Source organism: Salmo salar, chromosome 06, assembly GCF_965601325.2.
Source record: "Salmo salar chromosome 06, fSalSal1, whole genome shotgun sequence".
NCBI classification, from domain to species: Eukaryota; Metazoa; Chordata; class Actinopteri; order Salmoniformes; family Salmonidae; genus Salmo; species Salmo salar.
The window spans coordinates 43528926-43600859 of NC_138296.1; the positions used below are offsets into that span (position 1 = coordinate 43528926).

A 71934-nucleotide genomic window follows, 5' to 3' on the forward strand; every position below is an offset into this window, starting at 1 on the left:
TTTATGGGGAAAATTCTACGATGGCACCAATCGTACAGATGACATGTGTTGCATTATCCCTTGATGGCTCTGCGCAGCTTCAGATGAGCTAATGTACTCAAGTCCTTAAACGTTGGAGGTTTATTCAATCAGTTGTATAAAGAAAAAACAAATCATTGTTCTGTGTTGAAATGTGGAAGTAATTTTGTCCCAGAGTCCTAGCAAGCTCAGTCCCAGCTGAGGCAGACAGTACATCAGTGACGTGGATGAATGCATCATGAATGCGTCATTCTTTGTGTGTACTGGAGGGCCCAGCAGTGTCTCAATGTACTACATTGGCACAGTGGATATGCCAAAGACAGCCTTGCAGGGGGTGAGACATTCCACGGAACTACTGCTGGGGGGAGAGATTTGTCATCAGCCATTACCTCACACAATAAATACAGAAACACAAAAACATATTTCCCTTCGTCACCAGCTGGGACCTCCCCGACACTCCTTGTGCTGACAGTGACAGAAAACCCAAATCGTATTTGACTGATGTACACTTCACTGTTAGTGTTAAGTTAATAAACGTTTCCCTAAGTTCCTTACAAACTTGATTCAGCTCCGTCTGTTTCTCACGAGGAGCTCTAGCCTTGAGACATAACAAAATAGCAACACATTGTTTTATTGACAGTTTGTGCTGTCAAAGAGCATGTTGAAGCTATTCATTTCAGCCTTTGTGATCTCAATTACTGTGAATCAACACTGAGGATACACCTTAAAAATAGTCTTCCACTTAAAGCAAGCTAAAACATTAGGAACACCTTCCTAATAATGAGTTGCACCCCCTTTTGCCCTACAGCCTCAATTTATTGAGACATGGACTCTGTAAGTTGTTGAAAGTGTTCCACAAGGATGCTGGCCCACGTTGACTCCAATGCTTCCTACAGTTGTCTCAAGTTGGCTGGATGTTCTTCTTCTGGTGGACCATTCTTGATGCACACAGGAAACTGTTGAGCGTGAAAAACCCAGCAGCGTTGCAGTTCTTGACCCACTCAAACCGGTGCACCTGGCATCTACTACCATACCCCGCTCATACCCCGTTCATCTACACTGATTGAAGTGGATTTAACAAGTGACATCAATAAGAGATCATAGCTTTCACCTGGATTCACCTGATCAGTCTGTCATAGAAAGAGTAGGTGTTCCTAATGTTTCGTACACTCAGTGTATATCCAGTCAATATGAATAGACACCCACACCTTTTTGACAGCTGAAGTCTAGAATGCTGTATTTTTGTGTTTCAGAGAAAGATACCTGTGTAAAGAATGCAACTCAGAAAAATGTCCCCGGAGCGTACATATCCATTCTGACTGGACTTGGAATTGGTAAATTGTTGAGCTGGCATGATACTACTCTAACCCAATGATTTTAGGTCAATGTCAGTTGAATTTGAGGGACCAGTTTACAACTAAACCATTTACTTCAGAGGCTGAAATATGATGCATTAAACCACATATAGCAAAACAAGTTAGTCTGTTTTCTCAAACCATTACTGAGATTGTTTTACCTGTTTATCTGGTTTGCGGTGATTTAAAATAATCCACTGTCTGGTCCATTAATTGAAACATGACTGAAACTGGAAAGGAGTCAAAGGGGACTCTATGTCATTAACATACGTTACTCAACCATAATAAGAAATATAACTGCCATCTGTCTATAACAAAACATTTCCATAGTTGAACAATCATCTATATTATAGTTCCCCCAACTTCGGATCTCTTGGCGTAACTTCTAAGGTATTGGGTTGACAGTCGTTGGACCAGGGTTTGTGTCCTGGTTGGTGCTATGCCTGAATTCGCTACACTGGTTCAGCATAAATAGTTCAGCTGCAATGTGATTTCTAGTTTGCTCAACATTTGGACATATTATTGTAGCTGAACCAAAATGAATTCTCAAGTTGAATTGTATGTCCCCTCAACCTAAAATGTAAAGTTGAGCGAACATACAATTCAACTGAGAATTTATGTTGGTTTAGCTAATATGTAAACATAAAGAAAGTCACATACTCTAGTTATGCGCCAACTGACATTTCAACGTCGTCGATAACATGCCCAAATGTTGAGCAAATTGGAAATCGCATTGCAGCTGGTTGCTGTGAGTATTTTAAGTTGAATCAACACATTTAGAGAAAAAATGGTTTTACAGTGTATTGGAACACATATTGGTCTGCAAATCAGTTTACTCACAGGATTTGAGCAAGTGAGAAAGGTACAGAGTCATCAGCTTGTCAGCAGTCAATTTTCAAAACGAAGACCTTTAGTGACCACTGTACAGATAGATGTCTGTTCCTTCCAAACTGAATGTCTGATAGAGTGTGAGAAAGAATAGAAGAGAGAGAGAGAGACAGAGAGAGAAACTAGTAAAAAGAGTGTGAGGGAGAGAGGGAGCACAAGAAAGAGAGAGAGCAGTCGAGTGAGGAGAGAGAGAGAGTAGGAGAGAGATGAATTGTATTGTAAGTGGTAGTGGGCTACAGTAGCTCTCTCCTTATCTGGGGCTGTCTGCCCTATTGTGGGAACCCGCCCAAGCCGCCCATCCTAGGAAACGAGAGCTTCCTGTTGTTTTATAGAGCTTTCCTGCAGAAAGGTTGAGATATGTAATCTGGGTCCACCAGGGAAGAGGAACAGAGCAGTGTCAGGCAGAAATGAAAGCCCCTAATCCGTCTCCCGTGTTTTCTTCTTGCTGCTTTCTACCTCTTCTTCTCTGGGGTAAGTAGATGATTTACAGAGTACTATATGTATATAAAAAGGGCCAGGGGTATGGAGAAGTATGTTGAATTACTGAGAGAAAAAGTATGTACAATATTGCCCTAGATTTCACCTCGTACAGAAAGTGGAATGCTTAGAAGCGCACAGTGAAGTAAGGGATTGTAGTAAGAGCTTGGCAGATCTAATATTAGATTATTTTTTTAAGTAGCCTAAACTTAGTGATTTTGATTTGTTAAAAACATTTTCTTGCTCCAATGGTGAAGAAACAGAGGTTAAATATAGGTATGATGATGTTATGGATCTGGTGTCTTTCTTGAAGATTTTAAGCAGATTGTTGTTCTAATCTAGAGGATCTGTTTCTACCAACAAATACATAAGATAATGTAGTTGAGATAATCACAGTCTTCACAGAACACAATGTCACAATAACCGTTTAATAAGGAACACCTCAACTTTAGACTCAATTTCCCAGACTAGATCACTCTCCTTCAAAAAACAAAAAACAAATCAAGTTATCCAAAGACTACATGAAATAGTTTGTGTTTGAGGAAATGGCTGAACTGTTTCAGACTTTATTCAGAGAACAAAGGGAGGATACACTCCCTGCCACTGACCAGCTCTCTCTCTTCATTTGTTTCTCTTTCCCACACTCCTCTCTTTCTGTCTGTCCTATTTGTTCATCAGTCTTCTATATGTACAAAAATACACATCTGTCAACTCATTTCTGTATTTCTACTTGCTTGTGTTTGTCTTTGTCTATTTCTCTGACTGTGCACGTGTGAGAATGTGAATGCAGACTTTTCTGTAAAGAACTCTCCGGTGACTTTGGCCCTGTTTCGTGTCTGTCCCTGTAGCACTGAGCTCTACAGCAAATGGTGTGATAGGACATTACGAGGCGCCACAAGCTACCACACCAGGTAACTGACTGTTGTCCTCTTCTCATGGTCTCTACATGAACTAACACAACTCATCAATGTCAACTAGACCAAAGGAACAACAACAAATGTTTTTTTGTTAGACTGTCTTCACTTTGATTGGGGTCCCATTGGGGTCCCGTGTGGCTCAGTTTGTAGAGCATGGCGCTTACAACGACAGGGTTGTGGGTTTGATTCCAACAGGGGACCTGTACGAAAATGTATGCACTCACTACTGCAAGTCGCTCTGGATAAGATGTAAATGTAATGATAACTACATTTATATCAATACTTTGATTAAACAGTATGTTATTCTCATCAATTAGGCTTCACTTCACGGCATGACTCAACAAAAAATGCAAACGACCAAAACCATGGTAAGTTACCAGATTCATTTAAAACTTTTTAGGCAACATTTTAATACCTATTTCACAATATTGGTATTACAAAACATAATGATCATAGATGGATTGTGTTTGAAATGTTTGTAAAGGTGAAACACCCCATTAATGTTCTAAACAAACATTACCGTTGAGGTTTGTCCTTCGTCATCGCTATCGCGCAACACTTTGATGTGAAATTATATTTGAATCCATTGGGGACTCTGTTGGACAAGCACTGTAAACACATGGGTTCAGAACAAAACTCGCCAACCTCTTAAAAAAATAAAAAGACAACCGAGATGCAGCTCTCTGCCAAGAGTCCTAGGCTTCTAGCATAACGTGAAGCCAAGACAAACCTGTGGGGAGGTCCCCACCAGTGGTGGGTCAGCAGCAGCTGACACAAGGCCCATAATTGTCTGGGGCCAAAGGTTAACTGAAACCTCATTACAGGCAACCCCCCCCCCCCCCCCAACTGGGCTGCACTTCCTGTATTTGTTCACCATTCGCCCCATGTGACGGCTGTGTTCAACACATGAACTCTAGAGTTGTGAAACAACTGGAACTTTGGAGCAGCTAGCTCCCCTTCACTGTTCCTCACCCTACGATATCCTTTTTCTCTCTCTCCGCTCCCCTCCAACTCTGAGCTCCTCCTCTGCTGAAAAGACAAATTTCCTGATGTCATTACTAAATCAAAACCGTTGCTCAGCAAACAGATGTGTTCAGGGGCCCAACCCCATTGTGTAGCATAGATTGTCCTGAGAATACATCTTCTAAATCTTTTTAAAGACACTTTAAATGTTTTTATTTCATCCCAGTAATCGACAAAGACTTGTTATTTTGAAAAACTTTGAAAACCTTTTAGGTAAGGAGCTTGAGATATGAATAATCGTTTTAGTGAGGATGAAGAAGTGGTCTAATGCATTGTCTTTGAAAAGCAGTATGAAACGGAGACAGTAGTCTGCTGAGGTAACAGTCATGCAGCTCCACATGGCTCAAGGTACTACATAAAGATCCAGGAGGAGTCCACCCATATTCCCAGGCTTATCCTATTGTGTGAACGCTGAAAGTCCTAGTGAGTTGGAGATTTGCATTACTTGCCTGTGGCTGTGGGGTAGATAGAGAGTTGGTCTTTGCAAACAGCTGGCTGACTCTAATAACATCTTCCAGATATGATCACATTAACCCAGATATGAATCCACAGCTGTCTGCATAGCACACCGTGCGGAGTCATGATTACTTCCACCCTAAACGCCCTAGTCCTAAATGTTTACTTATGTTTCCGATTTGGCAGAGGCAGCCCTCAAGGCAAATAAATCACAAGCTGCAAGTCAGCCAGGCCTTTGACTGTGAAAAATGGAGACTAAAAAGTTTGTGAGAGTTAAAGAGTAAAAGGTTTTCAGATGTGAGTCCAGCCCAACTTGGGTGTGCTCCCTTTAATTTGAGAGAGAGAGAGAGAGAGAGAGAGGACAATCTTTTGAGCCCACCCCTTTAAAAGGCAAGACAATCCTAAAGAAATGCACTGGAGAGGGGAAGAGCTTGCTGCCAAGGCGCAGGGCAGACAGATCCTCGAGGAACATCTGGTAACCTAACCGCGGGTAACACCGATCTGACATCTGGTAACCGAGGGTAATGCCGCGTCTAGCTGCTTCCACCGATGTCTAGTTTCCTGTTATGCCTTGCAGGGCTCGGTGTTAGAAGTTCAGGCTCAGTCTAGATGGTCGTCAGTCAGTGAGGGAAACTCTCCTATGTTCACTTTCTCTGACATGAAGGGAGCGCTTGTTTTCTTTGCGGTGCTCCTCTCTGTTCTTTCTGGTGAGTGTGTGGGCTCAGCCCCGGGCGGCAGCGAACGCACGTCTCGCGTTGCTGGACAGTCAGATTGAGTTGCTGGCACGATGTGCGGCAGTAAAGATAACATTTATTGCATGCTTCGTTTTGATTGGGATCTTAAATGTTACATTGATCATTAAAAAAAAACATTTTCAGAAGATTTGTTCATTCTTTAAAAAGATGTTGAAGGACACAGCTGTTCAGACATTTCTGTTGTGATTACAACCATTGGTCAGTCAAATGTATACAAATGTATTGTCCTTTTCTCTTCTTAGATGTTAGCCTCGAAGAGAGCGGATTCTCCAGTGGATTAGGTGGGCCATTATTACTTTTATGACTCTACCTGTAGGCTAGTTAATAGTGTTGAATCAGAGGTGACGCTGCTGTTTCTGCTTGCTGTTAAATCAACATAAGATTAGACTGGGACTTGTTAGTCATAATGTGTAACCATGAATCTTCTAGACATTCTTCTAATCCTTCATTTTATGGATTCATTTTAGATGATTGAATAATTTTAAAGAACTGATTTTCTAACGTTACAGTATTCTCTCTCTCTCTCTCTCTCTCTCTCTCTCTCTCTCTCTCTCTCTCTCTCTTTCTCTTACTGTACAGGTTGTGGGAATAAGTATGTTGACTGTGAACACTACTGTGACATTTGTACGTATATTCCCACAAGGATCGAGTGCTACGCTGCCTTATTTGAGGAAATCTGCTACAGGCCTTTTGTAGGTTCCATGGAGTCAGTAAACAACACAGACTGGTGCAACTGGAACAATGTGAAGAGGTAGGCCTAAATGCTTATTTTAATCCACTTATTATTCTGTTGAACTTATTTCTGATCCAATTTAGCATGCCATTGGTCTTGCATTATCACATGCTTAGTTCAAACAGTAGTTTTGAGAAACCCAACACATAGTCTAGTGAAATCAGAGTTAACGCACTCATTAATGGCACGTCCATACCATGAAACTCTTAATAATCTCTTTCAGAGCACAAAACGTTGCCCTCTCTTGTACTAATAGTAACCCTCCTATCCCTCCCTGTAGGAAGTATAACACCTTCACCATGTGCACGGAGGCGATAGCAGAGTGTCTGCTGATCCCCTGGCCCAACAGGATGGTGGAGAATGAGTTTGTAAACATCCACTCCAGGTTCTTCCGGGACTGTCCCAACGAGGCGCTGAGCGATCCCCCGCCCAGCATCGTGTTTGCCTTGGTGATGACCCCCATCTGCCTCATCCCCATCATGGTGGTCCTGGTGGTGCTCAAGACCAAGAACGGAGATGGCAGCTCCTGATAGGACGTCCTGGATCAGTCCTCATCCACCCTGCCTCACCTCCATGTTCAGACTCACTCTCTCCATCCCCCGAGGATTCAACACTAGGGCCATTGACTCAACTATTTTACAGAGAACTGCTTATTGTCTTCCACCCACTGATGATTGGTTTAGCTCTGTGGAGTCCTATCAAAACAATCTCACAGCCCAAACACCTGACACATGACCTTTTTGGATGCACTGGTACAGAATGAGTAGTACCACATCGGCATCGTCCAAGGATACAGGGGTTCAAGAAAGGGTCCGTCTGTGTTGTGTAGCGTGTCAGGTCTACATCCTCTGGGTTGCTTCTTGAAAACTCATCTTCTCCACATTCCTCGATGCTCCTCTAACCAAAAGTGGCGACAGCCATGTAAACGTTTCGGCTCCCTACACACCTTAGGAAAGTATGTAAGATAGTAGGGTTTATGGACTTATGTCATTCTTGACAATCCATTCCATGAGCAACTCCATCCTGTCCCAGATGTGAACCCTGACAGCGACTATGGTTGCATGTTTTACAATATTTTAATTGTGTGTATATATATACACTTATATATATATATATGTGATTAAAGAATGGCAAAAGTCAGGATATTCTTCAGCATTTGTGGAATTATTGTGGTTAGGGGAGGATGACAGAAGCTGTCAAGCTTGTTAAGATGGCGGAAAAGCGATTTTTGTTAGTGGAATTCCTACCCTCTGGCTGGGAAAACGTGAGTCTTGTATTGCTGGACATTCCAATTGAGTTGATAACCAATGACAAAGGCATTCTGTTTGAGGAATTCCAACTCACCATTTACTGTACACTCAGAAAAAAAGGTGCTAACTAGAACCTAAAAGGGTTCTTCGGCTGTCCTCGTAGAACCCATTGAAGAACCCTTTTTGGTTCCAGGTAGAAACCTTTTAATAGAACCCCTTTGGGTTCAAAGTAGAACCCTTTCCACAGAGGTCTCTACATGGAACCCAAAAAGGGCTCTCCTATGGGGACAGCCGAAGAACCGTTTTGGAACCCTTTTTTCTAAGAGTGTAGTTATCCGTATAGGATCTCCATTATGTTTATTTCTGTATGTAACTACAGAACAAAATGTGATGTACCCTCTCACCTGGTAGCTTTCCTGTCCTTAAATGGGTTTTGTGTATATTGGAATTGTATGATGCTTCTGGAGAGCCCTCTTTGCCCCCGAGTGTAGGGTTTAGAATGTTTGCAGTATGGGGCCCATGATGAAGGGGTTTGGCCAAGCATTAGTCTGTGAGGAAGGTTAGGGTCAGGGACTAGACACAATGTGTGAGTAGCCTACGCCCAACATGTAGTCCATGAAATCTGTTTCCAGGAATTGTCTATTTCCCAGCATTAAGGGCCCAGCGCCTCAACCTCTCTCTCTTTCTCTCTCTCTCTCTCTCTCTCTCTCTCTCTCTCTCTCTCTCTCTCTCTCTCTCTCTCTCTCTCTCTCTCCTTCTTGACGATGACGGTCCCCACTGTCGCCCATGATGAGCCAGTTGACGCTTGCCTGAGAGATGAATCAAGCATTAGATCAAGACTACAGACATTTGGTCTTCCCCCCGGCTCAGTGTAACAATGAGCACTGACTGAAGACAGAAGGAAAAACCAAATGTCTATCTTTCCCCTTTTATTATGCTGTCGTGAATGACACTGAAAGCACTGAATTGCATTCAGTTTCAGAAACAAAGAAATATGTATGCTTATGTATTGTATTTCTGCTCTTACTCTGGTCATGACACTTACTGGACTTTGTACTGTCTGTAAGAGGGGTGTGGGTCTTAGTCAAAGCATAGCCTCTTTCCTTACGCAATGTACTGTATATAATTCTATTTTGCAATTAAATATGCTAAAGCCAAATGCCTAGTCGCTTGACTTTGTTTTGTACGCTACGGAAAGGGATTGCAGAAATATGTATTGTGTTTTTGTGAAGTTCGCAGAAGGTCCAAAGTGAAGTATCCTAACTGGATCTAATTGGTTTAAACCCCCTGCCTTAGTGGAATGCACAGCTGATAATGCCATGGATGATTCATCAGGTTTTTACTCATTCAGACCCAGTGCAGAGATGGGTGTTATTGTGAATTCCAAATAGACCCTTTGCCTCTTCACCCTATAGGGAACTCTTGTAGATACAAAAATTATAAATAAAAAAGTATTTGCCCTGTCTTGTGACTGCATGGGTGGCATTTCCACCATTCTTTATTGCAGTCCTGCAAGAGTCCATTGAAGCTGTTTTACTCACAGAACATTGCTTGTGTGTTTCTGTGTGAGGTCTCCTCTCGAAGGAAGAAGCGGCAGCAGCTGTGTTATCTCCACCCTTATCTGGCGTAGACAAGACTGTTGGATGGATCTCTGTGTCTGTCTGGCTGGGTGGGGTGGGAAAGTGTGTTTGATGACCCACTTCCTCTCCAGAAGTCAGGTCATCCTCACCCCCGCCCTCCTAGTGACCTCACCCACTTCCAGTGTCACTCTTCAGGTCCCAGTGGGTCAGAATCATAGAATTGGAATTTCTAGAATGGACATTCCCATGGTCAGAGGGCATACTGTGTGTCCCATGGTCAGAGGGCATTCTGTGAACTATATGTGTATGGTCATAGCACACCTTACCATGCAGGACCAGCCAGTTAGAGCTGCCCATGTTTCTGCAAGGACCCAATATGCGGAGATCTCATAATACATGCAGAGATCTACATCAGCGGCTGGCTTCCCACCTCTCCTCCTTTTACCTTTGCTAAGGTTTTTGCTTCAACACCAAGCCATTGGTGAGGTGTGTGTTTGTGTCAGCGGTTGTAGGGGTCATTAAAGAGACATGAGCTTCAGTAGGCGGATGATTGGAGAACAATTGCGCTCATAGCCTAGAAGCTCTACAAGCCACCCTCACAGCAGCTGTGAGAGAATACAGCAGAATGGCGCCATCTGTTAACATCCCAAAAACAGAGGTCCTATGTCAGGTCATGTGATCCTCCACCTGCACCACCCACATTCTTCTCAGACTCCTCACTTGCCATTGTACCACACTTTAAATACCTTGGAAGCAGTTTTTATCAAGAGCAACCTGCACCTAGACACCAATGTTTCAGTCTACCAGGCAGCGTGTGTATCTACAGTCCTTTATGGATGTGAAACACGGACAGTCTTCAGTCGACACTTAAAACAACTGGAATCCTTTCACATAAAATGCCTCCAACGCGTTTTGAGATCCTGCAAAGAAACAAAAGCAGGATCATTGAGGCGTCCATCACCCACCAGCAGCTTAGATAACTCAGCCACGCTAGAGGACCGTTTTCCTGGAATGATGCAGTACAGACAGCTACAACTGGGCCGTCGCACTGGGCAGAAAAAGCACTCTAAAGGATCCCTTGAAGACACTCACAAAAGAAGTGTGGGGTAAACTCTGCCTTCCTCGAGACTGTTGCCACGGATCATTCCACATGGCGTGGGCTCTGCCATCAAGGTGTGCAGTTGGCTGCGGAAAAAAGGACTGAACAGGCCATTGTGTGCCCTGACTGTGGCAAACAGGGCATACCACATCAGATTATGCAGTCATCAGCAAACCCACAAGCAGTCGTGGATGTCATCATCAAATGCGATGGACTACCTTAATTAAGCAAAGTAAGTAAGGAGTCATTTAAGAGGCTTGCTTGGCTAGACGACTTGAAAAAAGTGATTTCTTTCTTCTTGCAAAACATTGCCCTCTAGAGGTTAGTCTCTCAAATAACATTTAAAAGCTATTCCATCCAGACATTCAAAATGATTGAGACTTATTGACAGTTAAATTAATCTGATTTAGTTTAAATGTGCAAATTTCTTACATTTTAAAAAAATAAACAAAGTTACATATGTCATTTAACATCAAAGACTGAAACCCTTTGAAACGCAAAGACACTTTGTGTCTGTGTTCAGTCCCTCATTCATTCGATTCAAGATTATTACAAAATATTAGATACATTTTGATACATATTCCAGGTATATCTAAATTCCTGGTTAGTATAGTTAACTATTATGTCATTAAACATACATGATTAATCTGAATCCCAAACTAATTCGATACCAATAATGTAAGCAATTTCTCACATTTCTCTTTCACAAAGTACTCTGTTAACTCTGACATAATAGGCCGTCATGAGTGGAATCTCAGCGGCAGACCAACTTTAGTAACATCCTCTACGTTCTCACCTGTCCTCCAACAGACAGAAAAGTAATAAGTGCTGCCCATACTGCTGTCCCAGTTGCTCCTGCTGCTCCTACTCCAAACCTTCTTCCTGCAATTCCTGCTGCAACACGAGACACCCCAGCTGCCCAAACTGGCCCCATCAGAGCCCCTAATGTGGATTCTGCCTCAAGCATAGGTGAGATCTTCTGGATGGCCGCTATCGTTGCACTTCCAGCAGCCCAGGCACCCAAATACAATTTTTACCGGCTCCATCATAGCGTCACAGATCAATCAATAACAATACTCCAAAATAACCAATCCCAACAGCTGAGTTGTCAACACTCCAGTGAAGATGCCTCATATCAAAACAGAGCTTGCATTTGTGGATTCTATTGTCTCTAGGAGCAACTCATCTGCTAGATAGAGGGAGTGAGAACAACATTTTCGAAAACCTTTTGTTTCTTTATTCTTCAAAACCACATAATCAAACCAACTGTACCCTTAACACAGTGCTCTTCATACAGAGATCTTCTTGTGTATTTCTTGATCATATAACAGCAAAAACAAACACTTGATATGAGATTAATCTGCACGCATAAACAATAAGAGCATGATGTTAAAGGGCAATTCCTCCTCTTTTCAACATCATTTTCATAATCTCCAGCACTGTGGACACCTGCTTGTCGAACATCTCAAAGGGGGGGAAGGCTTTCCACTAGATGTTGAAACAGAGGACTTGCTTCCATTCAGCCACAAGAGCATTAGTGAGGTCGGGCACTGATGTTTGGTGATTAGGCATGGCTCGCAGGCGGCGTTCCAATTCACCCCAAAGGTGTTCGATGGGGTTGAGGTCAGGGCTCTGTGCAGACCAGTTAAGTTCTTCCACACCGATCTCGACAAACCATTTTTGGACCTTGCTTTGTGCACAGGGGCATTGTCATGCTGAAAAAGGAAAGGGCCTTCCCCAAACTGTCACAAAGTTGGAAGCACAGAATCGTCTAGAATGTCATTGTATGCTTCACAGGAACTCAGGAGCTTAGCCCGAACCATGAAAAACAGCCCCAGACCATTACTCCTCCTCCACCAAACTTTACAGTTGGTGCTATGCATTCAGGCAGGTAGCGTTCTCCTGATATCCGCAAAACCCAGATTTGTCCGTCAGACTGCCAGTTGGTGAAGCGTCATTCATCACTCCAGAGAACGCGTTTCCACTGCTCCAGTGGTTTACACCACTCCAGCCGACGCTTTGCATTGCGCATGGTGATCTTAGGCTATTGTGTGGCTGCTTGGCCATGGAAACCCATTTCATGTGCTGATGTTGCTTCCAGAGGCAGTTTGGAACTCAGTAGTGAGTGTTGCAACAGAGGACAGACAGCACTTGGCTGTCCCAATGTGGCCTATCACTTCGCGTAAGCCATAGGAAGCTTCATGAAGTAGTTACCTGGAATGCATTTCAATTAACAGGTGTGCCTTGTTAAAAGTTAATTTGGGGAATTTCTTTCCTTCTTAATGCGTTTGAGCCAATCAGTTGTGTTATGACAAGGTCGGGATGAAATAGACATGTTGCTGGCGGCTGTTCTCTTCTCTTCTCCCTGCTTCCCTCCCTGGGAAAGGACCAGAGGGTTATGCTACAAAGCAGGATCAATAAGTTAGCCAGCTGACTTTGATCAACAACCCAAAACAACAATAGATTTGATGTTTCATTAAGAAAGCTCAACCCAGATATGTATATTTGATTGTTGATTCAATTAGACCATGCCCATTCGAAGGGCATCTTTCTAAAAAACATGAAGTTACTTCTGAATGTTTTGTCAAGCTAGCTGGCTCAAGTCATTAATCATCTCATCCATATGGTGTACACACCCCTCTGTGGACCCGTTCACTTACGTAACACCAGTCATATCTGACATATACTTGGATTCATTTATGCTTTTCAAATCCTTTCATTTCGCATTGGTGGGATAACCTAAAGGCAGAAGAAGCTTAGTCTGTAAACACATCCAAACAGATCCAACAATGTGTTTGGATGCAATATTTAAATGATGACATTAAGGTTACCAATTGCATTAGGGAACAAAATCTGTGACTAAATAGGTAGGGACAAGATCACAAACAATGTATACATTATCTGGGTATTTGCATTTCAATGCGAGTTCAGCCATAAGTGGTCTGTGCCCTGTTTATTTTGGTAATAACTGGATCACTGCCTGTCTTATGGTGTGTGTGGGTCATGATCGGGATGGCCTGGACTCGATAGAATAGGCAAACTGCAGTAACTGCAGTCAAAACACAGTGGAACAAACCCAGAGTGCAGTAACTTCACTTAGTAACTTAAGTTACTGCTGTTTGCCTTGGGTTTTATTTGGATTTTGTAGTTACTGGAAATTTGACACTATTTACAGTATTTTCTCTGAAACTGAAGATAATTGAACCAGGACACAAGATAAAACAGATACTACAAAACCTGACTTCGGTTTTAACAAAATTTGGACCAAATGTGCAGTTACTGCGGTTTGCAGTTGTACAGTATTGTCAGTGGAGGCTGCTGAGGGGAGGAATGGTGTCAGTGGAATGGACACATGGAAGAACAACATCAACAATGTGGTTCCCATGTGGTTGATACCATTCCATTGACTCCATTCCAGACATTATTATGAGCCGTCCTCCCCTCAGCAGCTTCCACTAAGTAGTGTAGACCTATGACCCTATCATTCTTGTTTGCACGTCTGGACATGCAAGATTTGGAGGAGGGGTTAGGAGGGGAGAGAGTGGCATGTTTGTGAGTGAAAGAGCTAGAGGACATCCTGCAGATGGGCTGACTAGCTGACAGATAGGACTGAGTGGCAGAGCATGTCCCCTGGGCACAGACGTCAATTCAACGTCTATTCAATTTCATTGAAATTACCTGGAAACAACATTGATTCAACCAGTGTGTGCGCAGTGGTGGGGTTAGGTTGGGGGGTTAAGAGAAGATAAAGCCAATGCACAGACCAGAGATGGGATGGGCAGTGATTTGTATTGATCTCCTGTCTGTCTTGCTGTCCGAGGATCAGTCCCAGACAGAGAGCTGGCGTTCATCATTTAGCCAACGTGAGGATGAGAGAGCTATGGAAATACATAGCGAAATACTGAATATAACCTTTTTGCTTAGTTACATGCAGATTGTGTGTCAATGTTTAAATGTAATTCAGTAAATGGCCTACACAAGCCACTACTAAGTAATTGTGAAATGTAGTGTATTGGACTTGCAATAAGGGAGGGCAGAGGAAAGGCAAAGAGAAAGAGAGATGTTACTCATCCCCAATATGACAAGTTGGCAGAACACATAGCAACCAAAGGGAAACAGATTTGTTTTATTTCATAGCCCTTTTACATGGACTCTGGAAAACAAAGATACTCCCAGCAGGGTCAGAGTGTATGTCTGAGAGAGAGAGAGAGAGAGAGAGAGAGAGAGAGAGAGAGAGAGAGAGAGAGAGAGAGAGAGAGAGAGAGAGAGAGAGAGAGAGAGAGTGTGTGTATGAGTGTGTGAGTGTGAGTGTGTGAGTGTGTGTGTGTGAGAGAGAGAGACCCTGTGCATGAAAATACAGAGATCGCTTAAGGCAGACCCAAGTCAGCACATTCCAAATGCCCATTAATAACAGTGTTTCACAGAGAGACCACAACTGCACCCCGCTTGCAGTGCATCTTCCACCAGAGACCATGCTTCTTGCGCTCTTTGAAGTCATCATGGCCACATTCTCCAATCGCGGCAGCAGCTTCTCTAGCATTGGAGTCGGGCTATGCACAGGAGCCTCCATCGGGAGCTTCAACTCCTCATGCTCTGATATGGGCATGTCCATGATTTCCGGGAGGTCTGGAAGTGTGTACACAGGGACCGGGGGTACGGGGACGAGGCCAACACCAAGCCAGAGCTGCAGTTCAGGGAGCGGGGGCTCAGCCACGTCAAGGTCGACACCAGGGACATCAGCACCCATCGACGAGCACCGCTCCAAGGTATGTTCCTTGTAGGTTTACTATCATGGCCAAAACATGCATGAATTAAGATGGAGAAAACTCACAAATACTGATAGATTTTGTTGTGTTACTGTACATGGCATGAATATAATTTGTGTAGTGCTGGTCGCCTTTATTCATTAAACTCCCAGGTTACAGCAGCCACCAGCCAAGACTTTTACAATGCACAGGATTAACTAGAGTATCTGCAATTCGTTTCTGCATTTACTGAGCGCTGATGCATTCCTTACATGTTGTGACGTATGCAAAATAACATTGGCGTCATGCCAAACTATTTAATGATGAAATTGAAAGGTGTCTCCAGTGCCGTGAGATAATCTAACCTGAAACCTGATACTTTTCTCTGTGTGAAGTTCCTGGCAACCAGCACTGTGGTGGCTGAATTGGCCCTACCGGTGGATAACACCAAACTGGCTTCAGAATCCACTGAGTCTGACATATAAGCCATTAGCAATTAGTTACCCTTTTTACTCAAGATTGATCTGAATATTTCAGGAATGAATAAAACAACATTATTCCATTGCATTACAATTGCTGAAAAGTCAGATATCATAGATATATATTTATAGTATAATTTGATCAACTGGAGTCCAAACTAAGTGTCAACCACAAGGTTTGAGAGTGAGTTTGACCTGCGCCAGTCTGTGGAGGCTGACATCGGGGGCTGAAGACGATGCTGGGGGAGATGTCCCTGGCCAGGAGCGACCTGGAGATGCAGCTGGAGGACCTGAAGGAGGAGGTGGTTTACCTCAAGAAGAACCATAAGAAGGTGGGTCTCGTAGTACTGTAGGGTAGCCTGGTCCCAGATCTGTCTGTGCTGTCTTGTCAACTCCTATGCTGATACTACTGTAATGTTGTTGTTGATGTTGTTGTTGTTTCCTAGAAGACCATGTGGTTCCGTGACCCGATGAGTGGTCAGGTGCTGGTGGTGGTGGACGCGGCCCCCCGGCCCAGGGCTTGAACACTGTCATCACTGAGATCAGAGAGCAGTACCAGGGCTTGGTGTCAAAGAGCCGTAGAGAGACCGAGGCCTGGTTCAAGAACAAGGCAAGGGGACAAACACACAGACATAGATTGCGTCCCAAATCGCACGCTATTCCTGTAGGGTGCACTACTTTTGACCAGGGCCCGTAGTGCTCTGGTAAAAAGTAGTGCACTATGTAGGGAATAGGGTGCATTTGGGATGCAGCCATAGTGTATGACTACAGGGATCTGAATACATAACATTTCAAGATTATTATTTCTATTCAAGAAATAACAGTATCGATGCTCAATAATGAATACTTCTGTGGCTTTTTTATTATTATGTTTTCACATCATATATTTGATATATGTCTTATACCGATGAAACGTTTATTCATGAGTTAATGATTTTGACCTGTGTGTGTTGGTTCCCACAGGCTGAAGTGGTGCAGCAGGAGGTGAGCTCCAGTACTGAGGTCCTGCAGACCACCAGTGTAGAGCTGAAGAGCGGCCAGTCCACCGGCAGAGACCTGGAACTGGAGCTGCAGTGTCCCCACTCCGTGGTAAAGTGGCATTCCCAACACAACCGATGTAGAGTTCCATGGTAAGGTGGCACACCCAGCACGGCAGACTTAGAACTTCTTGGATAGATAGAAGCACTTTAGTTTCTCATTTACCTATCACATTATAACTCTCAGTTTGGACCCTATGATTTACATCATGCATCATGTTACTCAGAAAAACAAGCCACAAATGATTTTTACAGTTCCAAGGATCACTTCAGCTAAAGACATCACAACCCTTGCCCCCTTACTTGTCTGCTGTAGGGATTGAACATACATCTATTTGGAAAATAAAATGCAAAATGACCTCCAGAAAAAAAGTGTCCAAGTCAGACCTAACCAAAAAGGAATGAAGAATCAGAGTTAGCTCAGTTCTCACTGTGTGTCTGTGGCCCTGCCCTTGTAGAATGCTCTACGGAGGGGAACCTTGCGGAGATGGAAGCTTGCTACGGAGCTATGATGATGAGCCTACAGGCGTCAGTGACAGGTCTGGAGAGCCGGCTGCCCCAGATCATGGCAGACACAGAGCGCAGCTCCCAGGAGTACCAGGCCCGGCTGGACATCAAGACCGCAGGCTGCTGAAGGGAGGAGACATTGGGTGAGCTGGCCTCTCAACTCTAACCCCTTGACTCTCAGTACGACATCAGTCCTCCTCCTCTCTGATGAAGGCTGTCTTGAGGATATTGTGTCCTTTGAAATCTGTTATCATGAGATGTTGGTTCGTTGTGCTGACATTTGGGATTTTTCCAGAACTTTCTCCTGCTATTTTCTCCTCATTTTTGTTCAATGGCAGCTAACCATCAAGTTAGATGTACCTCTATATATTGTGCCTGGTATTAGTTAGATAAATGCTCCCTAGTGTTCTGTTGTAATGCAGTGTGAGTCATTACCTGGAACAGCCTCTAGGTGGCAGTCTTTGAAAGCAGATAAAGATGGCTCTCAGCACTTTACAGTAATACAGAGCACTAGGATAAGTTAGTTCAGGCCATGGAATGTTTTAGCAGGTGAAGGTGCATTATTATCTTGCCAGTGTTATGTGTAACACCAGTGACAGGAGAATGCTCAGCTCTAATCAACCGATTCTCCTCAAATCAAAGGGTAAAAGTACGGGAAATCAGCAGGGACTTTAGCTGACTACCAAATGACTCCTGTGATACTACTGGCTTATGTATATGTTGTTGTGCTTTGGCTGTTTTTGAGGAAATATACTAAATGCCAAGCTTATTGTATGAGTCTATGCACACACACTGGCCACACACACACACACACTGGCCACACACACACACACACACACACACACACACACACACACACACACACACACACACACACACACACACACACACACACACACACACACACACACACACACACGAACAGACTCACGAATGTAGTCACGCACGCCTGCACCCACACAAAACACAATCACATACAACACAATACATGAAAGCATGCATAAGTATATGCAGGTGTATGAGTGAATACATGTGGGAGATTGAAAGAGGGAGAATGTGAAAGGAGTGAGGGAGTTTATCCTCTTTCAAAGATGTAACAGACAAAAAGCCCTGCTTAGCGCTGCCGAGTGGCCCCATCTGTTATAGGCGGCAGTGCCTGTCGCTGTTTCAATGCACCACTCAACAATGCTTCTGAGATTGAGCCTAAATAGAGCTAGTTTATGCTTCTATATTATGTAAATGCTACAGCGGGAAGAGAAACCTTTGATCAGGGCCTCTTTGTGGCGGTAACCAGTTAATGCAGCTAAAGCAGAATGAATCTACTGCGCGGGGAGAAACAGAGTTAGAAATGCCGACTTGGAATTGTAAATGGATTTGCTGTTAGAAACGCAATAACATCTGGCTGGGATGTGATTTAAGAGCTTCTGCAGCGCTCTCTCCTAGCAGTACCCTCATTTTCACAAGGTTAATGATTGCATCCCTCCAATCGTAGCAGTACTATTAGCATAATAAGTGTGTACTCGATGTGTGTAAGTCACTCCCATTGTGGGGCTGGTGCAGTATTGTTGATGGTCTGATAGCTTTTTGAGAAATACCCATGCCTCTGCCTATAGGGCTAGGGAATTAGAATTAGACTGTAAGTAGGAGTGATAGTGGTTTCTTCTCTGTGTTGGTATTTAGTGAATGATAGCTGTTAGGGGGAATAGACTTCCTATTCACTGGCTGTCATCTCCTCCGCCAGGCCCTCGAAGCAGTCGGCAGGCCTACTGTTCCTCTGAAGAGCCTTTCAAATGCTACATTTGTTTTCAATAGAGGTTTAATATTGACGTGGTTGTGCTTCTCAAGGGTTACTATAATGCAAACTGTGCATTACGCCTTGAAACACTTTAGGAAAGCATATTGTGGTGGAATAGGGTGTGCCAGGCATGGCCATTGACTCACCGCAACTCTGTGAGTCACTCATCTTGCACTCATCACTACATTCCTAAAGAAAATAATGTACTTTTTACTCCATACATTTTACCTGACACCAAAAAGTACTCGTTACATTTAGACAGGGAAACATTTCTGTGGCTTAACCAACAAGGTTCGTAACAATTGTATTCGTATTTACAGATGGCATACAAGTTTGTTATTAAGGCACATAAAAGTTCACATGTTCCAGAAGGCATTTCTGCCAAAAAACACATTTTGATAAAACATTATTTTTTAAGTTCAAACGGCTCTCCTGTGAAGTCATGACTTGTGACTCGCCTAGTTTCCTGAATCTCCTGAATCGGGTCACAAATGGTCCAATTCACACACTTATCAAGAGGACATCCCAGGTTATCCCTACTGTCTCTGATCTGGCGGACTCACTAAACACAAATGCTTTGTTTGTAAATTATGTCTGAGTGTTGGAGTGTGCTCCTGGCTGTCCGTCAATAAATAAACAAGAAAATTGCCCCATCTGGTTTGCTGAAAATAAAGAATTTGAAATGATTTATACTTTTACTTTCGATACTTAAGTACATTTTAGCAATTCCATTTACGTTTGATACTTAAGTATATTTAAAACCAAATACTTTTAGACTTTTACTCAAGTAGTATTTTACTGGGTGACTTTCACTTTTACTTGAATCATTTTCTATTAAGCTATCTTTACTTTTACTCAAGTATGACAATTGAGTACTTTCCACCATTGCACATAACCTGCATGGTATGCAATGCATAATGTTATTCAGAAGTTGAAGACTTCATATCAGTATTAGCTATTGTCACGCCCTGACCTGAGAGAGCCGTTTTTCTCTGTTTGGTTAGGTCAGGGTGTGACATGGGGTGGGCATTCTATGTGTTGTATGTCTATGTTGGTTTTTCTTTAATTGGCCGAGTATGGTTTCCAATCAGAGGCAGCTGTCATTCGTTGTCTCTGATTGGGAGTCATACTTAGGCAGCCCTTTTTCCCCCACAGTCAGTTGTGGGATCTTGTCTTGGTGTTGCATGTGTTTGCACGCCTAGCTTTTTGTTCGTTGTATTGTTTATTGTTTTTGCTGGTTCACATTTAAAATAAAGTATGATGAACCCAACTCACGCTGCGCCTTGGTCTACCTTTAACGACGAACGTCACAGCTATCCTATTAAAGGCCAGTATAATTTTCCTTCAGGGGCAGTGTTGCATAATATTTCCAGGCTCAATCAATAGAGAGAAACTTATCATACACAAATAGCTTTAGCAAAACAACATTTATTCCATAGACTAGTATTGCCATAAGAAGATACAGAGCCATGTGTTGTTAGGTAAGCTATGCACCCTCGTCCTCTGGTGAGTCATTGTTTGATTTACATTTCTAGAGAAGATGCCAGTTGAAAGAGGATGCAACTGAGAGATGAACAGAACAGTGACTTCTACAGAAAAGAGCGGATATCGCTTCTGCCTGGATTCGTAAGCAAACTAAACTGATCTTAAGCAGATTTACTGAAAGGTGATGTCTTGAAATTCAGACATGTCAGCAACAAAACATACAAACAGTAGCAGTACGGCAGGATAGTAATATCTATTGGTGGATGGATTGGTTACAGAGGTACGACACAGCAGAGGTATACTGTAGTGCTGGTGGAGAGGGTGGAGGCTGGAGGTTCCCCTTAGTGGGCCTGCTGGCTGGGAGTGAACAGCTTGTCCCATACCTCTACCTTCATGATGGCCCTGCCCATGGGGGACATGGTGGCCTTGATGTCCAGGTGGTTCCCTTCATAGCTGATCCCTGAGCCATTGGCTTCTTCTCTTATGAAACCTTTCTGGTTCTTTTCGTTGTACATCTCTTTATACAGTGACACATCACAGGCTCGGCCCTTGTTGAAGATGCCCACGGCGAACCAGTTCTTGTAGATGTTGTAGTCCCAGGGCACACCGAACATGAGGGCCACCGTCTCGATGTAGTCGTTCCGGGACCTCTCAAAGAGGTCGTAGGTCAGAACGCCATAGCTGCCCGTTGCCTTGGCGCTTGATTTGCTGAATGTGCAGACTTCGGTCTTTAGGGGCCGCACTGTGGGTTGGGGAGGGTGGTAGGTATCCCCACTCTCCAGGAATACCCTAGTGAGGACACACGCACAACGTTATGCTCTCAACATTTCCTTGAATGTACAGTGTGACAATAACAATAGTTTGGTAAGGTGTGTACTCACTTTGGGTTTATGAGACAGTAGTTGTTTGTGAGATTGGTGATCTCAATTGTGACATTCCTCCTGCTGCTCAGGTTAGCTACCACGGCCTCGGCTGACTCTGCCATTTTGGAGTGGTTCTGATATGTACCTCTTTATTTCTATAATACAGAGACTAGCAGGGTTAAGCCTTTCAGTTAGACTGCTATGCAGAAATATATTTGTGGTTGACCCCCTGGAATGCCAAGAGGATCTGTATTCATATCTGATCCAATTCCGTCCAAAAATATACTGTGGAATACAGTTACTGTAAGTGTCCCTCTGAAACCCTTCCCTCTTTGTTACGACATGCCCTGCTCAGTGTCAATAGGTTTTTCTCAGAATCAAATACAGTAGAGAACAGTCTTTTCAAATTTCAACAGCAATTTCTTCTCCTCTGTTTGCCTGATTGACACACGACACACACAGGTATTAAACAGCCAGTTTAGAACGGGAGATGAAAGAAAAGCCTGAGAGCCTGTGTGTAATAAGGAAGATTTCAAGGCAGTTCTCAACAATAACAGAACGGCTGCTCACTCTGCTCGGCTCATTAGGAAGCCTGGCTCTTTAATTACACTACTAAGTAACCGTGCAATAACCAGTTTAGAGAGGGGAAACCTGGAGAAAATCATCTCCACTTTCATTTGCAGGGAAACGGTTACAAATCAAACGGATGTCTCACATGTAAACTGCACTAATAGATTCACATATGCCCAATAATGCATCTATAAACTGTCATCATACCAATGGTTACCGGGGGGAGAACCAAATGGAAATAAGATTTGTGTTAAAAAATAGATCATGGAAAGTGATCAAATGTAGGTGGAATACTGTCACCCTTACAATTTCTATATAACCTCTAGTTATACTTATTCCAGTAAAACTCATTGTGGTCATGAAAATGAGTAATATCTTACCTGTAAAAGACTTCTCTCAGCGTGTTCTCTCAGCTCTAGAGTTTAGTTTAGTAAAAACGCACCTGAAAGGAGGGACCGTTTTTTTTCAAACCAGGAAACAGTTTCAGTACTCTGTCAAACACCCTCAGAACCCCCCCCCCCCCCCCCCCCCCCCCCAACAAAAAACACCCTCCTCCCACACACACTGCCACCATTACATCTTGGGGCTCATACTAAAGTACAGTATAATGTCTATAGCCAACATGATGTTGTCTAGCTCTGTGGGAACGAGTTCGTACCACACCCTAATCTGGGTTGGAGCTGGCAGACCAGAACAATAGATGGTTCCTGGTGGATAAAGGCCCATTATGTAAGCAGGGAGCAGTCACTCTGCAGCATACTCCGTTTCTCATGATAGATTGTGTGTGACTGGATGCTTGACTGACTTGGAGGAATTGGGTAATTCGTTGCAATGGCATTGTGCAACAGAGGCACTGAATAAGCTGAACAAGTAAATACATGCACCCCTGAAGCTACGGTCATCTCTTATATGGTGCAGTTCTACAGGACGACGGACAAGGCAAGAGACCAATAACCATATAAATCCTGACAGGATAATGATCAATTCTGAGCCAATAGTCACTGAATCACATGGGATTATTGTATTTTGGCTAGTATAAAGTGTCTCTGTGATTCATTACAAACTGACAGTTCTAGGAATCTGAATTCAATGTACAATCATTTATTCTTAATGGCAAATATTAATGATACATGAAACTGTTCAGTAGATCAGGTATGCAAGTACATGTTAAAGGTTATCACTAAAACATCTTACACCAATTCATTGTTAAATGTTTTATTAAAACAAACATGTACAGGTGCAGAAAAAGACACTGAATCAAGTATTGTGAACAATTAGACAGTAATATCTTCCAGTTGATAAATATTTATTAATTGGATAACATTAACCACCTAAGTTAGTTGATTCGTTCATTATTATATTTAGTACATGATTATGTATAAATATAAACTCTTTTCCTGCTGTGGGTAAAATGACTCAGCTACCAGCTTGTCTACCCTTATTAGTGCCCCATTTTATCATAGAGCTCCACCTTAATGATGGACTTCCCAACAGTGGACATGGTGGCCCTCAGGTCTACGTGTTGGGCCTTGTACTCCAACCCTGACCCACTGGCCTCTGATCGGACAAACTTGCTGAAGTCCTTCTCCTTGTACATGTGGTTGTACAGTTGCTTGTCGCAGGCGCGTGCCACCTCGAAGACGCCGACCCCCAGCCAGTTCTTGTAGTAGTTGTAGTCGTACGGCACGGAGAACATGATGGCCATGCGTTCTGAGCACACGCGGCTCTGAATGTGGAAAAGGTCGTAGGTCAGGACCCCCACGGCGCCCGTGGCTGTGTCGTCATCCATGATGAAGGAGCACACCTCTGTCTTGGGGGTACGGACGGTGGGCTGGGGTGGGTGGTAGCAGTAACCACTATACATATACACCCTGGGGGGTTAGTAATGGGAATGGGGTGTCATTAAAGTTCAAATGAATTATCTGAACATTCATGTTGCTGATCAAATGCTAAACCTTATAACTGGACTTAAAGTTGTGTGAAAATACACTTTTTAACTTCTACGATCACCGTCCCTCTACTTTTAGTCATTTCACTGTTCCTTTCTTTCTGTCCAGCCACTCTGTGCTGATAGATGGAGTGTGAGTGCTGCTATGGATTCGTAAGCAACACAGAGTGAGCCAGCATGCAGTGTGCAATGAGCCACATTGTGTCACTTCATGATGGATAGGTGGATGTACTCAAAGCCACGTTACACATGAAAACCACCCATCCAAGAGAAGCCTGTCATAAAATATATTTACTCTGAGAAATTCCACCGAAAAGTAACAAACAATCTGGCGATGTACAGCTGGTTTGTTATTTGGCTAATTAATTTATTTTCCAGAGTGGTATACTGTATGTAATGTAAGGAGATTAGAGTATTGAATGCCAACATACTTGGGGTTGATGAGACAGTAACCAGTGGTGACATTGGTGAGCTCTATAGTACAGTTCCTGTTGGTGGTTAGAGTGGCTGAAACGGCCTCTGCGTTCTCTGGCATCTTGGCTGGTCTGAGTGAGTTAGAGAGGGAAAAAAGCTGTCCAGTGGTATTTAGATGTGTGGAAACAGAGTACGTCTGGAGTGTAAAGATAATGACAGCTGAATACATAATATTTCTCTCATGAGAGTAGCTTTGCCAACACAATCAAAATAACATTCATTAAAAATCTCTTTAATTTTCCCTTTCAAACTCGAACCTCAGAACGGTTTGCAGGCAGATGCATGTTTCTAAAAGTCTAGGCAAGGTAGCAAACAAACCGTTCTGATCCCAAATGCATCGCTTGCTAAATATTGTAGCAGGCAGAAGATGTGAATTATGATGAAGACAATGTAAAGATATTCACCTTCTAAGTGCAGAAAACTCCAGTTGTGTCAGGTAGAGGAGAGTAGATTCGTGTTTCCCCAGACTGGTGGAGGAGAGGAGGAATTGGCTGAAGTCACACCTACTCCGATTACACTTTTGCGTGTTCGTGCACAAACACAGGTGTGGCACGGAACACAGAAAATGAGGCATACTTTTGAACGAAGAACAGGAAACACTGCATACCAATGTAATAGTTTTCACTTTTCCTGTATTTGCTGGTGTTCTACTGGCTACTGCTAGTTCTATTACATCAAATACTATGGGAGATATTTTAGATGAAAAATAAAGTGTAAGGGATTTGTGCCAATGAGACTGTTGTAATAAATGCTATCCATACAGCCAGCGCTACAATACTCATAGCACATTCCGTAGTACTGTGTTTTGTGCTCTGACATGATGAGGGAGAACAAATTGAAAACATTGCTGCTGCTGTCACTGCAGGTCTGGGAAAGATGTGGGTTCTGCATCTGTACATATGCATGTACCGACCTGTAACAAATTCCTCACAGCCAGGTACCACCCTATCACAGCAATACATTGTGACACATCCTTGGACACACCCCAGCTTCACAAACCTCTCCCTCACTCACACTTGTCAATGGAAAAAGAAACACACCCTTCTTTAATTGTAAAAACTGAGTGGGGCAATAATTACTCAGCGTTAATTGAGAAACCCAGTGGATACTGGATGTCCAGAACGTCTGTTGGTTATTGGTGGCTGGGAATTACAACTGAATGAACAAGAGCTACAAATGTGTGCTTTGGAAACCCATGTAATTATCTAAGGTTGCATGCATCCCAAATGGCAGCCTATTCCCTATATAGTGAACTACTTTTGACCAGATCCCTATGGGCCCTGGTCAAAAGTAGGGCACTATAAATGGAGTAAGGTGCCATTTGGGACACACTAAATGCTGTGAGATGTGCTGGTGTAATTGGACCGTTGCTGACTGCGGTAACAGTGCTGCCAGATTTCAGACTTCACCAGATGGCGCCAAACATGCATTTACAGTTTGAATGGTCAGCCTTATGGACAAACGGAACTTGCTTTACCAAGGTCGCAATGCTTTCAGAAATGCACCGCTGCTTCTGTGTTGTATTTTGACAATAAACCACACCTACCCCTTTGACCTTTCAATATCAGAAATGAACATTTATTCCTGCACAGATTTTATATAGTACTTTACAGTACAGTAATTTCCTCTGAATTTCATGTTATGGTCAATAACAGTAACTGTGAATCACAGGAGGTTGGTGGCACCTTAATTGGGGAGGACGGGCTTGTGGTAAAGGCTGAAGCGGAATTGGTGGAATGGTATCAAATACCACAAACACATGGTTTCCAGGTGTTTAATGCCATTCCATTTGCTCCATTCCAGCCATTATTACTATCCATCCTCCCCTCAGCAGCTTCCACTGCTGTGAACACAGGACACACAGCAACCTTCAGCCATAAGGACAAGAATAAGGCATTCTTTCTGTATGAATGAGTCAGAATGTTAAATGCATCTTGGTAATTGTGTTTGTGTAAGTGGGATATGTTAATCAAAAATCTCAACCTAATCATATTAGTCATACTATTTACATTCAAAGTCCTCTTTAAACTTACACACCCAAAACTAAAAACCACAACCGGATAAGAGCTGATCACACAATAAACATTCGACAAGATGCAGTGAAAATCCAATAGTCGGTCACAGTAATTGTTATAGTTTACGCCTTGATTGTCTTTTATCTTTGTCGTTGGAGTTCATCCGTGACTGAAGAACTGCATATTACACGATTATTACTCCTGCAATGAAGCTCAAAGTTTTGGAAATGTTGTTGTTCTGTATATAGAACCATTTCTTATTGACCTAACACACCTACTGTATATCAATCTTTGATGAAAGACAATCACGTGCTCTGCTTGGTTGATGGCAAATTGCTATGGAATGTTCTACACATTGCACATTACACACGTTGGGAATAAAATATAGATTGGGGGGAGGGAGGGAGGGGGGAGGGAGGGAGGGAGGGGAGGGAGGGAGGGAGGGAGGGAGGGGGAGGGAGGGAGGGAGGGAGGGGGGAGGGAGGGAGGGAGGGAGGGAGAGATCAATTCACATTTTATTTGTCACATGCGCTGAATACAACTGGTGTAGACTTTACTGAGAAATGCTTGCTTATGAGCCTTTCCCAACAATGCAGAGTTGAAAAATAAGATAATAACAGAAAAGGAATTAAATAAAGTACACAAGAATGGAGCTATATGTAGGGAGTACCAGTACCAGATCAATGTTGAGCTATATACAGGGAGTACCAGGACCAGATCAATGTGGAGCTATATTCAGGGAGTACCAGTACCAGATCAATGTGGAGCTATATACAGGGAGTACCAGTACCAGTTCAATGTGCAGGGGTATGAGGTATTTGAGGTAGATATATACTAGAAGGCAGGGTAAAGTAACTAGGCATCAGGATAGATAAAAATAAGAGTGAAATAAAGAACAAAGAGAGAGAAAGAGGCAGACAGCGAGAGAGGGAGACAGAGAGGGTGACTGAAGCACTCGGACTCCTGACTCACTGTCTGCTGGTTTCCAGACATCGTTTGCTGTCTATGCCAAACTTGTATCTTACCCCATCCCTGATGCACCATATCCAAGACTGATACCATCAGTCACATCCATCTATAGTATATCTGGAATGTCAGACTAGTTTGTCAGGCATTTCCTTTTTTTATAATCTGTCCATTGGTCTGAGTCCAAATGTGAACATTTTGGTTCCAACCACTGTGTCTTTGTGAGACGCAGAGTAGGTGAACGGATGATCTCCGCGTGTGTGGTTCCCACCGTGAAGCATGGAGGAGGTGGTGTGATGGTGTGGGGGTGCTTTGCTGGTGACACTGTCAGTGATTTATTTAGAATTCAAGGCACACTTAACCAGCATGGCTACCACCGCATTCTGCAGCGATACACCATCTCATCTGTTTTGCGCTTAGTGGGGACTATCATTTGTTTTTCAACAGGGCAATGATCCAACACACCTCCTGGCTGTGTAAGGGCTATCTGACCAAGAAGGAGAGTGACAGAGTGCTGCATCAGATGACCTGGCCTCCACAATCACCCGACCTCAACCCAATTGAAATGGTTTGGGATGAGTTGGACCGCAGAATGAAGGAAAGCAGCCAACATGTGCTCAGCATATGTGGGAACTCCTTCAAGACTGTTGGAAACGCATTACAGGTGAAGCTGGTTGAGAGAATGCCAAGAGTGTGCAAAGCTGTCATCAAAGCAGAGGGTGGCTACTTTGAAGTATCTCAAATATAAAATATATTTAGATTTGTTTAACACTTTTTTGGTTACTACAGGATTCCATATCTGTTATTTCATAGTTTTGAAGTCTACAATGTAGAAAATAGTAAAAATAAAGAAAAACCCTTGAATGAGTAGGTGTGTCCAAACTCTTGACTGGTACTGTATATATGCATACAGTGAGGGAAAAAAGTATTTGATCCCCTGCTGATTTTGTACGTTTGCCCACCTCCATGTTTCCACCTCCATGTTTGACGGTGGGGATGGTGTTCTTGGGGTCATAGGCAGCATTCCTCCTCCTCCAAACACGGCGAGTTGAGTTGATGCCAAAGAGCTCCATTTTGGTCTCATCTGACCACAACACTGACCACAACACTCACCCAGTTGTCCTCTGAATCATTCAGATGTTCATTGGCAAACTTCAGACGGGCATGTATATGTGCTTTATTGAGCAGGGCGCTGCATGATTTCAGTCCTTCACGGCGTAGTGTGTTACCAATTGTTTTCTTGGTGACTATGGTCCCAGATGCCTTGAGATTATTGACAAGATCCTCCCGTGTAGTTCTGGGCTGATTCCTCACTGTTCTTATGATCATTGCAACTCCACAAGGTGAGATCTTGCATGGAGCCCCAGGCCGAGGGAGATTGACAGTTCTTTTATGTTTCTTACATTTGCGAATAATGGCACCAACTGTTGTCACCTTCTCACCAAGCTGCTTGGCGATGGTCTTGTAGCCCATTCCAGCCTTGTGTAGGTCTACAATCTTGTCCCTGACATCCTTGGAAAGCTCTTTGGTCTTGGCCATGGCGGAGAGCTTGGAATCTGATTGACTGTTTGCTTCTATGGACAGGTGTCTTTTATACAGGTAACAAGCTGAGATTAGGAGCACTCCCTTTAAGAGTGTGCTCCTAATCTCAGCTCGTTCCCTGTATAAAAGACACCTGGGAGCCAGAAATCTTTCTGATTGAGAGGGAGTCAAATACTTATTTCCCTCATTAAAATGCAAATCAATTTATAACATTTTTGACATGCGTTTTTCTGGATTCTTTTGTTGTTATTCTGTCTCTCACTGTTCATTTAAACCTAGCATTAAAATTATAGACTGATCATTTCTTTGTCAGTGGGAAAATGTACAAAATCAGCAGGGGATCAAATACCTTTTTTCCCTCACTGTACATACATTAAAATACAAAAACACAGTCATGGGTAGCACAAATTAAACATCATCCAGAAGAACAGTTACATTCCTCGACAAATAATTCTCCAGTCAATACTTTAAATTGCCCGAAAGGCACCAGAACATCAAGATTAAATGTATTTGTAATTTTGTTCAAGCAATATGGTGCATAAAAACTAAAATACCATAGGAACCTCAAGAGTTAACCAATCCTGTGAATGGGTTAGGCAACTCAAGTGTCTATACTTCAACAGCAAAGTTTGATAAGACGGAAGTTTATGATGTAGGGCCCACAAAAAGGGAGTAATGTAGAGATCTACGAGTCTTTTAGTGAAGTCCAGCCAACCTTTTGATACAGGATGCAGTGACGAGTATCAAAACTGTCACCTGTAACAAAACAATGGGCACTTTGGTGGTGAGAATCCAAAGGTTTAAGACTATTAGCAGCTGCACTTTGATAAATAATATCACCATAGTCAAGAATAGATAAAAAGGTTGACTGAATCATCTGCTTCCTACTGCTTAGAAAAAGGCACCATCTGTCTCTGTAGAAAAGCCAACTTTAAATCTTAGCTTCTTAACCGGCTCATCTATCTGTTTTTTAAACGTCAAATCCATATTGTCATGACGTGGCCCTCTTTGGGTATTGCGAGTACCCTCCCCCTTCTCTCTCACCAACTCTCTCTTCCCCCTACACCCAGGTTCTGTTATCTCAGGTCGTAAATTCCATGAGGAGACTCTCCTCAGGGCCAGGCAGTATAGAGAGAGAGAGTTTCACAGTAGAACAAAGGAACTTGTTCTACATCACAGAACTTGAGAACTGAACAATATCCATGTTTTGGAGAATGTGTAAACGGTCGGTGGAGAAGCCAGCTATGACCCGGTCCATTTTGTTTTATGATTGTGGAAAGACAATACGGCCACATCAGGAAAGACAATACGGCCACATTACCATAACTCTGTTTATACAGGAGCCTCCGTTATGAGGTTTGCATCTAATTATTGTATAAAATGAATGAGTAAAGATGAAACTATTTGTGAAATTATGTAAGGTGATGTTGAACCATTAATGTGAGAGAATTGTATTCCCTTCAAAGTTTAACTAAGTCATTGGCCCACCCCCGTGAGCACAGACATTGATCTGGCATCATGGGACAGCCCTTTTCTACTGTTCTGAATAAAACCCCCACATGAAGGAATCCTTTTCAGACCATGCCTACCTCGGTCAGCTGAGGGAGCGAAGGTTGAGTAGAGACCACAAAAAAACCTCAGTAGAAGCTAAGGTTGTAATGGTTGTTGAAACTCTGAAAATATTGATACCGACAGAATAAGAGCAAATCTTCGATACTAATTACTAGCCTGCAGCTAGGATTTATGTACCATGGAATGCGAAGACCGACAACCGCCGAAACAATCTATTCTATAAGAACATTTCAGAATGGGACTCTGAAGTATCCATTCTAACCACAAAAGACTCCAGGGAAGGAGAGAGAAGTTCGGATGAACTTTACAACAGAAAGACGGACGATTCCAACAGATATCTCTGACGACACACTGAGCGTAAATATATATTGATTGCAATGATTCCCGAATAAGTGAGCGTTCATGTGCAAAGGATTAGCATTTCAATGAATAATTATCAACTGTGTAGTGACTCTTGTAATTCCCGCCCTTTTCAGTCCACACCCACTTCCCTTTGTGTACCAAGCCGTCATATTGTCTTAGCCCACTAGGGAACCTCCCCTATCATTTCCTTGTAACCATATCTACTGTTTGTTTGTTTATGCATTTCTGTGATTATTTAGTTAGTTATTAAATAAACGATTAAGACAATTGATGCATGGATGATTCATAGTAAAGGCTGGGTTCGCGCAGATAACCAACGATTTACGACATTCAGAATGAGACTAACGTGAGGTAAAGAATAATTCATTAATTAGAAGACTAATTGATCAGATATTAAAATATCTGAAGTTATATTAGGAAAATTATAACTTTGTAATCTGAAGATTTTTCCTTGGTGCCCCGACTTCCTAGTTAATTACATTTACATGATTAGTTTAATCACGTAATAATAATTACAGAGAATTGATTTGATAAAATAACAGTCTTCAATTTAATGATGCCAAAGACACGACAATATCAATCTAAATGCCTAAGTATTCATTTGCGGGAACATGTTCTATTGGAGAACCATGTAATGAGTGAACATATAGTTAATGTGAAACAAGAGTTTAAAAACAACATGTATTTTGTTTTGTCTGTGAACTTCAACTTAGTGCGAACAGTTTCAGTCAGCCTGCCGTTACCTGGCACTTACCAATGACTAAGCATTCAATTTTCAGGAAACGTTCAATCTTTCCTGTGTCTAAACCCTATCTATCTATACTACCCTTGTAATGTAACTTTCCAGTCAGTCAGTGGGCCTACATGTTTAATGGTCCGCCAGTTACACATTGAATGCTTCATTCCAGTATAGAAGAAATGCTAAATTGTCTAATCAACAAGGATTGTGATCCAATGATTGTATGCAAATTCACCATTTCCATATCATATTATGGCTGTGCAGAAGTCGTATAAATGCATAGGTCTCTGTGAATGAACTATTTTGATGAATCCTTCAAGCCATCGGAATAGTCTGTAAAAGGTAAAGGTTCTCAAACATGGGGTAATGGGTGGAGGAGGAGGCGGGAGGAGAGGGGGATTATGTAAACTTCAGCTTGTGATTCATTTTGGCCTGAGACCTATCTCTGGTGATGGCGGTAAAGCGGGGAGAGGAGAGAGAGGAGAGAGAGGAGCGTGCTGATTGATTGCCGCAGGGGGCGCAAGGTTCTGCACGTTACCTTTTTGATGAATAGGCTGTCAGGGCCCGCGAACAACCAAATATGGCCCCGTAAATGAATGTTTAAGTGATTATGCTATAAGTATAAATATTAAACGTCCATTAAGGGGGATTACACTTGGTGCCACTTTGAAAAAGGGATAATAAAAGGATGAGGGGAAGAGGGGGGGGGGTGGGGGGGGGGGGGGGGGGGGACCCTGAACAGTCCAGGTGCATGGCTGCCTGTGTGTTTGTAATTCTCCTCTAACAAATGTTAGAATTCTCAGCAGAGGGGAAAAGTCCTTGACATTAATCTCATTTATTCTGTGTGTGTGTGTGTGTGTTTGCAGACCTGCGTGTGTTTTCAAGAGGGCGAGAAGAGGAGGACTAAAGATAGGGAGGCTTTAACTTGACAGGGCATGCCAGTGCATCCCCCTTCTCAAATTACAGAGCGATTAAAAGCATCCACGGTGGTGCACTTGGAGTGAGAGTGTGAATAAATGCCTGGTTTAAAGATTATTTGTGCTCAGCATGGATTAATTCCCCCTCCAAAGAGAAATCAATAGCGCTGTGCTGTATGAATACATTTGTGTCACTGCCTGCCGAGGGGACAAGGAGAGGAAACCTTGCTCAGGAAATGGGTTTAGACAACACACATCAAAATGACTAAAACCCACAACTTCCAAACGATCAGTGCTGATCCAGGGAGGAAAGCCTGGGCAAGTAAGAAGGCATTGGGAGCAAAACCAGTTCAATATGGAATTTAAAATCATAGGCCCAACTGTCTTCAGTCCATTTAGTGACAGGCATAACAAGACATAACATATTTCAAATCGAATACTAACAGCTCTATTTCACGTCCACATCCCTCCCAATGTGATTTCAATCTGTTAGAACTCAGTAAGAGAAAATTCAAATTGGGAGTTTAGGAATCAGTAACTATTGAAGCTCCTGCATTTGATTTGTCTAAATATGCAAATATATTCAACAAGCATTGTTCAAGTAAGCATATTCCATCTAATGTTTGGCAAGCATCCCCTTTTTTCTCACCCTCCTCCCATATGTGTTTTTCACCCTCATTTGAGTAATGGCTAATCTTTTTCAAATGGGCAAAGATCTTTTCTGCTTAATTATTAACTATGCCAAAACAAAAACAAAAATGCACACACACACTCTCTTTGTCTCTCTCTCAAATATACTGTACACTGGCTCTGCTGGGAGTATCTTTGTTTTTCCATAGTCTATGTAAAAGGACTCAACATCTCTCTCTCTCTCTCTCTCTCTCTCTCTCTCTCTCTCTCTCTCTCTCTCTCTCTCTCTCTCTCTCTCTCTCTCTCTCCTCTCCTCTCCTCTTCCTTGTTGCAAGACCAATACACGACATTATACACTTAGTAATTAGTGGCTTGCGTAGGCCATTTACTGAATTACCTTTAAACACTTACACACGATCTGCATGTAAGCGAAAAGGTTATATTGAATAGTTGCTGTGTATTTCCATATCCTCAGACTGTGCTCTCTCATCCTCACATTGGCTAAATGATGAACGCCAGCTCTCTGTCTGGGACTGATCCTCTGACAGCAAGACAGACAGGAGATCAATACAAATCACTGCCCATACCATCTTTGTTCTGTGCAATGGCTTTTCCTTCTCTTAAATCCCCCCAACCCAACCCATGCCCTGCCACTCAAGTCCCCTCTACAAACACAAGCCGTCCCCTCCCCTCCTTCCAACCCCTCCTCCTCCACTTCGCTCATCCTGCTTTATAAGAAATATAATCCCATTGACCCAAAAGCCGATGGGAAGTGTTGCTCTATAAACAGACTGGTGCTCAATAGGAGGCGCTGAGCACCCCAGGAAGGAAACGACTGCTGTAGTGGATAGGTGTGTTTCTGATGGAGGTAGTGGAGGGGGCTGTGGGTGGGGGGACATCTAGCCTCTGAGAAGTTTGGCATCATTTATCAGTTTGATTGCTTTACTGTCTTGTTGCTATCTGCCACCATCCCTGGCCAACCCCCACTGCCCTTCCTGCACCCGTGACCCCTGTTCCTACGCCATATTCCCTTCGATCACTCCAGGTTCCTCCTGTGCAATTAAGCGGCGGCAGAGGGCGGGTAGATGAAAGGTGTGACATTTTGCTTTTGACTGCAGATGAATTCGGAGCGACGGAAGGGGCGTAAATATGGATTTATTTTCCCTGCGTTCCCACACTACTCCACTTTCCTCACTCCCGCTCTCTGAAGTGATGGGACCTGGCTTGAAGAAAGGGCGACATGTGCCTCAGACTCATCCTAAATCATGAGTTGACAGTTTAAAAGGGCACGATGCAATGGATGTTTTTTTTTTCTTCTGTCTCCATGGTTATTTTTCCCACTGGATGAGCTGGGCTATGTCTTTTGCACCTGTGTGTGTATTTGGTGGAGAGAGTATGTGTTACTTTTTCTCAAAAAGGGTGTGTTTTTCTGTTGTTGAGTGTCTCTCTCCTCCTTGAATCACCCCTAGTTACGGTTCCTTCTGTCTTTATAGTGTCAGTCATAGAGTGCGTGTGATAGCTGTACTGATGGACGGATGCCATTGGTTGAGATGGAGCAGGGCAGCATGAAGACTGTGGGCCCTGAAAAGAGTCTACCCAACCCAAGTCCAATTGTGTCACCTAAACACTAACAAACACATTAATCATCTAATAATTAATGTTTGCTCACACTCAGTCTCAACCCTCTCTTTAGGTCCCCTTAATCTTAAGGATCCGCCCCTTTAAAAAAAAAAAAGTTGCCTAAAATGACATACCCAAATCTAAATCTAACTGTCTCTAGCTCAGGACCTGAAGCAAGGACATGCATATTCTTGATACCATTTGAAAGGAAACACTTTGACATTTGTGGAAATGTTAAATTAATGTAGGAGAATATAACACATTAGATCTGGTAAAAGATAATACAAAGAACACATTGTTTCTGGACCATCATTGAAACGCAAGAGAAAGGCCATAATGTATTAATCCAGCCCAGGCGCAATTTAGATTTTGGCCACTAGAAGGCAGCAGTGTTTGTGAAAAGTGTTAGACTGATCCAATGAACCATTGCATTTCGGTTACATTTTTTTGTATCAAGGATGCCCAAATGTGCCTAATTGCTTTTGATTTTCAAGTTCATTATCTGTGCAGTCTCCTCAAACAATAGCAGGGTATTCTTTCACTGTAATAGCTACTGTAAATTGGACAGTGCAGTTAGATTAACAAGAATTTAAGCTTTCTGCCCATATTAGATATGTCTATGTCCTGGGAATTTGTTGTATTACTTACAACCTCATGCTAATCACATTAGCCTATGTAAGCTCAACCATCCCGCAGGGGACCCACCGATCCTTTAAAGGAAAGGTTTACCCAAAATCCAGAAACTCCCAAGTGATTCCATACATTGAAACTAGTTCAGTGGAGTTTCCCCTCTCTCCCTCTTTCTCTGGAGTGCAGAACTGAGACAGCTGCAGAAATGAGTCACGTGACTCGTGACGTTGCTGATTGCAGGCCTCACTCTGCTCCGCAGTCAGTGATTGTATGATTCACACATCCGCAAACTGTGGACAAATTCATTGTTTTATTGAAAGTGTACAGATGAATATGCTATTTTTGTTAGAAGTACTATCAGTTTTGAGTCAGGAAATGTATACTTTTCCACCTAAAATATTAGCGATTTTTTTATCATTATTTTATGTAGCAGATTGCCACAGCAGCGGAGATGGGTAACAACTGCACATGAGCACTTCGTGGGGGACACCCTGCGACTTAGAAACGGCACCATGATATGCCCTTATATGGAGGTTGGTGTCACATGTTTTTTGGGGGGGTAGAACTAGTGAGGATATTGAAAGATGCAGTATGTAAATGTTGGGGTGACCAGAAAAAAAATCAAATAAATGAGGGTTATAGATCTATCATTCTCATTGAAAGCAAGTCTAAGAAGCGGTAGATCGTGCACTATTTCTACGCTTTCCGTTTCACCTGAAAGACAGCACAGTGGCATTATAGTCCTCTTAAGAAAAACAACCAAGGACATGTCTGACGACGTCAGGAGGAAGAGTAGCCTACTAGAGGGACGTTGACGTTGTCGAACCTTATTTAGTTGAGCCAGACGAGCCTATTCTGACCCCCAAAAAATGTAGGCAAATTGAACTTCAGATGGCAGCCGCCGTTTTAGAAACCCTTCCCCGGGATCAACACAGTCTGGTGGTTGAATGCACAAGACAAGAGATTTAAGTGCCTTTGAACGGGGTATGATACGGTGTAATGGTAAGAACACAATAAGAACACCTCAAACGTCAAGGATCAGGCTACATAAACCCAAATGCTTGCTTTCTCTTCTCAAACACACCTTTGTATTTTGGCACTGTGCCAGCTCCAGTCCATGGAAATACAGTAGAAACAGCTGTATCTTTTAGTACCCTTCAGTTTTCTGTCCCCATCATTTCAGATTGCGTATCTTGTTCATTTGCATCCTCGCTGAAGTGCTTGCTACACACACACACACACACACACACACACGCACACACACACACACACACAGCGATGTAAAGTTCGCTGCAGGAGTTTGTACATCGTATTTACTACTTCTAATTGCTACTAACCATCTTCTGCATCTCTATCTTTTACCGGAAAACTGTGACATTTTGTGTCTTCTTCCCTTTATTTCCTGTATAAAGTGCAGCCAGGGAGCAAACACCAGCCTGCTCTTGCTACCATCTCTTTTTCCACTTTGCATAACTAACTTTACTTATCATAGGGCTAACTATGAACATTCGCACCAGCTCCTTCTCCCAAAAGTAAAATTGTGACATCAAGCTCCATATAAGGACATATCGTGAGCAGGGAGTCCCCCCAGGACGGCGCACACAGTTGTCACCCATCTCCACTGCTGTGGCAATCTGCTACATAAAATACGTATATAAAATAATCACAAATGTTTTAGGTGGGAAGTACACATTTTACTTTTGACAAAAATAGCTAATTTGACCGCTTTCAATAAAATAATGAATTTGTCAAGTTTGCAGATTTGGTAACAACGGAGAAGAGCGAGCCCTGGATCCAACTATGTCACGTATCATATGACCCGTTTTTGCAGCTGTCTCAGTTCTGCAATCCAGGGAGCGAGAAGGGGAGAGGGCAAACGCCACTGAACTAGTTTCAATTCATGGAATCACTTGGGAGTTTCTTGATTTTGGGTAAACTTCTCCTTTAAACTTTGCTTCACACTGAAGTAGAAAGGGTCCTCAACTCTCGAGACCTGCTTTTGAATCACCAGAAGGAGAGGTTAATGGCATAATTATTCTAACAAACGTTTCAATGATATTTAAATGTCATACTTTGGAATATGAGCACAGAAGATACACGCAGTATGAGCCTGTACACATTCAAATGGAAAACCTTTAAGGCATGTTGAAATGCTAGGCCCATTCAGTAATACATCTGTCAAATCTAATTTAATAGAGCACAGTAACCTTCATGGGCTATGCAAACTGCTATCATTTAATAGAAATGTGATTTTCATGTAATTGGGACTGGCGAGTGGTGATCATTCCATCAATGTGATTTTTGTCTTCTTCAGTTCTTGGTTAACCGTCAGTAAGGGGGAAATAATCCCACTTTTCTAATACAGTATAGTAACCAATTCACTTGCCTAATTATCATTTATCGAGTGAAATTAAAATTTGTTTTAAGACACTGCTCTCTATAGTTGCCACAGTATGTCTATTCTTGTTTATCACTTATAGTAATTGCAAATGTATCAGTTGCGTGAAATTGTAGACATGATTGAGATGGTAAGAGAAATGTACCAGAGTATATCTGAAGACAGGGACATTGAATCATTCTCTACCACAACCCCTAACAACATCTATTGTTTATTGATTGCTGATGACCTGGCATCCACGGAGGCTGAAGGTCAAAGTTCCTGCCTTCTCCTTCTCGCCAACGACCCCTTAAACTTCAGAAATCCATCATCACTGTTGACACACCTGCTCAGCTTCAATGAAGCCTGCTTCCCCCCAAAAAACAAAAACAATGCCAGGTGCATGTGTCTAAAAAGAAGAAAAATCTCTCCACTCAAGAAAACTTGAGAAAAGAGGGATGAGTATGATCCCACTCCAACAGAAACAAGCTCATTTTGAGGCAGCCTGTGAACATTGTAGTGTGGGTGCTAAAACGTTTACAGAGCTGCCTGCCATGATTGCCATCCATGGCGATCGAAGCTACTTGAAGAGGACCCTTGAGTGCCTGATTCATTAAGGTGGGTTTTATACAACAAAGGGAGACAGCGATAAATGAAAAATAATTCTGCTCTACCGTGTTTGGACCATAATACAGCTCTCTCTCTCTCTCTCTCTCTCTCTCTCTCTCTCTCTCTCCTCTCTCTCTCTCTCTCTCTCTCTCTCTCTCTCTCTCTCTCTCTCTCTCTCTCTCTCTCCATTGGAGGAGGATGAGGTAGAACCAAAATAGTGGGTGTTAACATCAGAGCCAGACATTGGCCAAACGGAGAGGCAGGCAGGTGCACTGAGCTCCTCTGTCTCTCTGTGGCTCCCTAGCTCAGCTTGCCAGTTCACAGAATGTCAAGTGTGCTCCAAACATGCTGCGTTTAGAGAGCGCAATGACACTCAACCTGCTCAGAGACACAGAGAGGCCCTTGAGTGCTTCTTTCATGTGTGTTTATCCACTGAGCAATTTAATTCCATTGTTTATTTCCTCTTTCAAGCATTTGTAGGTTAGATACTGGCTCTATCCCTGGTGGAGCTTCTCAATATGTAGCTAGTGACTCAATAAAGTCTGGGGTTTATCTTTTGTCTGTCTGAGTGACATTGTGATGTGGCCACAGCCGTCACACTGGCATACCCTACTAAAATCAAATGTCATTTTATTTATTCGTCACATGCTTTGTAAACAACAGGAGCAGACTAACAGCGAAACACTTCCTTATAGGCCCTTGCCAACAATGCAGAGAGAAAGAAAATAGAGAAATAATAGAAAAGTGAAACACGTAATAATAAAATGTATAATTAATAACAAATACACAATGAGTAACGATAACTTGGTACCAGTACCGAGTCGATGTGCAGGAGTACGAGATAATTGAGGTAGATATAGGAATAAAGTGACAGATAGTAAACGGTAGCAGCAGTGTATGTGATGAGTCCAAAAAAGGTAGTGCAAAAAGGTCAGTGCAGATAATCCGGGTAGCTACAGTATTTGGTTAACTATTCAAGTAATTACTTAGCAGTCTCATGACTTGGGGGTAGAAGCTGTTCAGAGTCCTATTGGTTCCAGACCTGGTTCATCGGTACCACTTGCCGTGCGGTAGCAGAGAGAACAGTCTATGACTTGAGTGGCTGAAGTCTTTGACAATTTGTAGGGCCTTCATCTGACACTGCCTGGTATAGAGGTCCTGGATAGCAAGGAGCTCGGCCCCAGTGATGTACAGTATTAGGCTGTACGTACTACCCTCTGATTCGCCTTGCGGTCGGATGCCAAGCAGTTGCAGCCAGTCAAGATGCTCTCAGTGGTGCAGCTGAGGACTTTTGAGGATCTGAGGACCCAAATCTTTTCAGCCTCCTGAGGGGGAAGAGGCGTTGTCGTGCCCTCTTCACGGCTGCGTTAGTGTGTGTGGACCATGATAGATCCTTAGTGATGTGGACACAGAGGAACCTGAAGCTCTAGCATGTATACGGTCAACTTCTCAGAGTACCTGGAGGTGGTGTGGCGGGCCCTGGCAGCTGAGAACCCAGAGTGCCCCCTGCTGGTAAAGAAGGCTTTTGACACCCTACAGGAGCGCATCAAAGACCCCAACAACTACGACAACGTCACCAAAGACTTCAAGTACTACACCCCTCCTCTTTTCCCGCCCTCCCTCCGTCTCTCACAATATAGTCCACTGTCATGAACCGGATCAAAGCCCGTAACAAAAAGGGAGACAAGAGATATATTTAAAAATATATTTAATAACTGAAGTAGCCTTCCCTGTAGCTCAGTTGGTAGAGCATGGTGTTTGCAACGCCAGGGTTGTGGGTTCGTTTCCCACGGGGGGCCAGCACAGGAAAAAAATGTATGAAATGTATGCATTCACCACTGTAAGTCGCTCTGGATAAGAGCGTCTGCTAAATGACTAAAATGTAATGTATATGAATGTTAGATTACATGAACACTCAATGTTGGTCAACATCGGTTTCCCTTCTTTATTGGCTTGATTGCCCAATAGCGGGGGGACAAAGTATCCATCAGACAACGACAGGACCAATCAGGAGCATTGATCCACTAAGGCTCCCAATCAGCAATAATCAGCCCGCTCTTTAGCCCAGAGGATACTAGACTATTGATCTTAACGTAGTCTCTTAACTCTACAAGCATTCTTTTCCATTAGTACTGTGACCTAACAGCACACAGAAACAGTGAGAGAATTGCTCTGGAGAGGGAGAGAGAAAGACAGAGTGAGTGAGTGAGTGAGAGAGACAAAGAGCGAGAGAGAGAGAAAAAGAGAGAGAGTGCAAGAGAGAGAGAGAGAGAGATAAGCAGTGAATAAGCAGCCAGCAATTAAGAGACAGATGACAATTGACTTTCAAGGGAATTCTCTGAGAAAGGGAAGGCGTTGGGAAGTTAAAGGCCAATTAGCCTCTTTCTGATAACTTAGCTTCAAGAGAAGAAGAGAAAGGGTGTAAAAAAAAATACAGTTTGTTAAGGAGATCATTCATAACTTCCATGCAACATACAGAAAGATGTCTGGATTTGTGGATCGTGGATGCTTGTTCTTCCAGAGAGAAAGAGAGATGGAGGGAGATTGTGAGGATGAGATATGGATGGTGGGAAACACAGAGACCATTAAGGCTTTGTCGTTAGTGATGGGTCAGCTGAGGATAATGGTAGATCTGTCTGGATCTATCTACACACAAAAGCAGTTTGAAGACCCAGCCAAAGTCACATTCAGTCTGGCTTTGAGAAAATAGCTGTGACTGTACTGAAAGGCCAAGAGGGGGAAGAGGGTTTCATTCTGTTGAAGCGGTCATCACCACTGAGCTAAAAATATCCCAAGCAGCCAACGTTATATCACCCAAACCATAATGATACAGTTACTGTTGTGTCTAAATGAGATGATTGATTGATCCAGCCATATTAAGTAGCATCAAAGGAAGCTCTTGACATTCTGGAGAGAAACAGTAACATTTATCAATATAACATTGATTGAAATGGGAACATGATACCTATATTGCCTTTGAATGGGCCAAGTGAAGGTACATGAGATTTGTCTTTACTGAATAAGAAAAACTGAATCAATGCCTGTAGCTGGAAAATAAACACTACATTTGATTAACTTATTTCCCCTGATTAGCTTTAATCTCTGCCGAACTTCCCCAAAGGCCCTCTGCTTTAACTGAATGACTTTGGATGTGTAATTGTTTTGGTCACGTTGGGGGGGAAAGTCAGTAAGTGTGTATGTGGGGGTGGATGGGGCTGTCTTGCCAGTGAGAGGAACCTGGGGAATAATCAGATTGATCTGGAGACAGGGAAACTTACAGCCTGTTTCTGTGTTGGCACCTCTGCAGCTGGCAGACCTTAAAATATCTTTGTTTGTGAGAGGTTGAGAAGAGCAACAACAGTGGGTCCCTGATTAAGGTCTCACAGCAACACCCCAGAAGAGAGAGCGAGAGAGAGAGAGAGAGAGAGTGAGAGAGAGAGACGGAGAGACGGAGAGATAGAGATTGTGTTATTTGGCACCTAGGTTCTGACAGCTTGACATTGATGGAGACCTTCGGTTTTGACTGTGTTATTGTCTCCATACAAAATAGTCAAACTAGTCAAAACAAAATAGGACTTTGCCATTAATAGTTCAGTAATGTGCACTGCACATTAGGCAGTAATGAACCAATGCCAAAGCAATAAAAGATGAGAATGCACTTCTCAAATATTCAATCATCATCACCGCCAACACCATGACCAGTGTAGAGAAAGCCCACGCTCTTAAACCAGCTGAGGGATGGGGCTGAAGAAATGCAACCACTGTCAAATTCAAAGACAGAGCTCTGGATGCAAGGACTGACCATCATTGGTATCAACATTATAGTTTGAACCATGTTTTGAGGCTATACAGTATTTGTTTACATTTACATTGTTTACAAACATTGGGGTAAAACAAGCTCATATTCTGGGTTCTGATGGGGTACGACAGTTGAACTAAGCTCATAAGGCATTTTAAAGATTTCTTTCATGAATCAGTGGATATAATGTATACCATTAATTTAGAAGTAAAAAAATGGATGTAGAAATCCCAGAATGCCCCTTTAAGTCTTCCAGTGAGTCTGAATGGGAGATAGGGCGTCAGAGCTGCATGGCCCAGTCCATTCACTCTCCTTCAATTAATGGGCTGCCAGGTGAGAGTTGTGAAGACAAGACGGATGGAGGATACAGATAGGAGTGGGGCCTCTCCTCTCCTCTGCCGTGGCTGACTGGGGAAGGATGCACTCTCTGTGAATTGTCTTCAGGTGTCAACTCCAGACGAGCTACCTGGCTGCAACCCCATCTCCTCTATTCAGGCCTAATAGGCAATCCATCCATCCCCACTATCTCCAGCTCTTGTGACGGGCAGCTAATTAATCACAGTTGTGTGAGTTTTTATTTTATTTGTTTGGTCTCCCTCGGTCTTGTGACCCCCTTCTCCCTCAGAACAATGTTGTCTCCTTTCCTCTATATACCCTAACAAGCAGGGGTTGGAACCAAAATTATTTCCCAATCGTTTCGTTCTGAACAGAAGCATTCTTTTTTTTGTTCCAACCAGCAAAATAAAGTTCCAACCACAAAAAGTTACAGTTTATATTTACATTTACATTTAAGTCATTTAGCAGACGCTCTTATCCAGAGCGACTTACAAATTGGTGCATTCACCTTATGATATCCAGTGGAACAACCACTTTACAATAGTGCATCTAAATCTTTTTTTTTTTGGGGGGGGGGTTAGAAGGATTACTTTATCCTATCTCAGGTATTCCTTAAAGAGGTGGGGTTTCAGGTGTCTCCGGAAGGTGGTGATTGACTCCGCTGTCCTGGCGTTATGAGGGAGCTTGTTCCACCATAGGGGTGCCAGAGCAGCGAACAGTTTTGACTGGGCTGAGCAGGAACTGTGCTTCCTCAGAGGTAGGGGGGCCAGCAGGCCAGAGGTAGATGAGCGCAGTGCCCTCGTTTGGGTGTAGGGACTGATCAGAGCCTGAAGGTACGGAGGTGCCGTTCCCCTCACGGCTCCGTAGGCAAGCACCATGGTCTTGTAGCGGATGCGAGCTTCAACTGGAAGCCAGTGGAGAGAGCGGAGGAGCGGGGTGATGTGAGAGAACTTGGGAAGGTTGAACACCAGATGGGCTGCGGCGTTCTGGATGAGTTGTAGGGGTTTAATGGCACAGGCAGGGAGCCCAGCCAACAGCGAGTTGCAGTAATCCAGACGGGAGATGACAAGTGCCTGGATTAGGACCTGCGCCACTTCCTGAGCATGAACCCACAGGATCGGGTCACCGCCTTGATGCTAGTGGAGAACGACAGGGTGTTGTCCAGGGTCACGGCAAGGTTCTTAGCACTCTGGGAGGAGGACACAATGGAGTTGTCAACCGTGATGGCGAGATCATGGAACGGGCAGTCCTTCCCCGGGAGGAAAAGCAGCTCCGTCTTGCCGAGGTTCAGCTTGAGGTGGTGATCCGTCATCCACACTGATATGTCTGCCAGACATGCAGAGATGCGATTCGCCACCTGGTTATCAGAAGGGGGAAAGGAGAAGATTAATTGTGTGTCGTCTGCATAGCAATGATAGGAGAGACCATGTGAGGATATGACAGAGCCAAGTGACTTGGTGTATAGCGAGAATAGGAGAGGGCCTAGAACAGAGCCCTGGGGGACACCAGTGGTGAGAGCACGTGGTGCGGAGACAGATTCTCGCCACGCCACCTGGTAGGAGCGACCTGTCAGGTAGGACGCAATCCAAGCGTGGGCCGCGCCGGAGATGCCCAACTCGGAGAGGGTGGAGAGGAGGATCTGGTGGTTCACAGTATCAAAGGCAGCAGATAGCTCTAGAAGGATGAGAGCAGAGGAGAGAGAGTTAGCTTTAGCAGTGCGGAGAGCCTCGTGACACAGAGAAGAGCAGTCTCAGTTGAATGACCAGTCTTGAAACCTGACTGATTTGGATCAAGAAGGTCATTCTGAGAGAGATAGCAAGAGAGCTGGCCAAGGACGGCACGTTCAAGAGTTTTGGAGAGAAAAGAAAGAAGGGATACTGGTCTGTAGTTGTTGACATCGGAGCGATCGAGTGTAGGTTTTTTCAGAAGGGGTGCAACTCTCGCTCTCTTGAAGACGGAAGGGACGTAGCCAGCGGTCAAGGATGAGTTGATGAGCGAGGTGAGGTAAGGGAGAAGGTCTCCGGAAATGGTCTGGAGAAGAGAGGAGGGGATAGGGTCAAGCGGGCAGGTTGTTGGGCGGCCTGCCGTCACAAGACGCGAGATTTCATCTGGAGAGAGGGGGGAGAAAGAGGTCAAAGCACAGGGTAGGGCAGTGTGAGCAGGACCAGCGGTGTCGTTTGACTTAACAAACGAGGATCGGATGTCGTCGACCTTCTTTTCAAAATGGTTGACGAATTCATCCGCAGAGAGGGAGGAGGGGGGGGGGGAGGAGGAGGATTCAGGAGGGAGGAGAAGGTGGCAAAGAGCTTCTTAGGGTTAGAGGCAGATGCTTGGAATTTAGAGTGGTAGAAAGTGGCTTTAGCAGCAGAAACAGAAGAGGAAAATGTAGAGAGGAGGGAGTGAAAGGATGCCAGGTCCGCAGGGAGGCGAGTTTTCCTCCATTTCCGCTCGGCTGCCCGGAGGCCTGTTCTGTGAGCTCGCAATGAGTCGTCGAGCCACGGAGCAGGAGGGGAGGACCGAGCCGGCCTGGAGGATAGGGGGCATAGAGAGTCAAAGGATGCAGAAAGGGAGGAGAGGAGAGTTGAGGAGGCAGAATCAGGAGATAGGTTGGAGAAGGTTTGAGCAGAGGGAAGAGATGATAGGATGGAAGAGGAGAGAGTAGCGGGAGAGGGAGAGCGAAGGTTGCGACGGCGCAATACCATCCGAGTAGGGGCAGAGTGAGAAGTGTTGGAGGAGAGCGAGAGGGAAAAGGATACAAGGTAGTGGTCGGAGACTTGGAGGGGTTGCAATGAGATTAGTGGAAGAACAGCATCTAGTAAAGATGAGGTCAAGCGCATTGCCTGCCTTGTGAGTAGGGGGGGAAGGTGAGAGGGTGAGGTCAAAAGAGGAGAGGAGTGGAAAGAAGGAAGCAGAGAGGAATGAGTCAAAGGTAGACGTGGGGAGGTCAAAGTCACCCAGAACTGTGAGAGGTGAGCCATCCTCAGGAAAGGAACATATCAAGGTGTCAAGCTCATTGATGAACTCTCCAAGGGAACCTGGAGGGCGATAAATGATAAGGATGTTAACCTCTATGGGCTAGGTGGGACGCTAGCGTGCCACCCGTGGTGCACTCCATCAACAGCAGGTGCATTTCAAGAGCGGCAAATTTGAATCCAAATAAATGTCAAAATTCAAATTTTTCAAACATACAACTATTTTACACCCTTTGAAAGATAAACATCTCCTTAATCTAACCACGTTTTACGATTTCAAAAAGGTTTTACGGCGAAAGCATAAATTTAGAGTATGTTAGGACAGTACATTTACAAGAGTTGTGTGTAATGTTTTGTCAATTCGAAGACAGGGTAACCAAAACCATAAAACCAGCTAAAATGATGCACTAACCTTTTACAATCTCCATCAGATGACACTCCTAGGACATTATGTTAGACAATGCATGCATTTTTAGTTCTATCAAGTTCATATTTATATCCAAAAACAGCGTTTTACTATGGCATTGATGTTGAGGAAATCGTTTCCCTCCAATAACCGGCAGTCAAGTCAGCACCACAAATTAAATAATTAAAATTAGAAAACATTGGTAAAATATTATATTGTCATTGAAAGAATTATAGATTTACATCTCTTGAACGCAATCAACTTGCCAGATTTAAAAATAACCTTACTGGGAAATCACACTTTGCAATAATCTGAGCACTGCGCCCAGAAAAATACGCGTTGCGATACAGACTAGACGTCATGTTGGGAAGATCTAAAATCGAAAATACTATGTAAATAATCCATTACCTTTGATTCTCTTCATCAGATGTCACTTCCAGGTATCACAGGTCCATAACGAATGTAGTTTTGTTCAAAAAAGCTCATCATTTATGTCCAAAAATCCCTGTCTTGTTAGCACATGATCTAAGCCAGCCGGACTTCTCGTCATGAACGAGGGGAAAAAATATATTTACGTTCGTTCAAACATGTCAAACGTTGTATAGCATAAATCATTAGGGCCTTTTTTAACCAGAACATGAATAATATTCAAGGTGGACGAATGCATACTCTTTTATAACGTATTGGAACGAGGGTACCCAACATGAACTCGCGCGCCAGGTGTCTAATGGGACATCATCGTTCCATGGCTCTTGTTCGGTCAGATCTCCCTCCAGAAGACTCAAAACACTTTGTAAAGGCTGGTGACATCTAGTGGAAGCAATAGGAAGTGCCAAAATATTCCTCAGCCCCTGTGTTTTTCAATGGGATAGGTTTAAAGGTAATACAACACATCAGGTATCCACTTCCTGTCAGAAAATGTCTCAGGGTTTTGCCTGCCAAATGAGTTCTGTTATACTCACAGACACCATTCAAACAGTTTTAGAAACTTTAGAGTGTTTTCTATCCATATATAATAAGTATATGCATATTCTAGTTACTGGGTAGGATTAGTAACCAGATTAAATCGGGTACATTTTTTTTATCCAGACGTGCAAATGCTGCCCCCTAGCCCTAACAGGTTAAGCTTGAAAGGGCTGGTAACTGTGACAGCATGGAATTCAAAGGAGGCGATAGACAGATGGGTCAGGGGAGAAAGAGAGAATGTCCACTTGGGAGAGATGAGGATTCCAGTGCCACCACCCCGCTGGCCAGATGCTCTCGGGGTATGCGAGAACACGTGGGCAGACGAGGAGAGAGCAGTAGGAGTAGCAGTGTTATCTGTGGTAATCCATGTTTCCGTCAGCGCCAAGAAGTTGAGGGACTGGAGGGTAGCATAGGCTGAGATGAACTCTGCCTTGTTGGCCGCAGACCGGCAGTTCCAGAGGCTGCCGGAGACCTGGAACTCCACGTGGGTCGTGCGCGCTGGGACCACCAGGTTAGAGTGGCAGCGGCCACGCGGTGTGAAGCGTTTGTATGGCCTGTGCAGAGGGGAGAGAACAGGGATAGACAGACACATAGTTGACAGGCTACAGAAGAGGCTACGCTAATGCAAAGGAGATTGGAATGACAAGTGGACTACACGTCTCGAATGTTCAGAAAGTTAACCTCTATGGGCTAGGTGGGACGCTAGCGTCCCCCCCGTGGTGCACTCCATCAACAGCAGGTGCATTTCAAGAGCGGCAAATTTGAAACCAAATAAATGTCAAAATTCAAATTTTTCAAACATACAACTATCTTACACCCTTTGAAAGATAAACATCTCCTTAATCTAACCACGTTGTCCGATTTCAAAAAGGTTTTACGGCGAAAGCATAAAGTTAGATTATGTTAGGAGAGTACATTGACAATAGCTGTGTGTAATGTTTTGTCAATTCAAAGACAGGGTCACCAAAACCATAAAACCAGCTAAAATGATGCACTAACCTTTTACAATCTCCATCAGATGACACTCCTAGGACATTATGTTAGACAATGCATGCATTTTTAGTTCTATCAAGTTCATATTTATATCCAAAAACAGCATTTTACTATGGCATTGATGTTGAGGAAATCGTTTCCCTCCAATAACCGGCAGTCAAGTCAGCACCACAAATTAAATAATTAAAATTAGAAAACATTGGTAAAATATTATATTGTCATTTAAAGAATTATAGATTTACATCTCTTGAACGCAATCATCTTGCCAGATTTAAAAATAACCTTACTGGGAAATCACACTTTGCAATAATCTGAGCACTGCGCCCAGAAAAATACGCGTTGCGATACAGACTAGCCGCCATGTTGGGGAGATCTAAAATCGAAAATACTATGTAAATAATCCATTACCTTTGATTCTCTTCATCAGATGTCACTTCCAGGTATCACAGGTCCATAACGAATGTAGTTTTGTTCAAAAAAGCTCATCATTTATTTCCAAAAATCTCCGTCTTGTTAGCACATGATCTAAGCCCGCCGGACTTCACTTCATGAACGAGGGGAAAAAATATATTTACGTTCGTTCAAACATGTCAAACGTTGTATAGCATAAATCATTAGGGCCTTTTTTAACCAGAACATGAATAATATTCAAGGTGGACGAATGCATTCTCTTTTATAACGTATTGGAACGAGGGTACCCAACATGAACTCGCGCGCCAGAGTCTAATCGGCCATCACCGTTCCATGGCTCTTGTTCGGTCAGATCTCACAGTAAAAGACTCAAAACACTTTGTAAAGGCTGGTGACATCTAGTGGAAGCAATAGGAAGTGCCAAAACATTAATCAACCCCTGTGTGTTTCAATGGCATAGGCTTAAAGGTAAGTCAACACATCAGGTATCCACTTCCTGTCAGAAAATGTCTCAGGGTTTTGCCTGCCAAATGAGTTCTGTTATACTCACAGACACCATTCAAACAGTTTTAGAAACTTTAGGGTGTTTTCTATCCATATATAATAAGTATATGCATATTCTAGTTACTGGGTAGGATTAGTAACCAGATTAAATCGGGTACGTTTCTTTATCCAGCCGTGAAAATACTGCCCCCTAGCCCCAACAGGTTAAGCTTACATTGCAAAAATCTTATTGACTAAAATGACTAAAATGATACAGTACTGCTGGCTGGTGAAGTAGGCTAGCTAGCAGTGGCTGCGTTGTTGACTTTGTTTGAAAGTGTAGCTGGCTAGGTAACCTCGATAGTTTCAGTACTACACCTTATCATGATACAAAGGCAACTATGTAGCTAGCTAACATAGCACTCACTAATCAAGACGTTCCTTTGTAATGTATTTAGTTTCTACAATGCTGCTCGTCGGTAATAGTTGGCTAGGTTTGGAAAAATGGCGTCGCGGGGACGAAAATAGCTGGCTAGCTAACCTCGATAATTACTCTAAACTACACAATTATCAAACTATGACAAAGACAACTATGTAGCTAGCTAACACTGCACTAGTCAAATCGTTCCGTTGTAATGTATTAGTTTCTACAGTGCTGCTAGTCGGTAAAGGTTGGCTAGCTAGCAGTGGGTTTGATGATGACTAGGTGTGTTGACTAAGTCTGGAGTCTGGAGAACGGCGTCGCGTCGCGGCGCGGCTGGCTAGCTAACCTCGATAATTACTCTAAACTACACAATTATCTTAGATACAAAGACAGCAAAGACAACTATGTAGCTAGCTAACACTACACTAATCAAGTCGTTCCGTTGTAATGTAATAGTTTCTACAGTGCTGCTAGTCGGTAGAAGTTGGCTAGCTAGCAGTGTTGACTAAGTTAGGAGAACGCGTCGCGGAGGACGAAAATAGCTGGCTAGCTAACCTCGATAATTACTCTAAACTACACAATTATCTTTGATACAAAGACGGCTATGTAGCTAGCTAAAATAAAAATTGCTCAGATCAAACAAATCAAACCGTTGTAATGTAATGAAATGTAATATTACCTGCGGAGCGAAGCGAAGTGCGACTACTCGCTCCAAACTTCCTTTCTGTTCCTTTCTGTTCCTTTTTAAAACTCCGATTTTTTTTTTACAATTAGCTCGACATCACCAAACAGGGCAGATACAGCAGCTTGCTCTGGAGCGAGCAAGCTATTTAAATGAAATGGACAGTGTAGGGCACGAGATGCAACTGACATTTTGATGGTGGGGAGAGAGCGAGAGAGGGTGTAGGCATCTTGTTGTTATGACATGCATTTTCCGAATTAGGCCCACAGGAGGAGCGGCTTCGATGAAGGGACATTGAATGTCTTTGAACTTCAGAGAATTGGCAAAATGTTGGACCAGCTAACAAGCTTGTGTGTGCAGAGTGGCTAAGGCATTAAAATAAAAACACGTGTTTTTGTAGTTAATAAATCCATCTGTACACAGATCCCTCTGCGTACATATTGCACTGTACCCGAATACATCCTATGTAAACATACACTTACAATGTCATGACAGCACTTGCATGTACACTGTATACCTGTATATGTTGCACATGTCCACATTGTTTTGATATAACTAAGCGTGTGTGTGTGTGTGTGTGTGTGTGTGTGTGTGTGTGTGTGTGTGTGTGTGTGTGTGTGTGTGTGTGTGTGTGTGTGTGTGTGTGTGTGTGTGTGTGTGTGTGTGTGTGTGTGTGTGTGTTTGCACATCCACAGAGATAATGATGTTTTGGTCATTGAAGCCATGTCAGTCAAGTGATATTTTCTGAAGAAGCCTGAACCAAGAATCAATAGCCTGATGTTTGTGATTAAATGGGAGTGACACAAAGGGAGAGAGAGAGAGAGAGAGTGAGAGCGTGCGAGTGAAAGAAAGAGATGGGCAGAAGGAAGCTCTGTTAGCTTTAGTATCCACAGTGTAGCAACGTGGTCACATATCATAGCCCTAGAGTCCATAAAGAGTTAATAAACCTTAAATATCAAAGTTACTTTCTCTTCCTCAACACCTCATATTGCAGGAGCCCTCCTGAGCATATCCTTGACAGCCCTTTGATTCATTTCCTCTGGCCTGAAAGACAGGAAATGAATAGAAAGCTTGGATATTGTCAAGCGCTAAATGGAAAAGTGCTTCTTCTCCGCCTCGCTCTGGAGCCTGACGCTGCTGCTCTGGCAGGATCAATGCAGTGAGAGCTGCTTCTCAGTCCCCCTTGGCTGCTGCTCTCCTCTCCTCTCTCACACGACCCTGAGTGGAGACGGATCCCAGAGTGTGTATAATTCATACAATGCCATGATCTGTCTCCGGTCCGCATGGGCATCACCTGAGGAGTGACGTACTCCCTGCAGTCTGTCACTCCTCAGGTCTCTGTGGTGTCACATATATACAGAGCACACACACGCACACACACACACACCACACACACCACACACACACACACACACACACACACACACACACACACACACACACACACACACACACACACACACACACACACACACACACACACACACACACACACACACACACACACACACACACACACACACACACACACACATCTATGTCTTAATATACTTGTGAGGACTTTTTGGGACCAACAATTGATTCCCATTCAAAATCCTAACCCCTAACCTTAACTCTAACCGTAAACCAAGCCCTTTAACAAGTGAGAACCAGCAAAATGTCCTTACTTCTCTGAATTTTAGTTAGTTTGCTATTCTTGTGAGGACTTCTAGTACTCACAAGTATAGTAAAACGTGTATACACACACACACACACACACACACACACACACACACACACACACACACACACACACACACACACACACACACACACACACACACACACACACACACACACACACACACACACACACACACACACACACACACACACACACACACACACACACACACACACACACACACACACACACACACACACACACACATACTTAACTTGTCAGAGGTTCTCTATTAAGACCCTCCATAGCCTAACGTGTCAGAAGCCATAGCACAGTGTGAAACTAGAGTTCTCTCAGAAGATATAAAGAAACAATATAGAATGGATAGGAATGGTTGATGAAGAAGGGACTTAGGTTCATAGAAGGGGTAACTCAAAGCCTCCTTGCCCAGGGAAAGTGTCTGATTCACCAGGTACAAACACAATGCTCCTTCCCTTGTGGGGCTGAGATCAATAGAGATGCCTCTGGAAAGTAACAAAGGACCAAGAGGAGAACAAACACTTCAGGCCTATCCAGAGAAACTCTACAGGATTATAAACACGTCTGAACACGAGTATGAATGGTACTTTGCCTTATAGACACACAGTAAATACAGATTTAATGTGACCTTAATGTACAGTTGAAATCGGAAGTTTACATACACCTTAGCCAAATACATTTAAACTCAGTTTTTCACAATTCCTGACATTTAATCCCAATAACAATTCCCTGTCTTAGGTCAGTTAGGATCACAACTTTATTTTAAGAATGTGAAATGTCAGAATAATAGTAGAGAGAATTACTTATTTCAGCTTTTATTTCTTTCATCACATTCCCAGTGGTTCAGAAGTTTACATACACTCAATTAGTATTTGGTAGCATTGCCTTTAAATTGTTTAACTTGGGTCGAACGTTTCGGGTAGCCTTCCACAAGCTTCACACAATAAGTTGGGTGAATATTGGCCTATTCCTCCCGACAGAGCTGGTGTAACTGAGTCAGGTTTGAAGGCCTCCTTGCTCGCACACTTTTTCAGTTCTACCCACACATTTTCTATAGGATTGAGGTCAGGGCTTTGTGATGGCCACTCCAATACCTTGACTTTGTTGTCCTTAAGCCATTTTGCCACAACTTTGGAAGTATGCTTGGGAAATGGAATACCCATTTGCGACCAAGCTTTAACTTCCTGACTGATGTCTTGAGATGTCGCTTCAATATATCCACATAATTTTCCTTCATCATGATGCCATCTATTTTGTGAAGTGCACCAGTCCCTCCTGCAGCACTGCACCCCCACAACATGATGCTGCCACCCCCCTGCTTCACGGTTGGGATGGTGTTCTTCGTCTTGCAAGCATCCCCCTTTTTCCTCCAAACATAACAATGGTAATTATGGCCTAACAGTTCTATTTTTGTTTCATCAGACCAGAGGACATTTATCCAAAAAGTACAATCTTTGTCCCCATGTGCAGTTGCAAACCCTAGTCTGGCTTTTTTATGGTGGTTTTGGAGCAGTGGCTTCTTCCTTGCTGAGTGGCCTTTCAGGTTATGTCAATATAGGACTCGTTTTACTGTGGATATAGATACTTTTGTACCTGTTTCCTCCAGCATCTTCATAAGGTCCTTTGCTGTTGTTCTGGGATTGATTTGCACTTTTCACACCAAAGTACGTCTCCTTCCTGAGCGGTATGACGGCTGCGTGGTCCTATGGTATTTATACTTATGTACTATTGTTTGTACAGATGAACATGGTACTGTCAGGCATTTGGAAATTGCTCCCAAGGGTGAACCAGACTTGTGGAAGTCTACAATTTTTTTTCTGAGGTCTTGGCTGATTTCTTTAGATTTTCCCATGATGTCAAGCAATGAGGCACTGACTTTGAAGGTTGGCCTTGAAATACATCCATAGGTACACCTCCAATTGACTCAAATGATGTCAATTAGCCTATCAGAAGATTCTAAAGCCATGACATCATTTTCTGGAATTTTCCAAGCTGTTTAAACGCACAGTCAACTTAGTGTATGTAAACTTCTGACCCACTGGAATTGTGATACAACAATTGTATATTTCACTTATAATTCACTGTAAGTCTGTAAACAATTGTTGGAAAATGTACTTGTGTCATACACAAAGTAGATGTCCTAAACGACTTGCCAAAACTATAGTTTGTTAACATGAAATTTGTGGAGTGGTTGAAAAACGAGTTTTAATGACTCCAACCTAAGTGTATGTAAACTTCCGACTACAACTGTATTGCTCTTTAGGGAGACTGCGATGTTATGAAATGACTGAAGGGGTCCATCAGAATGAGAGTAACTGACTTTGGCTGGGTCATAAGAATATCTCTGCTGGACATTACTTCTTGGTCAATGCCTCGTGGTCATTGTGTTTAGCGTGGTCAGTGAACCCTGCATGGTCAGCTGGCTGCTCCGTCAGCTTGGTGCTCCACGGGGGTCACTGTTTCGTGTCTGCTGGTGTTGGTCTTGGCCCAGAAACAGAGGGCCAGAGTCAGCGTGGGGCTGGGCTTCCTGCCAGAGCTGGGATCCAGCTGGGTTTTGGACCCTGGATCGGGTCACTACCAGACATACCCTGCGGGAGAGCAAGGGGAACGTGCAGTCAGTTGAGTTAGCCCAACCTAGTTAATGCTGTACTATAGTAACCATTAGGACAGTATATTACTGTACACAAAACAATTGTAAAAAAACATGTTTTTGAATACTAGTTGTACCTGCCAAAACCAGCACTTTATCTTGACTCACTGCTGTACACAGGGTTTCTGTTTTTTCTTAACATTACAGTAGAAATTGGGCATTCCAAGTCGTGGTGCTCATCTCCTGCCTTAGTCATGGGTTCTGTCTGACTGTTTAAAAAAATCTAACATTTTCAATATCCACTTATCTACTCTGCCCCCAAAATATTTTATTTTGCTTCAGCCTTGGTAGGTTTGGTCAACCTACTGTCGATATAAAATCATGAAAAGATGACTGTCTATGCCATTGTACTGGTCACACCATACTCACACCATACTCACACCATACTCACATCATACTCACACCATACTCTACAGATGATCATACTATCTGTTGACAACAAATACCTGCTAAGGTTACGGTTAGGATTAGGTTCAGAATAAGAGTTAGGGTAAGGGTTAAGATTAGGGTTAGGATAAGGTTCAGAATAAGAGTTAGGGTAAGGGTTAAGATTAGGGTTAGGATAAGGTTCAGAATAAGAGTTAGGGTAAGGGTTAAGATTAGGGTTAGGATAAGGTTCAGAATAAGAGTTAAGGTAAGGGTTAAGATTAGGGTTAGGATAAGGTTCAGAATAAGAGTTAAGGTAAGGGTTAAGATTAGGGTTAGGATAAGGGTTATGGTTAGAACTAGTGTTAGTAGATAGTTAGTTGAAATTGTACTGATAGTCTGTAGATAGTCTATAGAGCATCTATAGATGGACTATCCAAATAAAGTGTTAACCAATACTGTAGTTCAACTTCTTTCAGTAATATTATTATTGTCGCTCAAGGTTGCAAAAGTGAAATTCATTTTTTTTTTAAACACCCAGAAATTCAAACCTCTACACAGCCTTCCCTGACAAAAGCCAGAGTGTGTGTAGGAAGGACGCTTAGAACACACACAGTGGGGACTGTATAGTACTTGCATGACTCAAGCCATGCCTATCTACAATGGCCTGAGTTGTGAACTGAATAGGCTGGTTAAATGTTTGCTGATTGTGTTGAAGACCAAGGGGAAGGAAGAAATAAGGAAAATAAAACAAGTTGACTGCTGTTTGAAATGTTGGATTGGTCGGGTTCGAGGAAGACGGACGAGGTGATTCGGTGCAGCGTTTTGTGTTCCAGCGCTTGACCTAGACAATAGCCTCAGAGATGGCGACCAGAGAGTGAGAGGGTTCTGGGAATGGATGCGGGAAGCATGACAAAGCTTTGCGTAATGATGTCGCTTTCAATTACTAACCTCTGTCAACCCTGTGCACATCGGAGGGCAACTAAGTTCCACCCAGAACAAAGAGAGCTGAGCTTCCCCACCTCCTCCAAGGAATCAATTGAGACAGAGATCAGAATGCCGACTGAGGCAAGGGAAGTGCTCAACTGAATCCAGAATCAAGAGTCACTGTGCTGTGGCCAGGCGATGTGTTCCGACCATCAGGAACTGCTGTGTGTGTGAGTGTGGGAGTTTGTCTGCATGCATAGCTTTCTATGTCCTGTATGTCTGTTTGTGTTTGCGATTGTTTGTGTGTGTGTGTGTGTGTGTGTACTGTATGTGAGAGTATGTGTGTGTATCTTACTGTGGGGATATAAGACAGTTGGCTGTGCCAATGCCTGCTGTTCTGGAGCGGGTCTGACACCAGATTAGAACGATTTCGTGCCGGGATGCTGCCTTAAAAATAGCTTGTGTTCGGCTGTCAATCTGTGTCCGTTAAAACAGTCCAAGAGCTTGTAATGAGTCATGCGGAGTCGCTCGCTCTCGGTCCTGACACACTGCGCACACACAAGCCCAGTGCCGGGGTCAACGCGTGTGGACACAACGTCCCGCATGGAGGAAGGACGACCAAGACCCCTAGCATGTCCGTAGGCCAGAAACACGGCTCGTATTGCCTGTGAGACCAACAACTTTCTCAACGAAACGAATCATCACTGCTCTCACACAATCACCCCACCTGTCAGTTGTTGTGCTATAGCACTTACAAGGAGATGTGAGACAGAGGTTATCATGGAGACACACAGTGAGTTGAATTGATGTTAGGGGGTTCAGTATAGAGTATATGTGGCGCTGTGGATCTTGATGTCAAATCTGTAGACTGGATGAAGTAAAGGTCTGAGCCCCTTCGTGCCCCAGAGTCAGAGGAGTCAACGTCCCCCCTGCTGTTGATGAGCCATATGGCCCTGGAAGATGGAGGTGTGTGCCCGTGTGGCAGCCAGAGCCATGCCATCCCTGTGCTGATTTCTCGTTATCGCAGTATAAATAGAAAGAGAAGACGGAAGAAGCGGCGCATCGTGTCACAGTTGTTTTTGACTTCGGTGTGAGACAGATGGTGCAAATTAATGACAAGGTCTGGAAAAAGACAGACGTAACAACTGCGGCACCGGCAACCAAAAGTGAACAACCCACTTTGTTGTTAACAAAGTGGCACTGTCTATCTGACAGCTTTCATGGGAGCATTAGCTCATCTCACCTCGATCACGTGTCACCCATTTGACTTTTGCCACTTCCGACACGTGACTGGTTGACTCTATACTCTTTGCCTTTTACTTTATTGGCTGTGTGAGCAGAGTGTGTGCTCGTGGCGGTGGCGCGTGGCGTGGGTGGGAGGGAGGAAGCATCGAGGTATCGCCGAGCGGAGCGGCAAGATGCCTGTTGTCCTCTGAGGGGGCTGGCAGGCGAGGCGAGGCGGACACGGAAGAGGCATGGGGGCTAACTGTAAATATAGCTCGGCACTGAAGCTCCCCTCAGCTCCTGGACAGGCGATTCTATTAAATAGCCATGTATTTTCCAGCTCCCGGCTTTATTGCGCCGTTGCTCAGGGATTGAGAGCCCAGGAGGCTCTTCAACATTATTAGCAGCTCGCAGTACATAATCCCAGGGCAGATACTCATCTATCAGCAGCCCAGACAGCCCAGACACAGGGCGAGTCAGAGAGAAGGAGACAGTGGTGAGAAGAGCGAGGGAGACAGACAGACAGACAGACAGACAGACAGACAGACAGACAGACAGACAGACAGACAGACAGACAGACAGACAGACAGACAGACAGACAGACAGACAACAGACAGACAGACAGACAGACAGACAGACAGACAGACAGACAGACAGACAGACAGACAGACAGACAGACAGACAGACAGACAGACAGACAGACAGACAGACAGACAGACAGACAGACAGACAGACAGACAGACAGACAGACAGACAGACAGACAGACGGATGGATGGAGGGACAGACAGACAGACAGACCTTTTTTAAATTAGAGAGGGTTGCATTCAAAAAATGAAAAGTTGACCATTTACTCTGTGTGTCAGCAAATCCATACCAAACCAGCAGTAAATGTTATTTCAACACCGTTATTTTACGAATGGATAGATAGAAGAACAGAAGGACAATGGTAGATGGACATCATATGGTACCCTGTCTTTCCAAAGGTCCTTTGTGTCTCAATAAGCCCCTGCACAGGAGAGCAATGCCACCACACAGACAGACTCTGTTAGCCTCTGCCTGGTTCTAGAAACTTCTACTGGGTAGTTCCAGGTATTGATGGGTTGGTTCTACAGTACCTGGATGTACATAGAGACAAATAAAGGATAGCAGTTGGCTGAAATGTGCATACCCGTGGATCTGGGCCAGGATTTAATCAGATCAGCGTTAACCCTCCTCAGCTGACAAACACATTGCTTTTCATTGAGTGTTGGAGGTATATCTGTGCTAGAGCTGTCAAATCGGTGAGCGGCGTCTCTTTAGGCCATGAAACCACACCCGTCCCTATATCCTAACTGCGTTAGAAGTTCAGAAAGAGAAAGGCTACATAAAAATAATGACTCTCAAATTCAAAATCCTTTAACTTAATAATAAGGATTTGTATCAGCCTAATCAAGGTGTAGAGTACATTCCACATTCCAGTGTTAGAACGTGTAACACGGCCGCAGTGGATTTCTACTAATGTGACTTGGTGATGTCTGCAATAGGTACAGCGACGGGAGCCACTTGTGGATTTGACAGCTCCAATGCAGTTAGAACATCCGAAACCGCCTAAACAAAACCAATGACAAGATATGCGTTTGTCAGTTACTGTAGATTACCGCTGATCTGATTAAACCCTGGCCCGAGTGTCAAGAGGGTTAGCTAAGAGGTGGTACAGTTCGGCCTGCATTGACTCATTTCAGTGTTTATTTTTAGCTATTTTTATACTTCCTGTCATCTGTTTACAAAATGGAGTTGTTTACGTCACATCCCCAGACATTTATCACATTGGCGCTAAAAGCTGATAGAGGGAGTTGCCTTTGTTTGGCAAAGGTTTAATATCTAGCTTACTGGAATTCCAGCCATTTTTTAGCATTATCTTTAGGCTACTGTTGATTTTCATCCTGTTGTGTCTTATCTCTACTAGCTATTGGACATTCAGATCCCTGCCAGATAAATTGGCGTGTGTCGTCATTTCTGTTGTTGCCATGGATCTAACTCGGACATGCAGAGCCTACTTGACAATCTCTAATTAATGGATCCTACGTTGACAGTGTAACAGTTACATTCTAAACTAATCTTGACATATTAAAACGTTCTGCAGTAAGAGCACTGTTGAAAATGTTCTCTAATTGTAATCATTTCCAAGAGATTTGTTAGCCCTACCACCCAGGTTTGATGTGTGTCAGCTGCATGACTAGTGGGTGCGGTAGGGGGTTTATGGGCTGAGGTCACTATACTGTATGTGTATTTGCATGTGCTCTCCACCATGTGTCCCTAGACCCTGCAGGCTACCCCTCCAGCAGCCTGGCACTGCCAACTCTGCGAACTCTGCCAGCCACACTGCTTGGCTTTGGTTGATCACCCCCACTGCAGAGAGACATTGGCTTCTATAAGCTCCTGCTCCACCACACTCCCATCAGCCAATCATCCCCCTCTCTCTCTCTCTCTCTCTCTCCTCATCTCTATCTCCTGGCTGTGACATTTGCCATTTAGAGAAGGGAAGGAGGGTGGACCCTTATCCAAAAACCCCTGACTTTTCCTCCCTCTATCCCTCTCTCCTTCATCACAGACATGTCTGGAGACAGTACAGTATAACTGACACTGGGTAAAAACGAACCCAGCTCGGATGATGTCATCAATATGCACTTCACCGCGTCATGCTGGTTGTTCTGAATGTGAGCTGTTGTTTCAACTCGTGTGTTTGTTTTTCAAATACCCTTTCTCAGTATCCTCACTGCAGAGGAAAATAAATGCCTGCCTTAAAATGTAGAGGTAACTGCTGCTTCACTTCCTGTGATCAGGAGTAAAGGTTAATGCATGTTAATGAATGCTTGCTGAATGTCATGAGGAATGTGTTGCTGCTTCTGTGGGTATTGTACTGTAGTTGCCAGTATGTGCCATTCATACTGATGCTCTAGATCATGTCTGCTGAGACCACTTAATGTTAGAGCATCTCTATCCCCATCGCCTTTATTCATTAATTTATTCATCCCTGTAACACACCTCCCCTCCCCTACGGTCAAGGTCTGCACACAATGGCATACTTTTACCTACAGTAGTACACTACTTTTGAATAGGTTCCACAAGGGCTATGGTCAACATTAGTGCACTATGTAAGCAAATAGTGTCATAGTGCACTACTTTTGTGAGAAAAAAAAAACATTTCAGGGGGTGCTGCAGCACCCTCAGCACCCCTACTTCCTGCGGCTATGAACAGGGTGCCATTTGGGATGCAGACAAGCATTTGTAATAACCAAATAAGTCTGCACCCACAGCCTGTCACATCCTTCTGCCCTCCCATCCCTTTTCCTCTCCACCAATAACAGCAGGGTATTGGTGACACATATGGCCAATTAAAGATGGAAGTGGAGACGATGATCTGAGTTGAAAGCTTCTTCACACGTGGCGGGTGGCCAGACAGCCAGAGGGAGGAGGTGGAGTGGGGAGAAGGGGTGGGTGGTGGTGGCAGGGCCGGCTCCAGGCATAAGCGACATAAGCTGACGCTTAGGGCCCCATGCCGCTAGCGGGCCCTCAACCCCAAAAAAGTTTTATTCGTATTTTTTAGGTACTCAGTCAGCGTCTCAACTTACTGTTTAAATTTTTAATTGTAATTATTTCACCACTATGGCCTGTTTATTGCCTTACCTCCCTAATCTTACTACATTTGCACACACTGTATATAGATTTTTCTATTGTGTTATTGACTGTACGTTTGTTTATTCCATGTGTAACTCTGTGTTGTTGTTTTTGTCGCACTGCTTTGCTTTATCTTGGCCAGGTCGCAGTTGTAAATGAGAACTTGTTCTCAACTGGCGTACCTGGTTAAATAAAGGTGAAATTAAAAATAAAAATTGAGTTTTAATAGTAGGTTAAAGTTCAACATTTGGTTGCGCATCAGCAATTTCTCTTGTTATGTCAGTCACTCAATTAGCCATGTCAGCTAACAACTTTTAGATTGGTAAATTAGTCTAGCCACCTATCATGGCCTAATACTGACCGGTTACGCAATGCAGGGGAACGTGCCCAGGGGCCCTGACCTCCAGGGGACCACCACTGATTTGTTAGTCACTCTCACTTTGATATCATTAACATGGCATAAGTCAAGGAAAAATGTGTATTGCAGGAAATTCACTTTAAAATGTACATTTTCTCTCCACCATCAAGAGGGTCACTAAAATGTTTTGCCCGCTTAGGGCCCCCAAAAGGATAGACACGGCCCTGGGTGGTGGTTAGGTGGGGAGGATGGAGAGAAACTCATCAGTAGCCCTCCTCTCTCCCAGGCAAATCAAAGACAATTTTTTCTTGATCAATACTGTCCCTTAACTTCCCTTTATTGCTCTCCCTAGGGAAACGGGGGCTGGGGCTAGAGGAGGGGGAAGCAATGTTCACTTCATAAATCATGCAGAAAAAAATGTCAGGGGTAATTGTGGTTTTCTAACACCCTTTAAAGGGAGGCAGATTTTATAAGTGGGTTAACATCGCCAGTCGACCCTAATTTCTTCTCATTACACACACAGAGGTATCATCAAGCCTGAAATGTTGCATGGCTACCCTAGGAACCCTGGCCTAATTTCCCACAAACACACACTTACAGAACAGGCTCAAACTCCTACACACAGCACAACACCAGGTCCAAACTCATACACACAGCACAACACCAGGTCCAAACTCCTACACACAGCACAACACCAGGTCCAAACTCATACACACAGCACAACACCAGGTCCAAACTCCTACACACAGCACAACACCAGGTCCAAACTCATACACACAGCACAACACCAGGTCCAAACTCCTACACACAGCACAACACCAGGTCCAAACTCATACACACAGCACAACACCAGGTCCAAACTCATACACACAGCACAACACCAGGTCCAAACTCATACACACAGCACAACACCAGGTCCAAACTCATACACACAGCGCAACACCAAAAGCACATACTGTTAAACATTCGTTTTTTTTAAACTTTAGATTCTGAAACACCTATAACTGTTAAATGTACATACATAAACACATTTTAGTAGAGCGTTTCAGACTCAATTTAGTTCAGACTCAATTTAAAAAACAAATATTCTTCAATCATTGGCTCATTTGCTGTAATGAACTGTGCATGAAGTGGCTTGTTAATATGTGCAGTCTCATCACACACAACTAACCTCTAATGATCTGCACAACTCCAGTGTTCTCCTCAGTACATCCAAACCCCAGTGTTTTCCCAAATAGATGGCACAGATAATTGGAACCATTTAGCGCCCGAAAGTCATTTTCTTTGCAGTTTTTCCCTAATTTCCTTCATTCTCCCTTCCCATATCCTCCCCCCCTCAACTTTTTTGCTATTTTTACTCATGACCTACCAGTAATATTGTGTAAAGCCTGTGTGTCTATGTACGCTGATGACTCAACATCATACACGTCAGCTAGCATAGCAACTTAAATCACTGCAACAGCTAACAAAGAGCTGCAGTCAGTTCTAGAATGGGTGGCAAGTAATAAGCTAGTCCTATTATATAACAAAAACTAAAAGCATTGTATTTGGGACAAATTATTCGCTAAACCCCAAACCTCATCTAAATCTTGTAATCAGTAATATGGCAGTTGAGCAAGTTGAGGAGACTAAACTACTTGGTGAAACCCTAGATTGCAAACTGACATAGTCAAAACATATTGATTCAACAGTAGCGAAGATGGAGAGAGGTCTGTCTGTAATAAAGAGCTGCTCTTATTTCTTGACATCACAATCAACAAAGCAAGTCTTAGTTTTATCACACCTGGACTACTGCCCAGTTATAATGGTCAAGTGCCACAAAAAAGAACACAAGCAAATTCCAGTTGGCTCAAAGCAGAGTAGCACGACTGGCATTAAATGTTCATAGAGGGCCAATATCAATACGGTGTTTGTCAATCTCTACTGGCTCAAAGTTGAGGAGAGATTGACTGCATCAGTACTTGTCTTTGTGAGAGGTATTGATGCGTTGAAAGCACTGAACTCTGCTCAAATAGCTAACACACAGCTCAAACACCTATACATACCCCACAAGACATGCCACCAGGGGTCTCTTCACAGTCCCCAAGTCCAGAACAGACTCTGGGAAATGTGCAGTACTACAAAGAGCCATGACTAAATGGAACTCTCTTCCACATCAAGTAACTCAAGTGAGCAGTAAAATCAGATATAAAAACAGAGAAAACAATACCTCATGGCACAACACGGACTGTGAAGAGACACACAAACACTGTAACCTGTTGAGACTGGTTTTTGTTAGGAATTTTGGATGACTGACGTGCCCAAAGTAATCTGCCTGTTACTCAGGCCCAGAAGCTAGGATATGCATATACTTGGTAGCATTGGATAGAAAACACTCTGAAGTTTCTAAAACTGTTAAAATAATGTCTGTGAGTATAACAGAACTGATATGGCAGGTGAAAACCCGAGGAAAATCCATCCAGATTTTTTTTTTTACAAATAGATAGGACCCAGATTGCAGTTCCTATGGCTTCCACTAGATGTCAACAGTCTTTAGAAAGGGTTTCAGGCATGTTTTTTGAAAAATGAACAAGTAGTTGGAAGAACTCCAAGGTGTCTCTCATTAGAAAAGCGGTCTTGTTGGCACGTGAATGAGGTGCGCTCTTCGTTATTTATCTTCCCTATTCAACATACTATTCTCCGTCTTAAATAATATCATTTATTTAGATATTAGAGTACCTGAGGATTAATTAGAAACATTGTTTGACTTGTTTGGACGAACTTTACTGGTAACTTTTTGGATTCTTTTGTATGCGTGTTGAAAGGGTGGATTACTGAGATCATTGGCGCCAACCAAACAGACCTTTTTGGATATAAAGAAGGACTTCATCGAACAAAATGGCCATTCATTGTGTAGCTGGGACCCTTGGGATTGCAAACAGAGGAAGATCTTCAAAGGTAAGTGATTTATTTAATCGCTATTTGTGATTTTGTGACACCTGTGCTGGTTGAAAAAGTATTTTGGTGTGGGGCGCTGTCCTCAGATAATCGCATGGTATGCTTTCTCCGTAAAGCCTTTTTGATATCTGACAACGCGGTTGGATTAACAAGAAGTTTTAAATGATGTATGACACTTGTATTTTCATGAATGTTTAATATACTGCTCAAAAAATAAAGGGAACACTTAAACAACACATCCTAGATCTGAATGAAAGAAATAATCTTATTAAATACTTTTTTCTTTACATAGTTGAATGTGCTGACAACAAAATCACACAAAAATAATCAATGGAAATCCAATTTATCAACCCATGGAGGTCTGGATTTGGAGTCACACTCAAAATGAAAGTGGAAAACCACACTACAGGCTGATCCAACTTTGATGTAATGTCCTTAAAACAAGTCAAAATGAGGCTCAGTAGTGTGTGTGGCCTCCACGTGCCTGTATGACCTCCCTACAATGCCTGGGCATGCTCCTGATGAGGTGGCGGATGGTCTCCTGAGGGATCTCCTCCCAGACCTGGACTAAAGCATCCGCCAACTCCTGGATAGTCTGTGGTGCAACGTGGCGTTGGTGGATGGAGCGAGACATGATGTCCCAGATGTGCTCAATTGGATTCAGGTCTGGGGAACGGGCGGGCCAGTCCATACCATCAATGCCTTCCTCTTGCAGGAACTGCTGACACACTCCAGCCACATGAGGTCTAGCATTGTCTTGCATTAGGAGGAACCCAGGGCCAGCCGCACCAGTATATGGTCTCACAAGGGGTCTGAGGATCTCATCTCGGTACCTAATGGCAGTCAGGCTACCTCTGGCGAGCACATGGAAGGCTGTGCGGCCCCCCAAAGAAATGCCACCCCACACCATGACTGACCCACCACCAAACCGGTCATGCTGGAGGATGTTGCAGGCAGCAGAACGTTCTCCACGGCATCTCCAGACTGTCACGTCTGTCACATGTGCTCAGTGTGAACCTGCTTTCATCTGTGAAGAGCACAGGGGGCCAGTGGCAAATTTGCCAATCTTGGTGTTCTCTGGCAAATGCCAAACGTCCTGCACGGTGTTGGGCTGTAAGCACAACCCCCACCTGTGGACGTCGGGCCCTCATACCACCCTCTTGGAGTCTGTTTCTGACCGTTTGAGCAGACACATGCACATTTGTGGCCTGCTGGAGGTCATTTTGCAGGGCTCTGGCAGTGCTTCTCCTGCTCCTCCTTGCACAAAGGCGGAGGTAGCGGTCCTGCTGCTGGGTTGTTGCCCTCCTACGGCCTCCTCCACGTCTCCTGATGTACTGGCCTGTCTCCTGGTAGCGCCTCCATGCTCTGCACACTACGCTAACAGACACAGCAAACCTTCTTGCCACAGCTCGCATTGATGTGCCATCCTGGATGAGCTGCACTACCTGAGCCACTTGTGTGGGTTGTAGACTCCGTCTCATGCTACCACTAGAGTGAAAGCACCGCCAGCATTCAAAAGTGACCAAAACATCAGCCAGGAAGCATAGGAACTGAGAAGTGGTCTGTGCTCCCCACCTGCAGAACCACTCCTTTATTGGGGGTGTCTTGCTAATTGCCTATAATTTCTACCTGTTGTCTATTCCATTTGCACAACAGCATGTGAAATGTATTGTCAATCAGTGTTGCTTCCTAAGTGGACAGTTTGATTTCACAGAAGTGTGATTGACTTGGAGTTACATTGTGTCGTTTAAGTGTTCCCTTTATTTTTTTGAGCAGTGTATTACGATTTTTGTATTTTGAATTTCGCGCTCTGCAATTTCACCGGATGTTGTCGTAGGTGTCCCGCTAGGGGTTCACACGCCAAAAGAGGCACATGAACACATTGTAATGTTGTGGTATTGTGGATTTTATATTGTACATTGTAATTTTTATTTATTTTTATTTAACCCTTCTTTTACTTGGTAAGCTGACTGGGAACACATTCTCATTTGCAGCAACGACCTGGGGAATAGTTACAGGGGAGAGGAGGGGGGGATGAATAACAGTGTAATAATGTAATAATATAAACCTGCTTAGACCCCAGGAAGAGTAGCTGCTGCCTTGGCAACAGCTAACGGGGATCCTAATAAATACTAAATATGAAATACAAAAATTCATTAATTGTGTACTTATGTGGAAGAACGTGATATTCCATGAAAACAATGTTTTAAAAAATATTTTTAATTGGCATTCTCATTCTCTGCATCTCCCTCTTGCTCTCTCCCTCTTTCCTCTCATGCATTTCAATTTTCCAATAAGAATTTCCCAGCGTTTCCCTCTCGTATGGTGTTTTGTCACCTCTCTCTCTTTCTCTCTGGATACATTGATTGATTTCTGCTCTCTCTGGGATGATTAATCCCACAGTGGTGGAGGAGAGAATATACAAAGAGCCCGACAGAATCCCCCTGTAATGGATTCACAGTGAGACCCCTCCATTTATACAGCTAATGAGATGTGGTTATAGAGCAGAGGTGAGTGGGACAGTGCTACTATACTGTGTGTGGGGGTGGGGGGGGGGGGGTAACTCACGTCCGTCAGGATCAGAGCGGTTAGCTGCTAAATATCTGTTTAATGATAATGGGAGAGACAGAGAGATGATTAGAGTAAGCGAGGCAAGGCAATATAGCTGTACGTGGGATTTATCTGATCTGAAGAGGGCCCTCAGGAGCTTTGGTGTAGATGGCTGATTAAGGGTATTCTCTCTTGCCATAACATCCAACCATGTATAGTATCCCAGTGTGCACCTCACCTCGTCTCACACCCATGAGTCATTGCTCGTGCCATGCGGCCATGACAACCCCTCCCAAAATCCTTGGATCTGTCATTGAACTAAGACCCCTTTAGGCTGTTGGCAGTATTTCAGCTGGTGATGATGCCTGTCCATTTAGCATGTATCCTTTTACAATTCCAATTGACTTTGTCAGGAGGCATATCAGCAAAAATTTTGGTTGTGGGCTCAATACTAAGAGGGATAGATGGAGAGAGACAGCTGAAGAGATGTTTACTGGGTCTGAGACGTGGCAGCAGCTGCCGACATGTCAGTGTCCCACATACATTACAGTACTCTGGCTGTTTTTGGCAGGTCTGGAGGAACGGGGTTGGAGGAGGCCAGAGGAGAGGACTGCAGGGGAGCTTCTTTCTCGCTGCAGCTGGAGACCAAGCCGAGGGCTTGGGAAGGGGGACTGGGGACTGGGGATGGTGTGGTCCAGTGGAGTGTACTCCCTGCACACTTCTCTGTCCATCTGTGTCACACCCCACAGCGTACAACCTCTATCATCTTCTATCAGAAGTCAGCAGGACAGAACGGCTGCCTAAGCAACCCAGGAGTCCCCTCCCAGTCACAGGAGGAGGGGGAGGGATGGGGGAGGAGAGGGGAGCGAGAAAAGTGGAAGAGAGTGGGGGAGGGATTGGGGAGGAGAAGGGAGAACAGAGAGTTGTGAGGAGAAGGGAAGCGAGGAAGGAGGGGAGGAGAGGGGAGGGGAGGAGGATGGGGGGAAAAGAGAAGGGAGGAGAATAGAGGAGGATGGCGGAGGAGAGAGGGACGGAGAACATAGTCCAGTCCTGTGTAAAAATACATGTAGGACCCACAGGGGGATCAGAGGCCCCAATCACAGCTGGCAGTCAGACATATGTGTTGGGGGGAATGGGAGTCGAGGCTTGCTGCAGCGGGTTACCCCAGGTCACTGCACAAGTGATAGCCCCTTTTCATCAAAGAGTGAACAGTTTAAAGGCCTAGAGAGTAGAACAGATTACAGAGAGTATACACCATCGCTTCATAATGGTCCCTTGTCCATGGCACCAAACTAGCTAGCTCACAGGAACTCAAATGTATGTGTGCAAGTGTGAGCCTTTTCTGTGTTTGTGTGTGTTTGTGTGTGTGTGCGTTTGAGTGCCCGTGTGTGAGAGAGACAGAGAGTCAGTGAGAGAAAGAGAGTGGTAATGAGAATATGCATGTTTTCTAGCATAGTGGACTCAGTAGATTAGTGACAAACTGATAGTGACAGGTCACGAGAAGGCCGGGAAGAAATAGAGGGGCCAGAGGTGTCATCTCTCATCCCTCAACGCTGGGCCTCGCTGGCACAAAACAGAGAAAAGCCTTTTGGTGCCAGTAAGGGCATACAGTTTGTCTGTCCCTAGCCCACCCTCCTTTACAATAGGCAGTCGCTGCGGATCTGTAGGTAACCGCCCAGTTCTGCCCCTGTCCCGCCCCTGTCCCGCCCCTGTCTCGCCCCTGTCCCGCCCCTGTCTCGCCCCTGTCTCGCCCCTGTCCCGCCCCTGTCTCGCCCCTGTCCCGCCCCTGTCCCGCCCCTGTCTCGCCCCTGTCCCGCCCCTGTCTCGCCCCTGTCCCGCCCCTGTCTTGCCACTGTCCCGCCCCTGTCTCGCCCCTGTCCCGCCCCTGTCTTGCCACTGTCCCGCCCCTGCCTCGCCACTGTCCCACCTCCTTGATCCCGCTGGAAAGATCCGTGTCATGTTCCACACACGTTTCTTTGCCGCTGCCTAACGCACACATTTTTGTGGCCACCCTCCCTTCACATTTCTCACTGTCAATCGTGAATTATGTCCATGCAGCATCTGCATGCCAACCAAGGGGGCGTTCGACCAAGGGAGCCACAGAACCGCCACTGACTGTGAGCGAATTTTAGAGCAGATGGTGTTATCAAACTGTAGCATAACTGTGTTTCGTTTCAATCAAATACATATTTTGCTTAGTGGCGTGGGCTGTTGAGTTGTGGCCGCAGGAGAGAAACATTTGAGCATTTGCACAAGCATCCTAAAATCTATTGAGAAATGAGGTGGTGTTTTTTTCTTACAGTAATGTTATAATATGCTGTTATATGTGACCCGATTCAGGGGAGTCGCAAGTCACAACTTCACAGGGGAGCAATTAGAACGTAAAAAATATAAAAAAAATTATCAAAATGCGTAAGTAAAACTATGTGGTTCTGCACAATACAGCGCTCATTTTGGCAGCTATTTTCAATATAGTTTTAGTCACATTTTGGTCATTTCTTCCTTGTTAGTTTTAGTTATTAACAGTCGACTAAAACTCTGGACCATTTTAGTTTAGTTTTAGTCACAGTCATTTTACTCCCATTTTATTGAGTGCATTTGTTTTCTACTATTCCCCCCAAACTGCTGATTTTCAGTATTTTTACTAACCTAATATCGCTGCAGTCAATGCCTATAGTTAGTAAATGTTATCAGTGCTGGTGGTGATAACAACAGTGGACCTTGATTTGGGGTGAGAAGGTTCAGGTTTTTTAATGATCATGGTTTGTAAAGCTCACAGCTGCAGTATATTTTTGGAATAACACCGTTGCTGTGCTTTTGCATGACGATTCAAGGTTAAGTTCTGTGTCTCAGACGTCAACGGTGAAAGCTGAGGTGGAGTTGAAGAAGCTAATTATGGACCATCACTTTGGGGGATGTTTGCCTCTGGAGGAAGTGCAAACCTGGCAGGGGAGTTGTGTTTCTGCTGACTCTTACAACTGCGGCCTGTCAGTGGATATTACGGTTGGTGTGTTTTTGTGAGAGTGTGAATGTTTATGCAATAACGTGTGTTTGTGTGTGTGTGTGTGTGTGTGTGTGTGTGTGTGTGTGTGTGTGTGTGTGTGTGTGTGTGTATGTATGTATGTATGTATGTATGTGTGTATGTGTGTGTGTGTGTGTGTGTGTGTACGTTTAGCTAATAGCACCACCCTATATTTCTTTGCAGTGTGAAGTGTCTCCAGGTACAGAGGCGAGAGAGAAAGAGAGAGAGTTTTCCCCTCAGTGCAGGAACCATTAGTCAGAATGCAGGTGATTTATTGGTTGTCTCCTTGCAGAATTTAAATTAACTGCTGTACAGTGGAGGCAGGGGAGGGAGGGACACAGGGGGGAGGCAGGGTGAGGGAGGTAGGGGGAGGGAGCGACACAATGCTTTTCAGTTGCTCCCATTTGTGCTCTATCGGTCACTCAATCTGACTCCCTCTCTTTTAGTCTCTCTCTCTCGCTCTCTCTCTCTCTCTCTCCCTTCCCTCTCTCTACCACGTCTCTCTCTCTCTCTCTCATGGGAGAAATTAGGGCCGCTTTCTGGCTCCAGGTGTGCCAGTCAGTTGTTCATCTCTCATGAGTCTTTCAGATGACTAAGCAGGATAAATGTACAGCGAGATGGGACTGACTCTCTTTTAGAGACAAAAAGAAGCCAAAAACAAATAGCAAATCAGACAGTACAATAATAAGCCAAGTGTGCAGTAAAAGGCCTTAGACGAAGTACTGAGGCCACCATTACATTGCAGATTATTGATCTATCACAGCACACCTCCCCTTTAAGTTCAAAGTTGTTTAAGTGTGCTGAAGATGAAAGGAATGGGATAGCGGTTCAGGACAGACACTAACAAGGGTTAAGCAGTTAAAGGTTTTCTGAGAATCAGCACTTAAAGTTTACTGAGTATCCCAGTTAAAGGTTTTCTGAGTCTCAGAGCCATTCGCTTGCCACTACTACTGTATGATCTAGCATATACATCAACATATTACATAGTCCTATAAGTATAAATAATAAACGTGCCTCTGCTTGCTGTACCAGTGTTATAGGACATAGTGACTGTAATAATAATCAGAGCACCTCTCATTATATCAAGCTGTGTCCTTTCCCTCCTCTCAGATCCGTATTAATGATGTTCTGTAAGATACACTCCTCTCTGACAGCTAGATGAAGTATAATTGAGGGAGGAGACGTCCACGCCTGGAGAGGAACTCAGATTGCTGATGATGAGTGTGACTCACAGCCATGCACTCCAAGTTCATCAGAATTCTTTCCACATTGCTCATGATTAATCCAGACCACTTCATTACCATAAATACTTAAGGACACAAAGCTTGTGGGTCCTCCCTCCTCCGGCTGGGTAGTCTTTGAGGATTGGCTGGGCAAGAGTCCCAAGGTGCAACACTGTGGTGACATGGTGGGTCTGCCTCACAGCCTAACGAGGAACTGTTCTACAAAAACACTATAATGACATGAATATACCATGTATTCATCAAGGGGGGGGGGGGGGGGGGGGTTATAGGCAATCCAAGACCTATGTGTTAGTGAGTGGGTGGGTATAATTCTTTGAGTGTGCTAGTTTATGTGTTATTATTGTGTCTGTGTGTTGCTGTAGTGTGTGCCTTTGTGTGTGTTTATTGGTGTGTGTGTCTTGCTCTGATATTAGCTGAGAGCTTTCTAGCCGGAGGAGTGCTTTTTCAGCACTTACAATTATCTCAAAGTCTTCCCCCTACTTCCCCCCTCAGCTCCTCAGGCCAAACTGTATGTAGTGATCACGTATCTATTTCCCCTGTGAGTTTCCTCGTCCTTTTGTGTACTTATGAGCTTACTGCTGAACAGTAATAAGGAGCCATGCATTATATAATACTTCAATGATATCAATATTTACATTGCCACGAAGCACTTCATGCTGTTTAATATTTCTGACTAATTTTAGATTCATGCTGTTAAGGTACTTAAGGACAGCGGAGGGCACTTGAGTGCTCAGCTCGGATTGTTGGAGATCTGAAGTCTAGAAGTAAACAGAGCTTGGACTTGCCTCAGTGAAATACACAGCAATACGCCTGTAAGCCTAATAAGTCATTCTCAACATTCAAGTAAAGAAATCTACAGGTCTAAAATCTATGGTAAGAAATCTATGGTTTGCTGGACTTTAACTATTTTAGTTGAGACAGCCCTGACAAAATGAACCTACTTCTAAAATACAGTGATAACCCCCAGGCCATGAGCTAAAATATAAGCTTACTGTATTGTATATTCATGTCTTTATGGTGTTTTCTCAATTCAATTCATATTCACAAGGGAACACCAAGCTATAGTACATGTTAAAAAGGTGATAAATGACAAAGGTTTGGTGAGCTGAAAGGATGGAGGTAGCCTTTTCCCCTCCTCTTCTACCATCCATCCACCTTGTCTCTAGAGAAACACACCACTTCACACCAGACTCCATTCCCATGGGAGGTACAATTCCTCCATGGTTCCTCCAAAACACTCTCGCTATGCTGTGAGCGAAGCCAGGTCACAGTGCACCCTAGCTGCGCTCCTGCTGAGGCTTTGACAGGCCCCTGTCTCCAACGCCTGGATGATGGGAGCCACTCTGGGATTTCTCCCTTGGGTCACATAAAAGAGAGGAAAACAGACAGC

The 71934-nt window shown here is 43.8% G+C and overlaps 3 protein-coding genes across 6 annotated transcripts; 1 reads left to right on the forward strand and 2 right to left on the reverse strand.

The window, feature by feature from the left end:
* Positions 1-2432: 2432 nt before the first annotated feature.
* Positions 2433-9031, forward strand: LOC106607312 (receptor activity-modifying protein 1). Of its 2 annotated transcripts, XM_014204151.3 has the most exons (6): positions 2433-2732; positions 3587-3649; positions 3973-4023; positions 6132-6170; positions 6469-6640; positions 6903-9031. In XM_014204151.3, the coding sequence occupies exons 1-6, from the start codon at positions 2669-2671 to the stop codon at positions 7150-7152; spliced, it is 639 nt and encodes a 212-aa protein (XP_014059626.2). In that variant the 5' UTR covers positions 2433-2668; the 3' UTR covers positions 7153-9031. The 2 variants fall into 2 exon arrangements, with proteins under 2 accessions (XP_014059626.2, XP_014059627.2); XM_014204152.3 differs by lacking the exons at positions 2433-2732; positions 3587-3649; positions 3973-4023 and adding an exon at positions 4793-5841.
* An 11491-nt stretch (positions 9032-20522) lies between these two features.
* LOC106607311 (DELTA-stichotoxin-Hcr4a) lies at positions 20523-22548 on the reverse strand. Of its 2 annotated transcripts, none has more exons than XM_014204149.3 (3): positions 22413-22548; positions 21481-21617; positions 20523-21388 (listed from the first exon to the last, which is right to left on the reverse strand). In XM_014204149.3, the coding sequence occupies exons 2-3, from the start codon at positions 21582-21584 to the stop codon at positions 20941-20943; spliced, it is 552 nt and encodes a 183-aa protein (XP_014059624.1). In that variant the 5' UTR covers positions 21585-21617; positions 22413-22548; the 3' UTR covers positions 20523-20940. The 2 variants fall into 2 exon arrangements, with proteins under 2 accessions (XP_014059624.1, XP_014059625.1); XM_014204150.3 differs by having other exon boundaries at positions 21481-21631; positions 22413-22534.
* Positions 22549-23231: 683 nt separating this feature from the next.
* Positions 23232-25043, reverse strand: LOC106607309 (uncharacterized). 2 transcript variants are annotated; one of them, XM_014204146.3, is made up of 3 exons: positions 24859-25043; positions 24412-24525; positions 23232-23903 (listed from the first exon to the last, which is right to left on the reverse strand). In XM_014204146.3, the coding sequence occupies exons 1-3, from the start codon at positions 25026-25028 to the stop codon at positions 23474-23476; spliced, it is 714 nt and encodes a 237-aa protein (XP_014059621.1). In that variant the 5' UTR covers positions 25029-25043; the 3' UTR covers positions 23232-23473. The 2 variants fall into 2 exon arrangements, with proteins under 2 accessions (XP_014059621.1, XP_014059622.1); XM_014204147.3 differs by having other exon boundaries at positions 24412-24551; positions 24859-24989.
* Between the last annotated feature and the right edge of the window lie 46891 nt (positions 25044-71934).

Excerpts from the sequence above, each read along its gene's own strand:
- LOC106607312 (XM_014204151.3), top strand. The coding sequence starts at position 2,669 with ATGAAAGCCCCTAATCCGTCTCCCGTGTTTTCTTCTTGCTGCTTTCTA. Across the intron at positions 2,733-3,586 it reads TCTACCTCTTCTTCTCTGGG|CACTGAGCTCTACAGCAAAT; the intron begins GTAAGTAGATGA and ends CTGTCCCTGTAG. Across the intron at positions 6,171-6,468 it reads CGGATTCTCCAGTGGATTAG|GTTGTGGGAATAAGTATGTT; the intron begins GTGGGCCATTAT and ends CTTACTGTACAG.
- LOC106607311 (XM_014204149.3), bottom strand. The coding sequence starts at position 21,584 with ATGGCAGAGTCAGCCGAGGCCGTGGTAGCTAACCTGAGCAGCAGGAGG. Across the intron at positions 21,389-21,480 it reads TACTGTCTCATAAACCCAAA|GGTATTCCTGGAGAGTGGGG; the intron begins GTGAGTACACAC and ends TGTCCTCACTAG.
- LOC106607309 (XM_014204146.3), bottom strand. The coding sequence starts at position 25,028 with ATGCCTCATTTTCTGTGTTCCGTGCCACACCTGTGTTTGTGCACGAAC. Across the intron at positions 24,526-24,858 it reads GAGTTTTCTGCACTTAGAAG|ACCAGCCAAGATGCCAGAGA; the intron begins GTGAATATCTTT and ends TAACTCACTCAG. Across the intron at positions 23,904-24,411 it reads TACTGTCTCATCAACCCCAA|GGTGTATATGTATAGTGGTT; the intron begins GTATGTTGGCAT and ends CTAACCCCCCAG.